The following is a 72,089-nucleotide window of genomic DNA, read 5'->3' on the forward strand; positions in this document are numbered from 1 at the left end:
GACGTCTAATGAATCATCAATTTACTCCCACTGAAGGAGTGCTGGAGAACATGCTCCTTCAACCCAAATTAAATCTGGCAGATTCCTTGATGCCTGATCTGTCAGATCATTCCAAGCCTGGTATTGTCGGAGTAAAAGGGTAATTCCAGTGTCAGTTTCAAAGAGGAGCTGTGCATGCCTTTAAATAGGGGACTGAGCAGAAGTAGAACAGGGTCCCCAAAGACCAATGGTTAATCTACTAGGAAAGTGCTGCTCCAAAGTTCAGTAATGCTGCTGAATGATCAGGTCTCTTTGCTAGGTGGGCATTTAGCATTAAGTTTTACCCACTGTACAAGAAAACAACATTTGAAAAAGGCAGTCTGCACATTTTGTTTTCATTAGATGAATGGGGGAGAAAAATACATTGAGGGCCATCTTTTCTAAAGGGTCTAACCCGGGCTCTAAATTCATGGGTCCAATTATGCATAGGCAGCCTCTGTTCACTACCCCCCTCTCCTATCCCACACACTCCACTTTAGATAAGCAGTCTTTGTATGTGATAATTGTGTTGCTAGGTGAGCTATCTGCTGGGCTGCTGCATTCATAAGTTGTTTACCTGTGAACATGGGCCAGCTGTAAATTTAGAGGCCATTAAAAAAAACCTTTCAATGTGTCTTTCCATTGTTAAGTGAAAAATAATCAAGGAAGTGTCTTCTAATGGTTAGAGCATGGGACAAGGATCAATGAGTTCTAGGTGCCATCTTCATTTCTTTCACTAACTCACTCATTCAATTTTCAAACGTTCCTAAGTCTCATTCGTTCCTAAAGACCTACATGATTTTGAAAATTTTATGCAGAAGTGCTTTGTGCCTCAGTTTCCCCATCTATAAAATGGAGTCAGCATTGTCTGACAGGGAGGGTTGTACGGCTTGCTTGCTTGTAAAGTGTTTTGAAATGCTGGATGAAAGGTGGTGTTTTTAATTGTTAGTAGTTCAGGGCAGCACACCCAGAGAGAAACTTTCAACCACCGTGTTTCTTACTAAACAGGCGTACTGTTTTCACTGTCATTCTATAATCTCTGTCCTACCCCACCCCCAGGGGCTTCTTTGGCTTCCATGTTAGAACCAAGGCTTCTCCCTTTCATGTCCCTAGAAGTAGTTCCCTTTTGAAAGGGAGAGGATGGCGGGGATGTGCCACTTCGCAGAGTGAGAAAGCGCCTATATTAATGCTGATAGACACACTGTACATGTCTAAGATACTTGGCAAATATAGCACAGGAATCTGGCATAGAATCTAGCAGGGAGGGAGAAGGAGCAGTGCTGAGCTACTTCTTGATGGAGGGTGCCAAGATTTTCAAGGATCTGGACGTGGGAGGACAATAGAGCTGCATCTCAAAGACAAAGCCTATTAAAGCAGCACCAGCACTGAAAGGCAAAAAGTCAGTCAGTTTCATTCTTCCCCAGAAGAAATCAGTAGTGCCACCAGGCCTACACTGACTCTAAAAACATCTGACGAGCCATCTGCAATCTCTGATTGGTAAGTGTTTGGCCAAAGAAGAAAGACTGAACACTATGAGGGCGTTTGTGTCAAGCTGTAACATAGATGGGGGAAAGACAGCTGGAGTGAGTAGAGAGGGGTTGTGGGGGAAGATGCCTTATAGTAATGGGGGTATAGAAGATGCAGTGAAGGGAATAACTTCATATAATACACATAGTTCTTTAAGGCCACCTCAAGTTTTTCTGCCATCTTGATTAAAGATAGGTACTGCCTCATTTCCCAGCTGTTTTCTCTTCCATGATCATTCTTCCAGGTGGCTACAAAATGGTATGTGTCTGCGTTTTTTTTAACGTGCCAGTGTAGGTAGCAAAATGTAAGCTAGTAAGAAAACACGCAACTGTTATCAGGACAGATCCTCAGCTGGTGCAAATCAGTGCCACTCTTTGAATTCAATATGCCAATTTACTCCAGCTGCAGATCTGCCCTTCATCTGAAAAAGAGACATATATCCTGAATCACCCAATCAATCTGTTTTGGAAGAAGAACACTGCAAGCCGTGTATGTGAGAAAGGGCTTCCTTAGATTTTGATTTTGCAATATCTTTAATTAACATTATGTCTAGCAAAACTCATTCTAGAATATGCCTTTGAGGCTCGTCTCTTTGATAGCTGTTACCCGTGGAAGTCAGGTGCGATCAGAGTAGGAAAATGTAATGCACGGTAGTCTAGAGCTTGGCATAGCTGCTTAGTAAGTAGAAATAAATAATCGTCAAGCTGCACACGGTAGACATTGATGACTGGTAGTCTTCACTGAGACTGTACTTTGGCTCTGACTGTTCACTGAGGCCTAGATCCTCAAAGGAATTTAAACCCCTAACTGCCATGGAAAGCAATGAGAGTGAGGGGCCTAAATACATTTGAAGATCTGGACCTTACGGGATTATATGGTGCATTTCATGCATTGATCTCAGTGCTTTACAAACTGTGACTGGAAATAAAGGATAGGAAAACGTGTCACAGTTAGAGACTCAAGCTGTTTAATTTAGCTCAATCTAGTTAACTTAACAAAGAGAAGGTTAAGGGGCCACTTGATCACAGGCCATGGCTACGTCTACCCTAGGAGCTAGGGGTGTGACTCCCAGTTCATGTACAAATACGCAAGCTGGATGAGAATTAGTGAGGGTAAATAGTAGTGTAGCCTCGGGAGCGTGGGCAGTGGCAGTAGAGGCACAGCTAATCCGTGCCTCTGCAGCCGCTACTCATGCTACTGCAGCTCTGCTGCTGTTTATATTCGCACTAGCTCTCATCCAGCTAGCACGAGGGTGTGTAAATGACTGGGAGTCACACCCCTAGCTCTTGGTGTAGACGTAGCCTAGGCGCACCTACCTGGGTGCAAAAAATGTACAATGGGCCCGTCAGTCTAGCAGAGAAAGGTCTAACGAGATCTAATGGCTGGATATTGAAGCTAGACAAATTCAGACAGGAAATAAGGTGCTAATTTTTAGCCGTGAGGGGAATTAACCATTGAAACAACTTCCCAGGGGCTGTGGTGCATTGCCATCTCTGGCAATTTTTAATCAAGTTTGGGATGTTTTTTTAAAAGATCTGCTGTATTTGAACAGGACTCCAGTCCGGGAAGGCCTCCAGGCGGTCACTAGATGAACACAGCACTCCCTTCTGGCTTTATAACCTATTACATTAGTTTAGCAGTCTGAGTTTCAGAGCATCAGCAAAAACCCAGAGGAAATAATCAGCCTCTATAGGTATTCACTGAGTACAATGATGCCCCACCATATATGGAGAACTGGGATTTAGGGCCCCATCCAATTCTCACTGAGATGGGGGGGGGGGGGCAGCAAAACACACTAGGGTGTCATTTGGGGTCAGGGAGAGAGGGTCCGAGAGAAACAGAGTGGGAAATGTCTGCTCTGCCCAGAAAAGAAATCTTAACTTCTGGCATATGAGGCATTTGCCTTGGCTAGGCCTGAAGCAGATGAAATGATGGCTGAGGCCCCAAGTCCTACAGATAAATTGGGGTTTATTTTGTATTGATTTATCCAAAGAACATGTGTAGGTTGCTGCAAACGTTGTCCCTTATTCTAACTATGCTACAGTACCTTGCACAACTCAGATTTGTGGGGCGGGAGTCTCGAGAGAGGCTAGCTGGGGTTCACATTATGATAATCATCGTGGAAAACACACCCTCCTGTGTTAGAACAGCTGTGTCAATAGACCTGGGGCTCTGCTGCTGCACAAACCCTAGCTCGTTGTGTTTTCGAAGATTATCAGTGACACCTAGTGGCTCTTTTGTATCCATCCATCCTCAATATATGGTTTCTTCTGATCTGGGCAAATGACTTTATGTTGAAATAATACCTTGTTTCTGGGATTCCGTTACTTTCCATAATAATTTCCTATACATAATTTCCAAACTGTTAAATGGAGCAATTTTCATTATTAACAAAAAGAGACTAACTTGAGTGTCTTCTCACACGCTGCTTTGGGATAATCCAGTTTAGCACATAGTAGCAAAGCTATAAAGGGTTGCATGAAGGGTGTCTGGGCCTCTTAATTATTATTCCTCTTCACTGATCATTCCAGACATCTGGATTTTGCTTTTGTCCTTAAGAGGTGGAGAAAGAAAACACATAGGAGGCTTTCAAATCTCAGCCTAGGGGATTTAGGCACACTGATCCCATTGAAATTGGTGGAAGATGTGTATCTACCTTCCCACTAACAAGCCAGCTTTGAAAAATCTCAGCCTTTTTTTTTCTCTAGAAAAGGATCGTGTTAGCTTGGTTTATTCCGTCCCCCTCCCCCCCGCCCCCACCTCCCAAGTTATTTTCTGCTTTTGATTTGGGGGGCAAAGGGAGAGGAGGGCTGTGCCAATGTAACCAAATCCTGCCCTCCATGATCACATCACTATGCACAGAGCCAGCGAGGAGAATTTTTGGGAGGGCTAGTGAGATGATTTTTTGCGCTAGCCCCCAAATCTAACTGAATGTTTTACATTTAAAATAATGTGTATTGCAATGGGTGGGAGATCCTTAGACCTCCCCCCTGCCTCTGGCTGCAAGAGTCGAGTGCAGCTGCTTGTGGGGGTAGGATGGGAGGGGTCCTGCATGTAGCTGCAAACATTTAAAATAAAATCATCTTGGAAGGGGATCTTTGGACCCCGCCTGCTCCCTGCCACTGGAAGGTTCTGTATTCATTTTGGTGAATTTAAGCATGTAGAGTACTCAGCATACACAGTATTTAATGGTCACAGCACTTCTTCAGATGTATTAGTAAGTATTATCCCCATTGTGCAATGGGAAAGCTAAGGAGAAATGCTATGTGAGCTAACCAAGGGCAAGGAATCAGTGTCAAAGCTGGGATTGAATTGCAGGAGTGCTTTATTCTTTGTCCATGCCTACTTCACTAGCCCAGTGGGTCTCAACCAAGGGTACGCGTACCCCTGGGGGTACACAGAGGTCTTCCAGGGAGTACGTCAACTCATCTAGCTATTTGCCTAGTTTTACAACAGGCTACAGAAAAAGCGAAGTCAGTACAAACTAAAATTTCATACAATGACTTGTTTATACTGCTCTATATACTATACACTGAAAATGTAAGTACAATATTTATATTCCAATTGATTTATTTTAATAATTATATGGTAAAAATGAGAGTCAGCAAATTTTCAGTAATAGTGTACTGTGACACTTTTGTATTTTTATGCCTGATTTTGTAAGTACCGGTAAGTAGTTTTTAAGTGAGGTGAAACTTGGGGTACGCAAGACAAACCAGACGCCTGAAAGGGGTACAGTGGTCTGAAAAGGCTGAGAGCCACTGTACTATACTACGTAGCCTCTCATACTCTCCTGCTGGTGGCCAGAGGTCATGCTGGCTGCTCAAAAGAGGAGCTGGCTCAGGTTTAGGCTGCAGGATGGAAGGGAGTCTGTAGCCCTGGTGCAAGCAGTGGCCATCTGGCAATGCCTCCCACACCCACAAACTGAAACGGCATCTTACTGAAAACTTTGGGACCTGTGACCATTTTTATCGTGGACTCCGACGGGCAGCCCTAGGCAGTTGTATGGAGACCACAAATAACCTGTGATCTGTGGGGGGGGGGGGAATCAGTGGATATCATCTACTCCTAGCAATCAGTTAAGGCTGTTTTCAAGGCTGGCCTTGCAAAGCAAGGGCTTTTACAGCAATTGCCCATACATATATAATCTCTTACATTTCTAGCCTTCTCAAGCCAGGAGGGGGCATGCCTGGCTCTGTAATCATTTACTTTGTGAGTTGGTATAAATCTGCAAGCCCCTGGCTAACAGTCTTTTGGGCTGCCACTGTGTGCCCACATTCCCATATTCACCAACTTCCTGGAGTTACTGTCTAGGTGGCTAACTCGCAAGCCTTTATCCCTCCCTGTTCTTCCACCACAACTGCTTGTTCTCTCTTCTTTTCTGCTCTTTTCCTACCACTGCCAGATCACCTCCCAACAGAGGTGGCTACATCTCAGTCAACCAATTCCTTACACTCTCATTGGTCCACACAGTCCTGCTCCAGTTGAAATGCAGGATCTTTCTGCTTTTCCAGCTAGACCGGGCAGACCTACTGCCTCTCCCCTCGCTCTCTCTTTGAACTGGTCAGAACATTTTCAACTAAATGTTCTTTTATCAAAATATGCTGCTTCGTTGAAGCAAAACATCTCACAGTGACATAGTGATTTTGACGTTTTCAGTGGGAAGGATGCTGACGTCCATGGTGGGCTCTTCAGTCATTTCCAGTGGAGAACTGAAAACCTGTGTCATTTGCTCTAAAAACGTCTGTTTCCCCACAATTCCGTTTCACAAAAATGTTCAAAAGTTTTCCTTTTTGTTCAAATGCAGAACGAAAACAAAGTTTGGAACCTCAAAAATGATCATAAAACAGAACTGTTGTGCTCTATCTATCTGACCTGACCTGATGAAGAGCTCTGTGTAGCTCAAAAGCTTGTCTCTTTCACCAACAGAAGTTGGTCCAATAAAATATATTACTTCTCCTACTTTGTCTCTGTCATGTCCTGGGGCTAACATGGCTACAACACTGTAAATATCTTAGGTATTGCCATGGCCCCCACCATCAGGGTATCTGAATGCCTCACAATCTTTTAGCATATTTATCCCCACAGCATGCCAGTAAGATAGGGCAGTGCTGTTATCATAGAATCATAGGACTGGAAGGGACCTTCAGAGGTCATCTAGTTTCTAGTCCAGACCCCTGCCCTCATGGCAGGACTAAGTATTATCTAACTACTGTATTATCCCCGTGTTACAGATGGAAACGGGAAACACAGAGAGGCTAAGACCTTGTCTACACTAGAACTTATTTCGGTGTTACTCAGGGATGTGAATAAACCACACCCCTGAGCGACATAAATTACACCGACCTAAGTGCCAGTGTAGACAGCGCTATGTCAGCAGGAGAGCTTCTCCCGCCGACATAGCTGCCACCTCTCGTGGGAGGTGGAGTAATTAAGCCAACGGGAGAGCTCTCTCCTGTCAGTTTAGAGCATCTTCACCAGAAGTGCTACAGTGGCACAGATGTATTGGCGCAGCTGTAGCACATCTAGTGTAGATGTAGCCTAAGCCACTTGCCCACAGTCACACTGGAAATCTGTTGGCAAAGGATTCAAACCTGGGTCTCCCAAGTCCTAGACTATGCCCTAACCTCTGGACAATCCTTCCTCTCTTATTCTACATATGATTAATGGGCCCTGACTTAAGGTGTGTGTAACCCCTTTGAGATTAGTGGGGTTGCATAGGGTGGCACTGAGGGCATAATTTGTCCTATACCAGCCAGAAAGGGATTTATTGCCCATAGCAAGGAGAATCTTGCTTACTATATGTGACAAAGTAGGATTTTTTCTTAATTTTGTGTATGGATAGTATGCGTGCCTCAGTTTTCCCTACATGCTGCATATTTAATGAGGTGGTTGGAAAAGGTGGTTTAATCTTTTCAGAGACCCAGAGGACCAGATGTGACTACCACGCAGCTGCCTGGGCCTAAACAATAGCCAGTACATTTTGTAACCTAGCAACTGACGACCCTCTGAACATCCAAGTCAGCTGGGCTTTGGTGGATTAAGAGTCTCTAAGGGACTTAGTGTATGTGGCAAAGGAGCCATCCTTGTATTGTATCTGAGTGCACAGGATTGTACTTGCTTATAAGACATGAATGGAAGAGTGGTTTTTGAGGCAGTTCCCTGTGCTTTTCCACACACCCCCGCCAAGCACTTTCCTTGACTATCACATTATTCCACCCTCTGGCAGTAGGGTGAAGCTAGTTCAGACTGGAACATGCAGCAGTCTGGAGGGAGGCTCACGTGAAGGTTTCAGTTCCTTGGCGGGATGGCACATTCCCTGACATGCCTGATGACTCAGATTTCCTGACTGTTTTTGCCTGATGAGCGGAACCTTCAAAATAACTTTTCACATCGCCCACTAATGGTGGAATACAAAATGCTGCCATTTGTCTCTGCTATAACAGATCATCCCAGCAAACATTTGGTCACGTGGACTTTTCTAACCTATCTTCTTTTATAATCTTGGCTCTGTTGCTGAATTTTACTCCCTGTGAGAGGACTGGCAAAAGCCAGATAAAGCACACCCACAAAGTGTTCATGTTTCTGACTAGATCTCTGGAAATACACGGCAGTCCTGAACTGCACCATCAAGTGATTCCAGCACTGTGCTCCTGGGAAGAGACCTGTAATTGTGCCAATTTGTGCTGCAGTGTCATGATGTGGATAAATGAACATTACTAGACTGAGATCATTAAATCATTTCTGTTATGAAAATAATCCGGAGCTGAAAGTCAGCTTTCCTCACTGTTTAGACAAATGGAGGATACAGAAGAGGAAAAAAGTTTGGGTGATTGTATGTTGTCTCCAGGAGTGACGGAAGGTGGGGTTTGTCATTTCTGGACATGGGGGAAGAACTGGTTAATAATTGGCTGTGTATTTTTCTATAATAATACTTTATTTTCTGCTTTCCATTATTTACATCACTATATTTTGTGAATGAATACATAGGTAGCACTTTATCTATACACACACGGTCCTGGCCCTTTGAAATTCCAGGATATGGCCCTCCCTGCGTAACTAAGACCTATGGCTAGTCAGAAAAGGAGCAGCAATCCTACATGTGCCCATTTGATAAAGAGACTCAAATACCAAGGTTTATATTCAGATTTATTCAGAAACCGCTCCTACAGAGCCCCCACTGGGAGTTTGGCCTGCGTAGGATCAGTCAAAACCTAACTATGGAGCTCAGAGGTTGGTGCAGTTTTTAGCATGTTGGGAAATGTCCTCCTTCTCCTCCTCCTTTGAAAGAACAGGTTTTAAACAGTTACATTTGTTGTTAAAAGCTCTTCCCTTCTGCTGCACATGCCATACTGCTCAGGACATTTGCACACCACTGGATGACACACCAGTAAACGTCCAGTAGAGAACCAATCCTGTAGTGGTACCAAGATGGACCAGGCCAGTCTCCCTACTCTGGAGGGAGGATCACTTATGAAGATGGCCCCTGATATTTGCATCAGCCCCAGGCCTAATTCACCAATGGTGCAGTGATCCATTTGATTCCATGTTATTAACAATGGCAAGTGGCAGCGAATGCCACATTCTCTCTCTTTTATATATGTAAGGCTCAGATCATCCTCCCACTGAGGAGAAAATCCACAGAAAAGAAAATGGACCTGGAAAATCGATGGGGTTTATTTTGCCCCATCTTATGCATACCCTCCCCTCAGCTTTGCAGGGATAATGGCCTTGCACAAAAGTCAGGTGTAAGGGTCCTGGGAAATGTAGGGTCAAAAACCCATGTAAATCCATGTCTGAAATGTAGTCCCGCTGTGTAGTTTCTAGCAAGTCCCTTGCAGCACAGTCAGTTCCCACTGGCTCTCCACTTATAGCTGCAGGCTCTGTTCTCCCATCTGCAAGAGCTTAATGCCCTGATGGGGCTATTAACACCTATCTGATCAGCATTAATCTCTATAGCAATTTGCTGCTGAGTTTAACAAACTGTGCCTGAGGTGCTGCCAGGTTGAGTGGCAGGTAAGCCAGGTGGGAAGTAGCCCTAAGTGTGGAGAGACCAAAGGAGATTCCAGTATGTGAAGGAAGAGGGAACAGCTGTGTGGCTGGAGCCTGTGACAGAAGGAAAGCACAGGTTTCCCTACCTCTTACTCCTCAGCTGTTGCACCTGGAGGTGGTGAGCTGATACCTTGCAACCAAGGGGTCGTATTGTCTATGGACAGCAAGAGGGGTAAAACCCTGATACAGAGGGAGACAGCTGAGGTCACACAGACCCTGGAGAAAGGGGTGTGGCCCAAGCTGGGAAATGGACCTAATGGGGGTCCCACAGTGTTGAGAGGCAAATATTGATGTTGTGCTTTGGTTTGAATGTTCATCTACCCTGAGGCAGGGGAACTTCTGGTTTGCCCAAAGAGCAAAACTACCCAAGACCAGTGGGAAACTGAGACACGCATCTCCTAACAGTGAGACAGAGAGTGCTGACCGGGCTGTACCTGCCATTGGAGAGGTAAGCTGGCCCCTCACAAGGACAAGACAATGCAATGCTGGGAGGGAGCAGTGGACAGGGGGAGGTGGCACACTTTTCAGTTCTGTTAACTTTAATCAACAATAACCGTCATGCCAGCTCTGCATTGTCACTCCCTATGAGGGCAGTGAAGCAGCCTGGGGCTCCTGGCCTAACAGTCTAGAGCTTCACCAAGCTGATACCAGAGCCACTGCCTAGTTACATAGTCCGCCCTCCGTGTAATCTTTGAAATGACACCCAAGCAGAACTGAGAAACAGTGTTTGGTAGAAAGTGGCGAGGTATCTGGATGTGTGTGGGAAACTCCCCCTTTGCTCCTGCATTGACATTCCTCTCCACCACCTACCCTCTCTGTAGAATAGCACTGTACTGTATACTTAGAAAATAAAGCATTAAGGCAGGTCTCCTAGCAATGGCAATAAGAAAGCTCCAGAATCCTAGGGAGACCCTGTTTGTTATCTATTGTCCATAAACTGCAAATCCCCTGAGTGCCCTGGAGTAATTCCTGATTACCTACTCCTTTTCTGAGGTTAAAGCTACCCGTGTAACTAGCAATTAACTGGCTATCAGGGAGTTATCATGCCACACATTTATTTAAATAAGAATAAAACTCCCACAATTTTTTTTCTCTTGCTGTGGCAAACCAAGAGCTCTAGGTAATGGAGGCCACTCAGCAGAGAGGTATCATTTAGAACAGTTTATGAAGCCTTGTCAGATGTAAAATTTCACTCTGAAGTGTTGCATTATGTAAGAAACTAACCTTTAAGGTTGGTATTTTGAAAGGTGTCTAGACAGGGATTTTTCAAAGGAATTAATTCCCCTAAAGGTGATAACTAGAGCTGGTCAATCTCTTTGAAATTTAAAAGCTTGATTACATTTTGTCAAAACTTAGAATTTGCCTTCCTCACCCCCATCAAAAAAAAAAAAACCTAGGGGAAAAATCATATTTTCTCTTCCTATTTTTTGATGCATTCCCACGCTAATTAAGGGAAGGAGCAAAATGCTGTTAAACCCAAGCATTCTTTATTGCAAATGTATAATGTTTAGCTTCTACATGTCAATTTTGAATTGATTAATAAAACCTTGAAATGTATGACTAGTGTTTCCAGAACTTAATCATGTTTAATATGATGATAGTGTAAAAGTGTTCACAGTGTAAAGTAAATGTTTCTGAAACTGCTATACTCTTGAAATTGATTGTTATACAGAGGATGGAAACTCAGGGCTGTTAGGGGGTGGATATACGTTTGGATATTCCAGAGTTGGCATATCCAAGTTCAAGATAAGAAATGTCTACGCTATGGATTTATGCGCCTTCTGCAGAGCTCATTGCATTTTACAAATCTCCACTTCCTAAGCTTTACAAAAATCCTGTAAAGTAGGTGTTGTCTTCATTATACAGATAAAGAAACTGAGGGACAAAGATTTCCCATCTGACTTCAAGTCACTCAGAGTCAGGTTTAAAGGTATTTAGGCACTAAAAGATGTGGATAGTCATTTAGTGCTTTTGGAAATCCCAGTAGGTGCCCAAGTATCTTCAAAAATCTGGCTCCAAGTAACTTGCTCACGGTCACACGGGAAGTCTGTGGTAAAGCTAGGAATAGAAATTAGGCCGCCCACTACACAGTCATCCTTCCTCTCCTTTCCAGAAACTAGAAATTCTCCCCAAATTGAAATGACACTTCCCTTTCATAATAGAAGTTTGTGACGGGTTGGATCACAGAAACCCCCTTGGGAGCTGCCACCCAATGTACCAAGACTACCCCTGTTCCTGTTTTCCCTGCCAGCTCAGGACTCCAGCACCCTGTCTTGCTGAGCCAGACACTCCCGTCTGCTCCAACACAGACCCAGGGTCTGAATCACTTGTCCCAGAGCTGCAAGTTTACCCAAAAACAGCTCACAGAAGTGTGCTTGTCTTTAGCAATCAGATGCCCAATTCCCAATGGGGTCTAAACCCAGATAAATCCCTTTTACCCTGCATAAAGCTTATGCAGAGTAAACTCATAAATTGTTCGCCCTCATAATACTGATAGAGAGATATGCACAGTTGTTTGCTCCCCCAGGTATTAATACATACTCTGAGTAAATTACTAAATAAAAAGTGATTTTTATTAAATACAGAAAATAGGATTTAAGTGGTTCCAAGTGGTAACAGGCAGAACAAAGTAAGTCACCAAGCAAAATAAAATAAAATGTGCAAATCTATGTCTAATCAAACTGAATACAGATAATCTCACCCTCAGAGATGCTTCAGTAAGTTTTTTTTCTCAGGCTGGACACCTTCCAGGCCTGGGCACAATTCTTTCCCCTGGTACAGCTCTTGTTCCAGCTCAGGTGATAGCTAGGGGATTCTTCATGATGGCTCCTCTCTCTCTTTGTTCTCTTCCACCCCTTTATATATCTTTTGCATAAGGCAGGAACCCTTTGTCCCTCTGGGTTCCCCCCCCCTCACTGGAAAAGCACCAGGTTAAAGATGGATTCCAGTTCAGGTGACATGATCACATGTCACTGCAAGACTTCATTGCCCACTTGCCAGCACACACACATACAGGAAGACTAACAGGTAAACACAGCCATCTGCAGACAAGGGTCCTGGTTAATGGGAGTCATCAAGATTCCAAACCATCATTAATGGCCCACACTTTACATAATTACAATAGGCCCTCAGAGTTATGTTTTATATTTCTAGTTTTAGATACAAGAGTGGTACATTTCTACAAATAGGATGATCACACTCAGTAGATTATGAGCTTTGTAATGATACCTTCCAAGAGACCTTTTGCACGAAGCATATCCCAGTTGCATTATATTCACTTATCATGTTTTTATAAAACCATATAGACTGCACAACGTCACAAAGTCACTGCATCATTTTTTCCAAGAAATATAGTCTCATTTCATTACTTGTTAAAGCTAGATGGAGCAGGGCCACTAGGCTTCCCCCCACCCCTCCTTTAGTCTTGTTCATCTCTATTAAACTGCAGTACCTATGGCAATGTGACCTAACGCATCACTGGACAACATAGGGAAATGGGCTTTTAAATGATACATTTGAGATTCAGGGTTTGGTGCAGCCTTTGGACTAGCAAAACACACCTGTTGTACCCATAAAAATGTACACTTGTACCTGCAAAAATGTGACTTTGTGCCCATGTAATGGGTGACTGCATGTCACCTAGTGTCCTACACTAAGTACTGCAAGTGCATGTACAAATGGCTCTTGGGCATGCTACTTCCTCTACTGAACAAAGGGTTGTGAGACAGATCTGGGGGGCCCAGTAATCCACTCTGATATACACCGCTACCTCGATATAACGAGACCCAATAGAACACGAATTTGGATATAACGCGGTAAAGCAGTGCTCCGGGGGGGCTGCACACTCCGGTGGATCAAAGCATGTTCAATATAACGCAGTTTCACCTATAACGTGGTAAGATTTTTTTCGCTCCCGAGAACAGCGTTATATCGAGGTAGAGGTGTATAAGTAAATCCATGCAGTGAATAGCAGAGCTGGGCAACTAGTGGATTTTTTTCAGGTTGAACAAAATATTTTATTTGATCTGATGCAAATATTTTTTGTTTTGGGGCATTTTAATAAAAGCAAAAGAGAATTAAATTAACACAACTTGGTGGGGTGGGGGGAAGTTGTCTCCTTACAACTTTTTCCCCAGTGATTAGAGCACTCACCTGGGAAGTGGGAGACGAGGGTTTAATTCCCCCCTCTGCCTGATGTGAACCAACTTGTGTCTCCCACATGGTAGCAGAGGGCCCTCGCCACCGAGATGGGACAGTCTGGCATGGGTCTTGCTCAGTGTCTCCTGTTTGAAGCTATCCCACTGTGTATAACTAATTAGTCATTAGATTTGCACTTGGGTTTTCTCAAATCCTAGGTGAGTTCCTTAACCACCAGACTATAGAGTCATTCTCACACTTTGCCTGGCCCAATGACTCTTCATAGTGGCAATTCATAGTCATTAGCAATGGGCTAAAAGCTATTAGGACAACCAACACCTACATCCCCACCCGTTTTGTGACTCCAGTTGGGAAACCTGGAATGTTTTGGCAATGTGCCTGGATATTATCAAAACACTTTGATTTTTCAGTTTGGTTGAAATGTTTTGACAAATTTGCAAATATTGACCAAAACTGCATTTTTGAGCAAATAAACTATTAACCAAAATAAATTTGCCCAGCTGTAATAAATAGCAGAATAATAGTTTGTATAATCTCCAGATAAGAATCCTTTAAATTTTAAAGATTGAAGATGATTTACCAACAGGGCCAGCACAACCCATTAGGCGACCTAGGTGGTCGCCTAGGGCACTACAATTTGGGCGACCGCGGTGGTATTTCGGCGGCGGGACCTTCCGCCGCCTAGGGCAGCAGAAAAGCTGGCGGCGCTCCTGTTTACCAAACAAATATTCTTATAAATACCTTCAAAGGAAGGTTATGATGATGAAGAAATCAAAGGAATTAAAAGGTTTATAAGGGATGATGACTTAGGTAGCTAATAAGCAAGAATTGTAATGAAAGAAACTTTTGGTCCAAGTAGCAACTGTAGACTTATGAAGGAAAAGATGGGAAGGTGAGATTAGGGAGGCAACGTCTAGAAGATGGGAGGGAACAAGCCAAAAATAACCCCACCAATTGATGCAATATTTACGGTAATTATTATGTTCACTAAGGGGCCAAATCCTGGCTCCTCACTAACTTCTGGTTTACTGAAGCAAGCTCCCAGCATGGTCGATAGGCGCCTGTCTGAGTGAGAATAGAATAGACCTCAGTAATTGTCCCCGAGTCAGTGACTGTCCAAAGTAGTTATTTAGCTTTGGTTTATCATCAGACATGTACAATTCCCATTTTGGAGTTTGGTTTTGTTCTAGATAATTTGGCTTTTGTTATACAGCCAGTGACGCATTACATTACCAGAAACAGAGACTTTTATCCTTTAATCATGAATTTTTCTACATGAAATGTTACATTGCATGGGGAGAATATATTGTAGTCTCCTAGTGGTAGACAAAACCTAAGGCCAAATTCTGCCCTCAAATTTGTATGCTCAGTGCCTCCAAGGGCAGAATTTGGCCCTTCATATATTGACATTGTATTGCTAGTTACCCAATGATGCATGATTTTCCTGTGGAAGAAAGAAGATCAGATAATAGCTCCCTGGCTGAAAGTAGTAACAAATGGAATCCCGGCTCAGGAAGCTGTTTGTTATTCCAGAGATGAGATTGTGGAAATTCTAGTTTGTATGGGAAACATTAAAATATATATTTAAATCCCTGGAGATGTAATGAGCACAGTCAGGGCCTGAAACTAGAGAAGTGCTTGACGTCAATGAGAGTTGTGTGTGTTCAGCATCTCTTGGGATGAGGTCCAAAATGAAGTATGTTAGTTAATGAATTGATCATAACTGATCACATACAAAATCCACACACACATTTTGCTGGACTCCCTGACAACATTTCAGTGCCCAGACCCCTACCCGGCTTTTCCTCCGACACCAGTGCAATGCAAAGTATTGCATTTGTAAGGCAGAGGGAGGGTAGATGACTTGAAGCTGTCTAATAGGGAAAAAACAGCAGTGGAGAAAGTCCAACTAATATGTATGTCCCCAAAAGTGATCTAAACTACAATTGCTTCTATTATAAATTCATTTGCATACAATTACTATGTGGTTAGTATCTCAGATACTAGTTATTTCCTGCTCTAACTATTAGGAAAATGTGGTGGCTCAGATATCTCTCTGTGGTAACTGTTCACGGATATTGGTTTAATGGCGATAACTGTGGTTCCTATAGAGTAGAGAAAACATTCAAAGAGTTACTATATGACATGTTAAACAAATTCCCTGCCTGTTGGTTGGCAAACACTGTAATAAAGTAGTGTAAGAGTACTCATAATCATATTGCTTTCTTTAATCATCCCTTGTAGGAAGAACAGGGAGTTCATGGCTTTGGTTATGGAACATGGAGCCCTTCCTCTCTGTGTCACGCCTTTGAATACAGCTGTGTTTTCCCTTGCAGCCTCATAAAATCTGACAAGGACTGAATGGGCATAGAAATACTGGATTATTCTCTCAGCGCGAGCGGTGGTCCCTGCCGGTCAGGGTTGAGGCATATTGGTGGGGCAGTACAGGGAAGACAGTACTGTCACTGGTCATGAAATATCTGTTGTGTGGATGAATAGGATTGTAGGCCTATCAAAACGCCTTCTATAATAAGAGTAAAACTATATAGAAAGTAGTCTTCAGACTTATCAAACACAACTATTTTTATAGATTTATTAAAGCAGCCTATAGAATGAACAGGAATATTCCTTATTACTGTAGCATAATTATATTAGAGGACTTAAAAGTACTACAGAAAATTAATATATGAATTAAATTTTACAGACCCTTTTCTATAAGGGGAATGCCAAGGTGAAGAATAAACTGTTTGATCTCCAGGCTAGGATGAGGTGGGATGGGAGAGCGCACAGAGGCAGTTAGAAGTCATTCCTTAAAGTAGGATGCACTCTAGAAGCAGCTAATGTCAAAACGTGCAGCAACCTTCTTGCCCATTCTTAGCAGAGCAATGAGGGCCCCTAATTGATGCATCCCACTCTCAGCTACAGGAAGCAAAAGACTAGGATGTTAATGAAACCTGGTTCCTTTGATTGGCAATACAGAGCATAATCACTAGGCCAGGGAGACCTCTCCTCTATTTCCCATCTCACTTTTACATTTTTCTAACACAAGGTCTAGATCAGGGGTCGGCAGCCTTTCAGAAGTGATGTGCCAAGTCTTCATTTGTTCACTCTAATTTAAGGTTTCGCGTGCTAGTAATACATTTTAACATTTTTAGAAGGTCTCTCTCTATAATATATTACATACAACAATAGTTAAGTAAATAAGGTTTTTAAAATGTTTAAGAAGCTTCATTTAAAATTAAATTAAAATGCAGATCTTATCAGTTTAGTGTGATCCTTGCCCTTGCTTTTCCTTGCTGAGTTTTCCAATGTCTGGCACGTATTTGGATACTTTAAGCTGCACACAGGCTTCTGAGTGATCAGTTGTTAACCAGCTCCGAGCGGGAAAAAAGGACAGATTTCATGTGTGAAAATACCTGTTCACACAGGTATGTGGATCCAAATGCTGAAAGCATTGCAAACGCAATTTTCTTCAAACAGTTAAATTTCACTGGCAGGGACGTCCAGCAGGTCAGAATAGAGGCCCCATGATCTATCTTGGTAGCTTCAAGTTCACTCCGCAGATCTCCAAAGGTTGATGCCCACAATTCTGAGTTTTTTAACTGAATGAGTTGCATTTTGAAATCTTCAACACCCATCCACTGAAATACAGAAAAATCCAAGTTGCTTTCGTTGAACTTTTCAGGTTTAATTAGAAAAGAAAGCATTGGGCCAAATCACTGGAAATCTTGAAATCTGTCAGAAAATTCTGATTCCAATTCTTGTATGTACACTCCAATCTCATCGACACTGACCGTGCAACATGTCAATAACTCTTTTATGTATTGGAAGTAGCGGAAAGTCGAAGTTCGAATATCCTGAGAAAAAACTGCTAGTTTTACAACAAATGCCTTCCAGGTTTCATAAAGATCCAAAACCATTTGCCCTGCACCCTGGAGATGGAGGTTGAGTTCGTTTAGGTGAACGGTGATGTCAGTTAGAAACATGAGTTTACACAGCCATTTGTCGTCATCCAGTTTGGGGTAGTTTTGTCCTTTTTCCAACAAAAAGGCCTTGATTGCATCAAAATAGTTTACAAAGTGCACCAAAACCTTGCCACAACTTAGCCACCAAATGTTGCTGTGAAGTGGAATGTCATTATACGTACTGCCCATCTCTTCTAGCAGTGCTTGAAACTGTAAGTCAAAGCAGATCAAGCAACAAGGACATTCACAATTTGCACCTCTGTATTCATCACATTATTAAGCTCTGAATTAGAAATTTTAGCCCACAGGTTTTCTTGATGCATGATACAGTGAAATTTGACTGTCGGGTGGCCAATTTGATCTTTAAGTAATTTTACAAATCCCTTCTATTTTTTGACCATGGCAGGAGCATTATCTGTTGTCACACAAAATATTTTTCTGATGTCAACTCCTTGTTCTTCAAAATGGTTTACAAAAGTTTCCGCTATATCTTCCCCCTTTGTTGTGCCATGCAGAGGTTTTAGGCAACAAAGTTCCTCTTGGATTTCATCGGAAGCACAATATCTTGCAACAACTGCCAAATGTGGAACGTCGTTTATATCCACGCTTTCATCAACTGCAACGTTAAACACTGCTGTGTCTTTTAATGCAGACGTCTGCTTTTTGTTAATGTTTTCTGCCATTTTGCTTACACGTCTCTCAACTGTTCTGGCAGAGACAGGCAGTTATTTTATTCTAGATACACAACTTTATTTGGCAATCATTGAACAAAACCTCCAAACTGCTGAGAAAAATCTCTTTTATATATTCTGCATTTTTTTTATATATTCCGCATATAAACGGCTTTCCGTTTTTTGCAATGCACTGTGCAATCTTGTAACTTCCTTCTGTGGCTTGATTTTTACTTACACTTAAGCATTTAAAAATACTGCTTTGCTTCTCATATTCTGCTACTGCGTTTTTGATCAATTTAGACTTGTCTGCTTCATCAAGAAAGGTTTTCTCGTGTTTCGTTTGAAAATGTCGTCAAACGCTTGATGTGCAACAAACAATACTTTCACAATAGAAAGCATAAACAGCCTGGTCCTTCTTTTGAATAAATCCAAATGTCTGTCCAAGAAGGCTGAAATGAATGGACATCTAACTTTGCTTTCTTAGGAGCTGACATTTTGTCAAATGTACCCCTCAACTTACAGTGGGGAAAAAGAATCGTGACAGACTGCATGCACAACGTCAAATGCAATGGAGTGTTCCATGTGATGTGATAGTGATGTAAGCAGTAAATCAGGACTTAAAAATATCCTAGTACAGTGGCGCTGGAACAATTTTTAAGGTGGGGGGGTTCTGAGCTGTGCCCCCTCTTGCCCCTGTCTGCACCCCTCACTATCCCAGGATGGCAGCAGAGTCCCCGGGATTGGAGGCCGGGACCCAAGGCTGGCAGCGGGCTGACCAGGGCCGGCGGACGGGACCCCGGTTTGCAGGGGGCTGGCGGACGGGACCCCAGGATGGCAGCAGAGCCCCCGGGACCGGTGGCTGGGACCCAGGCAGCGTGAGTGCCACTCAAAATCATCTTGCGTGCTGCCTTTGGCACTCGTGCCATAGGTTGCTGACCCCTGTTCTAGATATTTATTCTTTCCTGATCCTCAGATGACTTGTTGTGAAAGCAGCATTTCCACAGTCAAGTTCTGCTTGCATGGCTGTCTTTCATCTTTAACTTCCTCACTGTCGCAGCATCCGTACTTTTAAAAAACAAACAAACGAAGTGATGGAAGCAGTTACAAGCATGGCTGTGAGCTCTTTTGGTTCAGAATATCACCAGGTTCGATCATCACTGGGATTTGCCGCCTGTTATCTCACTTTTAAGTTCTCTACGATATTACATGCCTTCCTGTTGCACAGCTGTATCTATGCCTCGCCAAGAGTCCTACATCATTGTGATATCAGAGGTAACTCAACCAATCACCTCCCTTACCCTACAGGTAATTTACATGCAACAATTTCATTGGTAGTATCACGGAGACTGCACAGATGGTGGATTACTGGGCCCAATTGCCACATCCATGTGGCAGCAGGGGCTTTCAGCTACTAATATAATATTACTGGGCTAGACGTAACTTGTGACAGCAGCAGTCATGGATGAAATGGGGGGCCAGATTTTCCACACAATTTCCTGGTAATGTGAGTTAGACCAACTGCCTGGAATCTACAATTTCACCTGATGATTGTTTCCCAAATAATCTCAATTATTATTCAGATTACAGAACTGTACATTACCAACTGTATGAAATCACTTAATTTTCTGGGTTTGACAACCTGTCATCGGGCAACCCTGCCTGAAGTGCCCTCCCATGACAGGCCACAGCACAACCCATGTGCCTCTACACCAGGCTCTTGATTAAATAACACCCCTCCTTGGGGCCAGTTTATTACAAAACATAGTCCATATCTCCCCCACTCCCCAGGAATCTAGTTCTTAAAAGACTGCTCTTCCTGGCAAGAATGCCTCCAGCCTCTCTGCTGGGAGTGCATCCTCACCATACTCCAGTGTCTTCCACCACACACAGGCTCCTATTAGCCCTCTTCTCTCCCTCTGCCAGGACAGCCGCCCCAGCCTCCCAGCTGGATTAGAACCCCACGCTTCCCAGCAGGAAGCCCCACACACCCTACTGGGAGATCAACCTTGCCCAGGGACCATCCCTCTCTCCCCCTGCTCCTCTCGCTGTTCCCCTAGATCCAGCTCTCCACTGTGGAGACATCAGCGGGTATTCTGTTCTGCTGCTCCCTTGCCTTCAGTCTTGTCTGGCCCCCTGACTCTAGCTTGGGGAGGTCAGCCAGCAAACCCCTCTTGCTGCTCTCCCTGCCTTCCCCCAGGAAATACCTTCCACAGTCCTCTGGTAGCTCTCACCTGCCCCTGACTCCCACTCATCCAGCTCTGATTCATCAGCCTGTCTCCTCTCTGATTTGTCCATGATCCCTTAGCCCCAGGTGCTGCTCGACTCTATTATTTGGCCAAACTCAGAGCATCTGTTCTAGCATGGGGGCTCTGGGCCTCCCTCATTGACAGGGTGAAGCCACCCTGTGACACAGCCATCACAAGGCAAAGAGACCAAGAAAAGGATGTCCATGGAGAACTTTTCCTGGGCATAGAACAGTGGCCATATGTGAAAGAACTGAGTTCAAAAGCAAATCTACACACAGACCTATCAAAACAAGTGAATACAGGTCTGGCATACACTAAGCTGTACAGCTCTTAGCAGTATGCAGGGTTAGCGTTTTAGGGGCTTTATTATTATTTATTTACTGTTTCTGAGTAAAGGTTGACATTAACCAGAGAGACATTTACCACTTCAGTCCATTTTATAGCAACATTCTGCTGGAGAACAGCTTCCAGCTGATGATGAGTTTTAGGGCATACACCCTAGAATAACTTTGCAGACCAGTACATTTGGTCATTGTAACTTGCTGAAGTGAATTAAAATAAAACCAAGAGAGCGGCAACATTAAACAGCCCTAGATCTGGAGGTACTGATAACATAACCTAAACAGCATGTGTAATTCTTGCCCTACTTCTATCTTGCTGAATACAGAACGAGATGAACTGATATGAACCAAGATGGCCAATAAAAGCTCATCTTGCTTCATTATTGATGATTTGTTTTTAACTGAAACTTTTGCCTAGAAACAAGCAGTTGTTGACTGTGGGGACATAATGGGAAAAGCTTAATAGACCAAGAAGCTGCAGAAAATGACGCATTTATCTGATATCGCTAAGGAGATGGTCATTTAGGATTTTAAATAGGTGCCCGATAAGAATTTTTTTAATGTAATTAAATTATTTATAGGTGAAACCAACTTGGAGAAGCTTTTGCCTGATAAAAAATACATGATTTTTAAAGGCCTCCATGTCTTAAAAACATAGATTTGCAAAATGTCTTCAGTCATGCATTCTCGTTTAATTGCAGTAAAAACATGGCAATAAAACATCACCCCTTTCATCTGGCAAAAGTTACTCAAATCTAAGGACAATGGTGAGGGTGCTTGGTAGCTTTTGAAAATCGGCTATTTACTCATGGTCTGATTTTCATGTGCTCAGAACCCACAGTTGAGGCCAAGTTTTCAGAGTTGAGCAGCAGCTCCCATTGTGACACTTGGTGTCCAGATTTTCAAGAGCTCAGCATGCTGGGTAAATGGGAGCTGAGCTCTCTAGAAAATCTGGCTGCTGCGGTAGGTCCTCAGCTGTCTTGAAAATCTGGCCCTTAATTTCTAGGTACACGTGCCTAGCTCTCGATAGCCAAGAGAGAATGTTTTTTAGCTAGGGTACATTCTCCCCAGAATCCACTGAGAACAGACTGTATCCAGCCATAATTTCACTACTTGGTGTTTTGGATCCAGTAGATTCCCTCCCCCCTGATATAACATAAGTAGCTGGAGGGTGGGATATCTTTCTGGTGGAAAATACTATGAGAACAGCTGTTCCTATGATGTTTTCAAGGAAAAACCACGGAAACAGCTGGTTCCCTTGCGTGACAGTGAGAATGAAGGTCAAGTAGCAAGAAGAAACTAAAAAGAAACCAAGAGCAAATATAGAAAAATTGGCAGACCGTGAAAAGGGAAGAGAAACAGACAGAATGGAGGAGACAAATGAAGCAAACACAGAAATCTAGAAAACGCTGTGAGAATTTAGAGTAAATAAAGGGAAGGGAAACTGAATTGGTCAAGTCCTATAGAAGCCCCAAGGATTGCTCTAGAGATAAGTGTTCTGTGTTCGTGAGTAAAAAACCTAGGTCCCCAGAGGCTGCTTAATGCAGCAGAGGCAGCAGCATGAGTCTGTAGGTAGTAAGAAATTGAGTCCCTTGTACTTCTCGACCACAACTGTTAGCCAGTGAAAGGTATTTAAGTGTGAAATGAGCCCTGTTTGGCTTTCCGTGTCTGTAAGGATGGGGGAAGGGGGGAGGGGAGGGAGGGAGGGAGGAAGGAATTAGAAATAACCCGGGCCAAATTCCAACCTGGTGCAAACAGCAGAAACTCCAGTGAGGTCAATGGAGTCATTTACATCAGGTGTGCGCTGTGGGGGTAATAAAATGTCTGAAGGTGGAGAGTAAATGAGAACCAGAAACAAAAGTAAGAAAAATTATTTATTTACCAATAAAAAAAGGAAAGTTGCACTTAGAAAAATTCATGCTATTCTGCAATCAGAAATAATTAGGATCCCAACCTGAGTTAAAGGGTCAGAATCATTTGTCTGCCCACTGCAATGACTATTTAGTTAGGGTTACACCATGAGGATGTACTATATTGCATAGTACTATATTTTGCTACCTTTCGCACATGCGATAAACTCAAGGTGCGTATATCAAAGCCACTCTGATATTTATTTATGGTAATTACATGTTCAGAAGGGTTCCACCTGCAGTTTTACTGTGTTTTTTGTTGTGGGTTTTTTTTGTTTTTGTTTAATGGAAGAAAGTCTTTATTTTAAGCAGTCAAGTAATGATATTTTACCAATCAACACATTGCAATACAATATTGAGAATATTTTATAATACAGGTACAATCTGATATTCCTTCATTAATTTTAACAAGACAAATTAACTGCTGGGGAAACTTGTGCTAAGTGCCTCATCTCACAGCTGCTCCAACCTACATTTAAATATATACAACAAGTCATTCAAAGCAGTATTTGCCAGAAATCTTGCAGAAAAACTTTGACCAGAAACAAAGCAAGAAAAGCTTAATATTCTTCTATGTTGCTTGTATGTATATATTCTGCTACTAGCAATACAGAAAAATAGTAACTTTGTTGCTTTGTTTCTGGTTAAAGGATAATTCTTATGTAACCTACAGTAAACAAGATAAGTCTCTAAGCCCAGTTATTCATGTATTCATAACTAGAAGAGAGGATTATCAATTTAAAACTGTAAAGGAGTGCTGCTGCTAACTCTCCTAAAAGCTTACACTTTGGGCCACAAATGTGCAAAATAATGTGATAACACAAGAAATATATTAGTATCAATTTATATCGACAAGAAAGTTAAAATGCAAGGACACTAAAATCCTTCTAATTGCAAGTATGATAAATTAGAAGTAAAATGATTAAAATACTTTAAGCAGCAAAACTCGCAATATACAACATTGCCAGCAACAGTATGCCCTCCAAAATTTTTTTGCTTCCTGTGCCAGCAGGGAACATGAGCCCTTGAGGATCTTTTTCTTAATATCTCTTTAAATTTATTACTTAAAATTTTTTTTTTAAGAATCAGTCAAACTCTCAAAAGCAAATAAGTGCAGAGATCAGGCCTTTTCTCGGAGGGAAATTTGCCCCTCTGTATCCTAATTTGATGGGTTATATGTGACTTAATAGCTTACAGGCCTTGCCTTGCCCTCTGTGCAGGGATGAACGTCACCCTCCGTCCTTAAGTTACTCAGTGGCGCCTAGCTATGGCAGCATTTTTACAAGCCTTTTCAGGATGTGCTAGAGCTGTGGATAATAATCATCCTGTATGGACTGGAGGACAGCAGCGACTGAGAGTGAGAAACTAGGCAAAGGGACTTCTTGTGGGACCCTGCACCAAGGGGAGGGAAGGTTTATGCAGGCCCTTGTGATCCAGTGACAGAGAAACTGGGCCAATGAATACTTGTCAGAGAAAAATTGGGCAAAGGAAAGCTTGTTAATGTTTGTTCCTACTGGATTCCTGTCACCTTGGAAGAGGAGGAGTTTTTGGTTTAGCTGAAGAGACAAACTGCTCCCTAGGAAGAGGGAAAATTAGGCATGGCCATCTTCACACAACATAAAGACATTCCACTACAGTAATATGGAATACAAATACCTAGCTACAACTGAGAGAGGTTAGGACAGTATGATTGTGCCAGAAATTAAGACCCTTGGTTTCCATAGTGGAAATGACAGCAATTTTTGTTGGGAAACTTCTCATCCATCAAGAAAACAGAAGGCACAAAAAGTGAGGAGTCCGAGATGCCTTTGGAGCTGATTCCATCGCTTTGTTTCCTGATGAATTCATTCACATTGCATATTTCTCTGAAGAACTCCAGTTTCTATAGAAATTGAGATGCCAGACTCTTCGAAGGCAGAGTCAATGAACTAGCAGTTAAAACGCTCAACCTTTCCACTAGAAACTGAATATTACACATTTAATAGGATGAAAATCCCAGGCACAGAAAACAAGTCATTTGAAGGAAACAGAAAAATGCTGGCTTGAATAACTTCAGCTTCTCCTTTTTGTGTCCAAGTTTAACTGGCTCAAGTGCAGAAGTACTTAGAGGAGGGGTCAATGGTTCAGATCTCTGAAATAAAATGAAAAGCAAAAAAAATTAAGCTCAATTATGTAATAATTACAGTAACTACAAGTTCCCTCTGCAATGGAATCAAAAGCTTCTGCCATGTTGGCCTAACGTAGGGCAAAGCTGGAAAGTGCCCACTTCCATCCAGCATGGTCCTTCACGGGTAGCATGCCAACACAGTCCTTCATGAGCAGACCAGTGCCTGTTACAGACTCTGGGAGCTGTCCAATGAGGGCCTCACTTCTAGCTGCCATTCTGCGTTTAGCTACCAGGGGCTGTATTTTTGCCAAAATCCCAGAGAGGAAAAAGAGATTTATTTTCAAAGATCTGTAAAGACTGTATATGAGTGAATGGGGCGATTTTTATTTTTAGCAAAAGTAGCATGTGCCAGTGGGCAAATAATTCATAGATTCTGAGGCCAGGAGGTACCACCACGATCATCCAGTTTGATCTTCTGATACAACAGGCCATAGAATTTCCCCAAAATAATTCCTAGAGCAGACCTTTGAGAAAATCATCCAATCTTGATTTAAAAATGGTCAGTGATGGACTGATTGCACAACCTTTGCTAAATTGTTCCAATGGTCAATTACTCTCACCCTTAAAAAAACTTGCACCTTATTTCCAGTCTGAATTTGTCTAGATTCAACTTCTACCCATTGGATCATGTTAGATTTTTCTCAGCTAGATTTAAGAGATTATTATTAAATATCAGTTCCCCATGTAGACACTTATAGACTGTAATGAAGTCACCCCTTAATCTTCTCTTTGTTAAATTAAAATATGAACAGATCCAAAGTGCATTTTTCAGAAACCTCAAACATAGACCAAGTAAGGATAAAAAAGGTAAAGGACCCAGACTCTGAGTTAGCCATTCAAGTTGAGTGAGTTAGCCACACGTACAGCTTATAGGCCGGAGCATAATGACAGTCTTGTGCAGGTGATAGGGCCTACTTCTCTACCTGACCTCTTACCACCAAGGTAAATTAAATTAGTCGCTGTTTTGTCTTCATTGCAAAATGGGGAAATGAAATCTCTATTACAATTTCAGTCAGACAGCCTTTGTGGTAGGTACATAACCCTGTGTGCGTACAAATGTTGTGGATGACTAATGAAACATATACCTATGTACACTCTGCTTATAAAGAGAGGCATCCATTGGGCAGAATGCAAGGTGTTAAAGGTTCCCATTGGGATCACAAAGAAGGAACATTCAGACTCTGACTTTCAGGAAGATGGTTGCTGTGAGCTAGAGACCCCAAATCCCAAACACAATGTAAAAGGAAAAAAAACCCAAAACCTTTGGGTCATGTGTTTTTTTTCTGGCATGTTCACTGCCCAGGGCACTGAAACAAAGAAACTCCTACATAAATGCCACATAGCTGTCTCCATCGGGCATAGAGGATTCTAAGTAACATGATATTTCACAAAACCACAGCAACTGAAAAACAACTGTGTCCACAAAATGCCTACAACTCTCCCACACATGGGGCGGAGGAGTGGTGGGGGAGAGAAGCAAAGTCAATGGGCAAGTGACAGAAATCTGCAGGAGGAATCACTTGTGCATGTTTAGAGGGATGATGTACAATAACTGACACAGAAACCAGCATGGCATGTTAATTCTGCCCAAAGCACAATTGGCTTGTGAAGCTCGGAAACAGATGACTTGTAGATCGCATGTAACAGCTGCAACACCCATTAAGATGTTCATTGCTGAGTCCTGTAGCTGTGTGCCTCCATCCTGAAGGAGGGATTTGATGTTTGGCAAAGGAAACAAAGTGCCTTTTGCTGTCACCGTGAAAACTCACCTAGATTTGATGAAGTTACACGTCCCTGAAAATTGCTATCTGCACACTCTGTATAGCTGATTAGAAGCTAGCTGGTAAAATCTCTGAATGTTTCTTGTGCACAGAGTATGCTCCGGCTACACACAGCTCCCTAACAAAAGCAATTGCCCTGAGCATGCTTCAAGACTCGACTAAGCATCTCATGGTACGCTGCAAAGGGAGGAGGAATCCACGCTTTCTGGTCTCAACTCTCCGCTGACTGGTGTTAATGATTTTATTATGCACTTCATAGCCCTAACTTCTCAGCAAAAGCCCTCATACCCCCTACCTTAAAAAGCTTGCAACTATTATTTTGCCCCTCACTTCACATTCTCCCAGATAAAGGTTCTTCTGGTCTTTGGGGCTTATTTGTTTGGGATGTTTGTTTGAACTTGTTACCCCTGAAAAGGATTGAACTCAGGGTGACCCAGCTGCACGGCGGAGCCACGTGAACACCTGGGAGGAGGAAACGGAGGCAGGGAGTGCCTGCAGTGCTACAGGACAGTCATGCCCCATGACAATGCCCCTTCAAGTGGCAAGTCCAAAACAAGAAGTGACTCCTTTAGATCCACAGCACAGATCTCTCTCCCTTTAGCTAATGGACTTTGGTTCCAATTCTGCTGGTGACCCTAGCAGACATTAGATATGATTCTAAATGATGGAATTTGGGTTTTTTCTCAATTTTCCTTTTTAAAACCCCAGGAAACCACGTACAAACACCCTACCTTAAAAGGCAGTTGAGGTTGCGGAGTGGAGCTCTCAAAAGCTAGGGAAATGTGAGAATTAAAGTTACTTAAGGAACCTTAATTTGGCCCCCTTGTATGTATGCATTATAGTAGGGTAAATACAGAATTACCTAATACTAGTTCAACAGTTCCCTTGCCTCACCATTGCACAGTATGGGGTGTGAATGAGGAAAAGGGTTGTAAGAAGTGAAAGAATGTTTGTAGTGCCTTAGATATGAGAGCTGGGACCTAGTAGTCTCCTCTTGGCTTCCATTGCTGGCTCTTACACAGGCTTCTTGTGTGAATTTAGGCCAGACTCCTGAGGGCTGAACTAAGGTCGCACAGGATTTTGCAATTCCAGAATTCCCTCACTTCTGAGTACTTGACTTTGCAACCGTAGTGTTCATAGTGGGGGTTTTTTGTATGTAATACCAGGGAATGCTACTCGGTAGAAGGGATGAGGCTGACTGAGATGGTTGTTCTGACTTTGTAATTTTGAATAGGGGGCAGGGCACTCAGAGCAAGTATATGGATGCCTTTTTAATGTTACATTCATTTAAAAAAAATATAACTGTCTTTGCTGCTGCTTCTAGAGCTCGCCCATCTGATAGGGGGATGTGTATGAGGCTGTGCAGTGTCATGTGGGATTAGCATGGGGATCTGGCATACTATGGGATTACTACTGGCAGTTCCATGCAATGGTTTCGTCCACAGGTCTTCTTGAAAAGGGATTTGGGATTAAGAGGACATGCCCCCCTGTGCAGAGGGCCAGAGCAAGGTACATGGTATATAATTTAAATCCTATGTTGAGGGCATAAGTGTGATGGTAGTGGTACCCTGCTCTTGGGCTTGCCTTCTGCACTGTGGTGAATTTCAGCCAGAATGCAGCCTCTCAGTGCTGCTGAGACATACATTTTGATCTTTCACAAGCTCTTCTACTCTTACGTAGAAGGGTAAATCAAAGCCTTTTATTTTCAAGTACCTTCCACATTGAGGAGTAGCCTTACATTGCTCGGGTAGGGGGAATAATACAGTTCTACCACATTTATCAAAGCAACCTGTAGTGCAGAATTGCCTGGGTTGGGCTTCCTACAAACAGGAAGAAGTGCATCCTGGGAAAACCACAGGGCACATTAAATGAAGTCTAACATCTCTGCTGCCACCTAACACTGTATTGGGTTAACAATAAACCATACCAAAAGCTTGGATAAAGTCTTTCATTTGTTAATAACTGACTGGCATAGCAGTATACTGCAAATGCAAACCTGCCTAGTAAAAAAGCTTTTGTAGTAGAAGAGTAAAAGTACAGTTTTCAGTCCCTTGACTGGCTTTGTGAGCACTGAGAAGAGGGAGTGGCTTTTCCTGAGGCATGCTCTCTATGACTTCACAGAGGGAACATACAAGGGGCCCCTCTTGGAATACAAAACTGTCTTCTATATGCCTAAGTCGTTTTTTGCACTTTGCAGTTAAAATCCAGTATCAAATTCATCGATAATCCCTAGTATTTATAATCTGATTCAAGAATACACTTGTTCTCTACAGAGATCATACAGATAATCTTTAAAGGGGGAAATGGTCACTTTCTAAAAAAACATGATTTTCAGGCCCTGATGAGGAGTGGGGAGGCTGTTTGAGTGTGCACTATCAGTCGGGTGGAAGGCAATAGGAAAAAATTTGAAAGGATCATAACTCACCTTCTTGTTACCTACTGTCTTGAAGCTGTCTCAGCCACAGGTTTCTGCACTCCAAAGGCAGTGATCAAAATATTCACAACTACTATAATGAACACCAGTCCAGTTGCAAGGTTATTGAGGAAATCCAGCCTGGCATGTTTTGCAGGGTCATTAAGGTCATATTTTACTTCAAAGGAAAAGAGAAAAGTGGTATTTTACTATCAAAACACATTTACACACACGGTAAAAAGCTTTTTATTATTTATCTTATGTAAATATATCTCATAGAGCTGGAAGGGACCCTGAAAGGTCATTGAGTCCAGCCCCCTGCCTTCACTAGCAGGACCAAGTACTGATTTTGCCCCAGATCCTTAAGTGACCCCCCTCACGGATTGAACTCACAACCCTGGGTTTAGCAGGCCAATGCTCAACCCACTGAGCTATCCCTCCCCCCTAATATGTCTCTTTCCCCCTCGCTAGATGCCAGATACATCCATCCTGCAAAAAGGGAAGTTAGCATTGCAGCCAATGTTACGAAATCTAAGGGGACTATTTTCATTTGTGATGAATATGTAATATCCTCTTATAGTGTAAGAGCCAAATTCTGCTCTTAGATACATTTGTGCAGCTCCCAGACTTTCTATGTGTAGCTAGATGCAGAATGTGTCCTACAGAAAAGATATATCCCCAACACTTGAAGCAGTAATATTTCTTACAGTACATTTAATTTCTTTCCTTCCAAAAGGAAAACTGTCATAATGCAAATTTTAAATATTTATTACTTTACCTCTAGAAAACTTGTCTTTACTCATTTATCAGAAGATCTACCAATGAAAGCCAATAAAGTCTAGCCTCTTATGACAGAATGGGCTGTACATCCTTTCTAGATAGCCCAATCATATCTCTCTCTTCCATCTGTTCCAGTATGAGATTTCTGTACCTGCCCTCTTCCCCATACCTAGCCACTGATGGCTATTCCTACAGCTTCTAGTTCTTATTTTTAGAAAGCAGGAGCATTACATCTGTTTAACAGAGAGTGAAATTTCAAAGCATCACAGCTTGCAGTCAGTCTTATTTTGAGCATCAGCTGTCTAAACATTGTTTTCTTTTGTTTGCTTGCACTTTTCCTTGCTTGAACTGCTGAGGGGAGGACAAATAAGAGAAGATGAAATTAGATTGGTGTAGGCCTCATTTCCAGATCTTGTAAAATGTATATATGAGTAATATTAAATATGCATATGCTTGTGTAGGATTGTGTGAAATCGGGCAGGACTGTTCAGCATTATGGCAAGCTAAAAATCTCCTCTTACCACTTTCTCTCTAAACGGGGGCTCTGTAATTTATGGCCTGATCCAAATATCATTGAAGTTGGTGGGCAGACTGTCATTGATTTCAGTGGGCTTTGGATCAGGCCCTTAAAGAGAACTAATGAAAGGACATCTTACTCTAACTTTGGTTGGTAGTAAGATACATAAATTATATAAACAAAAGAAAGAAAAATCTGAATAAGATGTTAAGTACCATGCAGGCTGTGGCAGCAACAGTATCATAAACAGTGTTACCAAAGCCCCTTGATGTGTAGTTTGCGAACTCTGCTATACAAATCAGGGTGGGGTTTATTTAGCATATGGGTAGGGCCCTACGAAATTCACAGCTATGACAAATGAGTCATGGACCGTGATATCTGGTCTTTTGTGTGCTTTTACCCTATACTGTACAGATTTCACAGGGGAGACCAGCATTTCTCAAATTGGTGGTCCTGACCCAAAGGAGAGTTGCAGGGGGGTTGCAAGGTTATTTTAGGGGGGTCGTGGTATTGCCACCTTTACTTCTGCGCTGCCTTCAGAGCTGGGCAGCGGAGAGCAGCGATGGCTGTAGGCCAGGTGCCCAGCTCTGAAGGCAGCACCCCGCCAGAAGCAGTGCTGAAGTAAGGGTAGCGATACCATACCATGCCACCTTTACTTCTGCGCTGCTGTCTTCAGACCTCGGCGGCCAGAGAGTGGCAGCTGTTGTCCAGGTGCCCAGCTTTGAAGGCAGCTACACCACCAGCAGCAGCACAGAAGTAAGGGTAGCAGTTCCACAACTTGTTTTGGGGTCAGGACCCCTACAATTACAACATGATGAAATTTCAGATTTAAATAGCTGAAATCATGAAATTTATGATTTTTTAAAAAATCCTATGGCCGTGAAATTGACCAAAATGGACTATGAATTTGGTAGGGCCCTACATGTGGGCATTGTGAACACTGAAGAACTACTGACCCCATTTGTAACTGAGTTAGTTTAAGTACAAATGGTTCTGTGAATCCCAGCTAGCCATGCTGAATTAGTTTATGACCCATTGCAGGTTTGCCCTGCGTCCATGCTAGTGCTGCCCTATAAACTCTCTCAATTCAAATAGCTTCTGGGGATCTGTCCCATGGTTCTCAGCTCTGTTCCCAGAAGCAGCGTGTGGTGAGAGACATCCCAAGCCAGCCAGAGCACTGTGGGGCAGTAGTGGGGGGACTGTTTGACCATTTCAGCTATTCTGCACCTACACTGACGCTAAAACTGTTGAGAGTTAACCCCGTATGCAACCTGAAAAAACAGGTTATGTAGCGTCGCTGGTAGCATGCTTGTAGTCATTTTGTGTGTGTGGAGGTGTGTCTTCTAACATCTCCTGGATCACTGTAATGCATGGCAGTTCCAGACAAATGAACTACAACTCCTTTCTTGCAGTATTTAAGAATAGGGTTTCTTAAGGCTGGCTGCTGGTGGGGGGAAAAAAGACAACAATGTATATGTACCTAGAGGATCTCATGTGTTAGACATCAGGTTGCAGAGAAATGTCATTTTGATGATTCATCAAAATTGGGGGCGTGGAAGTAGGTAAAATACAGCTCCATCTATTAAAGTAGAACTCTGAGATTTCAGATGGAATTATAGTAATCCTATTTCATTATTACAGTACTAAGCATGCAGCTAACCTCAACCGTTCTTTAGTACAGTTATTCTTAAACCTTTTGTCATAGTAATCCAATCCCACTATCATTTCAGGCAGCCTAAACTATTTCAAAATACTCTATTTTTCCCCATTCAAAAAAGTTGTTAATGCTGCCATGGCACCTTCAAGGAAAAGTGTGCAGAAAACCAGTCTCTCCAAAGGACAGGCCATGTGTAACCTTCCATGCAGTTTAGAACCAGAAGGAAACAGTGAACTTATTTCTCAAATAGCAGACCCATTCTGCACTTGCTTTGTGTTTGTGGCAGGGAATACTGGTCCTTTACAGCACGTTCATGGCCCAGCTGCTGGTTCAACCCAAAACAGGGGAATTCTTCAGAGTTCTCGTTCCCACTTCTGATGGGAGTTGGAGGCTCACAGCAAGGAATGATGGGAAGGAGTGCCAAGATATATAAGTCATGCCTTTGCCTCAGAGCCCAGTGAGACCACTCTGGGCCTCACCTGAGCAATTGGAGGAAGCTGCCTAAAAAGCTAGATAGCTGGAGAAGAGAACCCTGGGAGCAAGAGAGGCCTTGAGCAAGGACGCATTCAGGGGCGGGTGGTGGGGTGTTGGACTGAGCACTTGCTGCCACCTCTTTTGAAGCCCAGGGTTGGAGTTTCTGGGAGAGGATGGGAGAAAGAGGGAGAAGAGTTGCTGATCTTCCCTAAAGAAGGGTGAAAACTGGCACACTCTGGGCCTGAACTATAACAAAGGGAAAGAGACTGAATAATGGCTTCGACTTCCATTACTCTGCGAGGGGGGAATGGGGAAGTTTTTGGTTAGCCAGAGAGCTAACCTATCTGTCCAACAACCACACACTGAGGCAGCAGCCATATCTGCATGTGAAAGGCAAGCTACCTTTACAGTGGCTCATGCCTTCATTCCATTTATACCAAGGAGGGGTCCCACTTGACTGCTTTTGATCTCCACAATGGTTAGTGCAAGGGTGTGGAACAATTTGCATAGTGGGGGTGCTGAGAGCAATTGAACCAAACTATAAACCCTGTATAAAATGGAAACCACTTTAAGCCGGGGGGTGCAGCAGCACTCCCAGCATCCCTAGTTCCAGCACCTATGTGGCAGTGTCTCACTGGGGAAGAGCCTCTCAGATAGGAACACCCTAAGCAATTCAGAACTCTATTAGTCATGCCAACACTTGACACATCCGGAAACTCACAAGCAGCCAGTGCTGATCTTAAAGCACCAGCTAAATGTGCTGGCTGTACACCACTCTGTTTACCAAGTGGGCTACTGCACAGCTGCCTTATCTCTAGCTTCTGAACAGAGTTTGGGTGTAGCCCCCAAATAGAACACATTACAGGTTGGCAAAAGGTATGCGTAAGAGAAGCAAGGTCCACATCTGAAAGAAGATTGCAGCCTGCTAGCCAGATGTAAATGTTAAAAAGCAGTGTCTGCCACTGCTGAGAGATGGATTATTCAGCACCAATGGGGCTCAAACCAGTCTCTCAGTAACAATCAATGAAGACATTAAAGATCTAGTTTCTGCCATGTATTCAGGCTGCTTTCTCTAACCCATCATCACTCCTGTCTTATCTGAATTGAGTCACAGCCAGTTAGATCTCTATTCCCCAATCTCCTCCAGACACTGGCAAAGGCACTCAACTCTCCTGGCTGGATGAGAAGAGAGAAACACAAAGCTGGGTGCCATCAGTGTGTTGAAGACACCACAGCCCATGCATCCTCGCTAGCTGGGAACTTCACCCTTGGAACAGGAGACTGCCTCCTCAGTTGTGCTTCACAGAAAGCTAATTAAGCAAAATAGTAGCCAATGAGAAAATCGGGGGGGGGGGGGGAGTTCTTTAAGTGCCCTGTGTGAACTGTGGCTATTGCTTTCCAGACTTCTCTTTTCTACATATGAAAAAACACAAATATCTTACGGTCTTAATTTCAAAAGAAGAGCCTTTAAAATCTACATGAGCAATGTTTATATGTATATGATTGTCAGTAGCAAAGGGTTGATCTAATGCCTTCTGAAGTCAGTAGAACTCCCACTTATTTCAATGGGCTGTGGTGCAGACCTTTATTGAGGGGCTGTGGCTGAAAACCTAAGCCTCTCTTCTGGCAACTTGCATAAGCATCTCAGGTCAACTCTTGAAACTTGCACTGCAGATATTTTGGGTGTCTGTTTCCTTTTGACTAGGTGATTCTTATGAATGCTACAGCTCCAGATACAGGCCTTGTATAAAAACTTTAAAAAGTGATGCTGGAATCTCACTACACGTCTCACTCCTGTGATGGCAAAGTATATGCAAAGACTATCAAAAGATTCTGATAGTGACAATGCAAATGATTCTACTTTCAAAAATGTTTTGGAAGAAGGCTGCATAATCCCTTGGCATGCTAAACAACCAGTGGGGCTCCTGAATGATCAAGATACAAAAGGAGCGCTTGAAGATGATAAAGTCATTGCGGAGAAACTAAATGGATTCTTTACTTCAGTCTTCAAGGCTGAGGATGTTAGGGAGATTCCCAAACCTGAGCTGGATTTTGTAGGTGACAAATCTGAGGAATTGTCACAGATTGAAGTGTCACTAGAGGAGATTTTGGAATTAATTGATAAACTCAACAGTAACAAGTCACCAGGACCAGATGGCATTCACCCAAGAGTTCTGAAAGAACTCAAATGTGAAGTTGCGGAACTATTAACTATGGTTTGTAACCTGTCCTTTAAATCGGCTTCTGTACCCAATGACTGGAAGATAGCTAATGGAACGCCAATATTTAAAAAGGGCTCTAGAGGTGATCCCGGCAATTACAGACCGGTAAGTCTAACGTCAGTACCGGGCAAATTAGTTGAAACAATAGTAAAGAATAAAATTGTCAGACACATAGAAGAACATAAATTGTTGGGCAAAAGTCAACATGGTTTCTGTAAAGGGAAATCGTGTCTTACTAATCTATTAGAGTTCTTTGAAGGGGTCAACAAACATGTGGACAAGGGGGATCCAGTGGACATAGTATACTTAGATTTCCAGAAAGCCTTTGACAAGGTCCCTCATCAAAGGCTCTTACATAAATTAAGTTGTCATGGGATAAAAAGGGGAAGGTCCTTTCATGGATTGAGAACTGGTTAAGACGGGGAACAAAGGGTAGGAATAAATGGTAAATTCTCAGAATGGAGACTGGTAACTAGTGGTGTTCCCCAAGGGTCAGTCCTAGGACCAATCCTATTCAACTTATTCATAAATGATCTAGAGAAAGGGGTAAAAAGTGAGGTGGCAAAGTTGGCAGCTGATACTAAACTGCTCAAGATAGTTAAGACCAAAGCAGACTGTGAAGAACTTCAAAAAGATCTCACAAAACTAAGTGATTGGGCAACAAAATGGCAAATGAAATTTAATGTGGATATATGTAAAGTAATGAACATTAGAAAAAAATAACCCCAACTATACATACAATATGATGGGGGGCTAATTTAGCTAGAACGAATCAGGAAAAAGATCTTGGAGTCATCGTGAATAGTTCTCTGAAGACGTCCACGCAGTGTGCAGCGGCGGTCAAAAAAGCAAACAGGATGTTAGGAATCATTAAAGAGGGGATAGAGAATAAGACGGAGAGTATCTTATTGCCCTTACATAAATCGATGGTACGCCCACATCTTGAATACTGCATACAGATGTGGTGGTCTCATCTCAAAAAAGATATACTGGCATTAGAAAAGGTTCAGAGAAGGGCAACTAAAATAAGGGGTTTGGAATGGGTCCCATATGAGGGGAGATTAAAGAGGCTAGGACTTTTCAGCTTGGCAAAGAGGAGACTAAGGGGGGATATGATAGAGGTATATAAAATAATGAGTGATGTGGAGAAAGTAAATAAGGAAAAGTTATTTACTTGTTCCCATAATACAAGAACTAGAGGCCACCAAATGAAATTAATAGGCAGCAGGTTTAAAACAAATAAAAGGATGTTCTTCTTCACACAGCACACAGTCAACTTGTGGAACTCCTTGCCTGAGGAGGTTGTGAAGGCTAGGACTATAACAGCGTTTAAAAGAGAACTGGATAAATTCATGGAGGTTAAGTCCATTAATGGCTATTAGCCAGGATGGGTAAGGAATGGTGTCCCTAGCCTCTGTTTGTCAGAGGGTGGAGATGGATGGCAGGAGAGAGATTACTTGATCATTACCTGGCATTGGCCACTGTCGGTAGACAGGATACTGGGCTAGATGGACATTTGGTCTGAGCTGGTACGGCCGTTCTTATGCTCTAAATGTTTTCTTTAGTCTTATCAGTAATCAGACACACGTAACACTGGTAATAATGAATATTAATAGTGACAAATAAGTTAGAAATCAAAGTAATCTTGATGCTCGTGCTAGAATCTCCTTGCTAGTCCAGAAGATGGTCCCCAGGCATAGACATATCAGCTTTTACTCTGATGTTTTATGTCCTGTTGGCCAGAAAGTCAAGATGAAGTAATGGTGGCTTGATGATGGATTAGACATGCCTTTGGTGTGAAGAAATTCTACCTTAGCTGTTTGTTAGCTAGACCATTCTTCAAATAGAATCCAGGATCTTGCCTTTGAACAATTCTCTAATAGCTTATGGCTGTCAATCCATTTCATTCAAGGGATTATATATGAATAAGAAATGCTAGAAAGGGTGAATCTCTTCTTCTATAAATCACTAGTGTCAAAACCTGTAATGACTTTGGCATCCTTGACTATATATTTCCATTGTTCTTTGTACGATGTGTGTGGTAACCAGAATGTCAGTATTCTAAAATACTCCTTAATGCCATTTATGGTACATGCAGTAATATCAGTTCCCTTATTTACCCCAGAAGACTGGGAGTTTTCAAAGAAGTCAATTTTATTCCTACCAAGCCTTATGCTGATGTCTAGTACTCAGGCCCAAATTTTGCTTTCACTCACACTGCTTTAAAGCCGTTAAAGCCAATGTACAGCATCAATGTAAAAGAAATTCTGTGGGGGGGAGGGGGGTAATACAGTGATAAACTAAAGAAAACATATAGGATACAACCATTAGTCTGTGACATTGGTAATGTGGGGGTGGAGGACTGTAGTGTCATTGGTAATAAAGATGTTGGGGAGGAGGTGTAATCTACTCTTATACTGCTGTTGCTACAGAATAACTTTTTGGTCATTCCTTAACACTCTGTTGCCTCTAATTGCATGAGGCTACGGTGCATAAAGAGCCTGCCCTATATAGACTTTGTTGTTGTTGTTGTTTGTTTAATGTGCACTGTATTTAACTATGTTCCTTGCTCCTCCAGCCTCACTGAAATAATCATCCATTTTCCTGCAGTCAGCAATTAAAAATGAGGAAGCTTATTGGCAATCCACTTTTCCCCAGTGAAAAGGAAGCCAATACACTAAAAACATTTCCTGTATTCTGTGGCTGAATTTTAACCTGTTCTGAGACAAAGTCATTCAAATAGCTTTCTTTCCAAAAGGAAAATGCAAAAACAGGGTTAATCCTATAGGGAAAAATAAATGGTAATGTTCTTAATACGTACCAAGGAATATCAGGAGCATGCCCACGCCAATTTGAAGTATGAGGGATATGCTGATGAGAACAATAAGTGGGATGTAGAATGAGAAAGAAGGTCCTTGATCCATTACTGCTTTCAACTGGGATGCATTGGCCATCAGAAGAGCAATGTCCAACATGCTCTCTGCAGCACTCTTCTTATTGGCGTAGTGGTTCATATTAATGCGTTGATATCTAGGCTGAAAGTGAAAATATTTCAATTATGGATACATCAAGTTTAATGGGTTAGCGAGCTAAGAAACAGACTTTGGTCCAGGGACTGATTTCCCTAATCTGCTCATCTCTGTACTGCTTTCATCTGTTTCTGTGTGCTCACACCTACAAAGATCCTCTAACCAAGGAGTAATAGATTGTGCCTGGACTTAAGGCAGATATATACAAATGTATTAACTGTTGGAAATTGTGATGCACATGCTTCTATGTCACAAGAGACAGAAAGTTTGGGTAATCTGGATAATCTAAAGGTTGAGAAGTGTATAAATGGGATTGCTTTTAAACATTTTTAAAACCAGGGCTATACTTTAAACCAGCAATTCTCAACAAGGGGTACGTGTACCCCTGCGGGTACACACAGGTCTTCCAGGGGATACATCAACATATCTAGATATTTACCTAGTTTTACAATAGGCTACATAAAAAACACTAGCAAAATCAGTACAAACTAAAATTTCATACAATGACTTGTTTATACTGTTCTATATGCTATACACTGAAATGTAAGTACAATATCTGTACTCCAATTGATTTATTTTATAATTGTATGGTAAAAATGAGACCCTAAGCAATTTTTCAGTAAGAGTGTGCTGTGACACTTTTTTCTATTTTTAGGTCTGATTTTGTAAGCAAGTAGTTTTTAAGTGAGGTAAAACCTGGGGGTACGCAAGACAAATCAGACTCCTGAAAGGGGTACAGTAGTCTGGAAAGGTTGAGAGCCACTGCTTTAAACACCCACTACACTGGATGAAACTCCTCCCTGTATGGGATGTGGGACAAGGCCTATGCACCACCTAAGTCATTCAATAATCCTATTTGAGGATTTGTTGGATTAAACTGCTGCATAAATCTTTGTCCCCCGCAGATACACTGGTGGATATTCCCATGCTGCCCCCGCCCATCCATCGTATGTGGATATTCCATTTCTGATCTCATGTGATAGGAGATGGTTAAGACACGGGATTTCCAACACCAAATGCCAAAAAAGCAGTAGACATAGCAGGTCAGTTCTCTCTTGCTCTTTTTCTTTCCTAATCCTTTAGGATATCAGTAAAACTCTGTCATTGGCACCAGATTTCTAAAGGAATTAGGCACTTGGTGAGATTTTCAAAACTGCCTGAAAGCAGCTTATGTTGTAGCTGTGTTGGTCCCAGGATATTAAAGAGACAAGGAGGATGAGTTAATATCTTTTATTTGGACCAGCTTCTGTTGGTGAGAGCAACAAGCTCTTGAGCTTACACAGAGCTCTTCTTCAGAAGCTCAAGAGTTTGTTTCTCTCACCAACAGAAGTTGGTCCAATAAAAGATATTAACTCACTCACCTTGTCTCTCTCAAAGCAGGTTAGGTGCCTACCTCCCTTTGACCTCTTTAAAAAACCTGGCCCTTGGTACACACTTGAAACCATGAACCAAAGTATGCCTTCTGTTACACCCATAGTACAACTATACACCCAGACACCTCTCCTCACCTCCATGAAGTTGCACAGGCATAAGAGGGAGCAGAATATAAACCTTCAATGTTTGATTAATAACTCTTCTTTCTTACTGAATGTTTAATTATACAAACAACTTCCTTTTCTCTTGTGTGACTGACTATATATGAGCTTCCCTCTTGTCCGTATCTTTGGTTTCTAACTACTTCAATATAATTTCTTTTGAAAGATTATAAGAAGTGTCGTGGCTGGGTTTTTGGGGTTTTTTAACTCCTATTTGTTAGGGATATTTTTTTACTATATAAATGTTTTCTTTGGAAAGGTTAAGCACTGTGGGAAAAATCTCTATTTAAAGGTTACTTCAAATGCAGAAGACACTCTCTAATTAAACTGGTCAGTGGCTGTGATCAAAACAGCCAAACTTCCAGTTTCAAAGCCAGTTCAGCCACTGTCCATCCTGTGCTTGTCGTCTTTGAAGCTAGAAAAATTTCAGCGCATTAAATGTGTTATGCTACACCACGTAACTTCCCAGTTCCTTCCAAGAGAACAAACTGCAAAATTTGACCTCATTTCTCTGGACACAATTTAAATAATGTACTGAGAGAAAAATGTCATGAAACAGCAGCAATGGGAATGAAGCCATGTAATCTTAGCCTCACACAGAGGGCTTGATTACTGAGACTTTGCTCATGGTGAAAAGAGGCAGTGTTAATTTTTCAGATCCAAACTTCAGTTAGGAAGAACTAGCTATTTATTTTGCTTTGTTTGGGACCCATGATATTAAAAAAAAAAAAAAAAAAAACACACAAAAAACCCTATTTGCCTCAGTTTCCGGGGGGGAAGGGAGGACATGGACACAAGCTACATTGCAGTTCCTCGAATGATACCATCTCCCGAACAGCAGTGAGAACCTGTGCGGCTGTGTTCCCATTACCTTCAAGGAAAAGCAGCCCAAAATAAATGTTGGAGCTATTGAGCAAAAAGACTTAGGCTAATATCACCTATTAATTGTACAGTAGAGGCCATATTCTGCCTGTGGCTGCAAACATGTAATGTCAATAACATCAAAAAGTTGCACAAGTGTAACAGCAGAATTTGGCCAGTGTTTTTCTATTGAAATTAACTTTAAAAAATTTTTTATGGACTATAAAACTGGTATCATTTGTGGGGTTTTGCAATAAGTTCATAACTGAGGAAGCATACCAATATCTGTTCAGGTATCTGCTGGCTAATTGTTTGCTTCTTCCTGCCAAAGAAACTGACTTGGTCCAATATTTGACATATCGGTAAATAGTAGATTGGTTTGACCCAGGCTCCAATTCTAAATGAAGCAAGCAGATTACTTCCCTATCCATATTACGATAAAAACTTTAGGGCCCAGTCTTGGAGCTCTCTCTGTTTTCCCTTTGGCTTCAATGGGAGTGGGAACATGGCCTTAAATAATTTACTTTAATACACAACTCTTAATTAACTACATGTAAATGGACTGGGGCTCATTCTGCTTTAATTTCCACCTGTGGATACAATGGGGTGCTCATGTGTCAGAGTGAAACTTGGCCTAGTCCTTATACCAGGAAAAGCACTCCCACATTTTTAAACATCCTGCCATTCCAAAAGACTTCCTTCCTTGTGCAGACACAGTGGACCAGTGCATGGGCAGTGGATTACACTGGAGTAGCTCATAAATGGAGTCACACCATATTAGCTGAGTAGACAATCTGGTCCTTTTGCATTTAAAAAAACAAAGGGAGGGGAGGATGGAGGGACATGAAGGGTTAATATCCTAATTCATTAAATGGTCTATTGTAGTGGCCGCTGCGTTCCAGCCCCATGTAAGGGTTATGGTTAATAGATATCCTTAGTCACTGACCTCCTGTTCTGAGCTACTGCGGAGCACCTCTGTTCAGCACTGTGGTTTGGGCTTTTGTGGCTCATAGAGCAAACAAGTACAGTAATTTGGGTTTGAGTTGCTTTTCAACAATAACTACTTTAAATAGCAGGGAAAGTAAGACTGTTCTAGCTAGGCACAGAGAGAATACCTACACTTGATATTCTAGTGCCTGCCCACTCCACTGAATTCATGTCCCATTTGTTAAGTTTACTATTGATGTTTTATATGGTGACTCACAGTCTCGGAAACTCAGATGCAGCTGTTCTAACAAATTCACCACTGAAAAATGGCAGTCCTCTACTGTATGCAAGTATTTCCAAACACCCTTTAGCTGAGGAAATGGTGGTGTTTATCACTTTTTATTTGGGGAGAGGGGGAACGTAACCAGAAAAGTTCCAGGAACTTCCACACCCTCATTAGGCAGTGGTACTTCCCATCTGGCAAGAGAAGAGGAAAGGAACAATGCATGGATTAATATGTCAGAATTGAAGATCTGACATGCTGGAAGATCAGTTTAAGGCAACTGCTGAAAATACAGATTTAGCCAGTACTACTGCAGAGGCTTTGCTGTCTATGGCAGTTAGAATCAGAAAAAAAGGCATATTATATAGCAATCTCTGTGTTTAAATACTATGTTGGGGGAAAGCAGGAAATGATTTCATACTGTGGTTAAGAGAACAACATGCAAATAGCTGGCAGGTACCAGAAATTAAGTCTTTGTGCTGCAGCTTCTTGGCTTTAGAAGATTTAAGCCTGAAGCAAAGTGAGATACAGAAGCAAGATCTATGCTAAAGCTTGAACTGGGCTTACAATAACTGTCCAAAATGCTTGTTGCTACTCTGTGGCTGTAAAATGCCACCCAGTGCTTGCTACAACGGCACTGTAACAAGTATTTAACCAGTGCTTTCCATTTTATAAGCACTGTTCAAAAACCATAGGGTATCTACCTTTTCCCCTCCACAAGGGCAACATTTGCCCCCTGCAGAAGAGCTGGGATTGCTCTCTTCTGCAGTGGCTCCTGGCACCCTGTGGCTCTGTCCAGTTCTAATGGAGCTTTATGCTATGTCTACACTGCGAAGTGAAGGTGTGACTATAGCATGGATAGGCATGCCTATGCTAGCTTTAATCTAGCTAGCCGGGATGACAATAGTCGTGTAGATGTGGTGGCACAGATTTCACTACAAGCTAGCAACCAGTGTGCGTACGTAGGCTTCCTGCAGGGCTTGCACTCTGGATGCTAGCCTGTGCTGCCACATCTCTACTGTTACCAATGCTAGCTAGATTAAAGCTAGCACGTCTATGCCTATCCGTGCTACAATTACCCCTTCACTTGCAGTCTGGACATACTGCTAATACTGGTGGCACTCCCTCAGCCAGTGCCTGACCCTTTTTAAGGAGCGTTTCCCACACAGAGGGGAGACTACAAATAAATTGGTACAGATTCCAACTATAGTAACCTTTTCCAGTGAGTGCAAGATAGATTAAGTGTTTCCACTACAGAGAGACCTTCCCCCAGTCAGTGGAAGGCTGGATCTTCAGAGGGCCCTCTGGTATTTGTGGCAGGAGTGATGGGGCGACTCTATTTTCCCCCTCCCTACAAATGTATACAGGAAGGATAAGATCCAGCTACAGAAGGTTCTTTCCATGCACATGTCTAGGGTCTGTCTCCCTTACTGTTTTTTCCAACATGCTTATTTTACCCAAACTGTGTAAAGATCCATAAGGAGCAGTGAGAGGACACCTGCTGCCAGACAGCTTACGGAGTAGTGGGGAGACAATTCTATGAAGAAATCTATTCCCCATCCTTTTTTCCTGGAGCTCTCTGGGTAAATGTGGCTTTGGATAAAGCTGTTTACCTGCCTCACCATCAGTGCTGTACCTTAATAGCCTTGCACACCCCCGAGAATTGCATCCCTGCAATATGCAGCTAACCTTACTTGGAGTAGGTCTAGATGACGTGCAATAAAAAATGTCAGCAGCTCTCAGCACTACACTAGTGCTAGCACTGTTGCTACCACTCGTGGGGCTACACCACTGGATGTGTAACTTTGGGCGATCTGCCTAATGTAGATGTGGTCTTGGTTTACATGAGCACTACCGTGGTGAGCCAGTGCTGGATGTGATGATGGCGAGTCTTGTCCCAAGCAATATCAATAGTGCCGGCATGTTTCTGCACCATTGCAAACACTTTGCGTCTTTGGTCACAGAGCGGTGTGATGCAATCCCGTGCCATGCTCCTACCACCAGAATTATCTAGTACAGACAAGTTACTGACTATATGGGGGGGGGGGGGGGCGGGGGGCTCAGAAGGGTCTGAGAATGGTTTCAAAGAAGCGCTCATGTGAACAAGATCTTAGTGTATTCACTTCCATGTTAACAACCTGCATGCACACAGGTTTGCCACAGCAGAGCTGGTATCTGAGCTCTGGGTAGGGTGACCAGATAGCAAGCGGGACAGGGGGTGGGGGGTAATAGGCGCCCATATAAGACAAAGCCCCGAATAGCGGGACTGTCCCTATAAAATTGGGACATCTGGTCACCCTAGCTCTGGGCACAAACCATATTTGTCTGTGCAGTGTGTTCTTTAGCTTTCTCTGAAAAGGGGAGCTGTGAAAAGCTTTCCCCATCTCCAGTCTCTGTGGCTCTTCTGAGAGCAGTGAGAACAGTTTGCTGAACAGCTTAGTTTTTCATTGACTGAACTTTCCCACCCGCCCAGCATCTTACAGCCCCTTTTCAAGGTTTGTGGGACTGCTGTCTTCACCAGCAGTGTTTAATCCCATCTGTGGGGAGCCAACTAATTAAGACACAACATCAGAATAGTTGCATTGTTTTCCTTCTCTTAAACCTTTACCAAAAGATTAAAAGGGTAACAAGGGTAACCCAATGCTTATTTCCCCACACTATGGTTATATTTAGTAATATTTTACTGGGAACTGTATGGGTAAAAGAGAATCTTTTGTAACTACTTGTTTTTACTGACCATTCTGACCCTGTGACTTCCAGTTCATGGGGATTTCCTTTATTAAAAAAAAAGCCTTATTCCTTACACCCGATGACTCAACAACAAAAATTCTCTGGCTTTCAGTTGCAACTCAGTGACAGTATCCACTTCAGGTAAAGTTTGAAAACAATATCAAGGCAGTTTGCTAAACATACAGGTCTTGTGCGCATTATAGTAAGGCTCAAGCGTTTATGCTCTTTATTGACTCAGTGGTGAAAGTTACCTCATTGAAAAGCCTGAAGACCAAAGTCCCCTGTTCATTCACTAAACGATGCTGTCTACTTAAGCTTCTACACACTACCACACTAACATGCCTAAAGTCTGACAAAGAGGAATGGCTTATGGGGGGGAAGAGAGGAATTTAGTCTCACTATTCAAACTTTGGCCTTTGCTGAGAGTCCCCAAAAGAGTACCAATTACACTGTCAGGAGAGGTAAAAGTGTCAGTACCAATTCGCGTTCTGGTTTTTGATGTGGATACCTCTCCATGCTGGAAATTAGACTGCAAACACCAGCACCACTGAGCACTCCTTTCTTTCATTAGCTCCATAACTATGTTAAAGTTCACTTCTGTGACTTTCTTGTGCCCTTGCATGTATGAAAGAAAATGCACTTGACGTCACGCGCTGGAGATTTTAATGCATGCCCTTTTGCTTCTGGCTTACATGCAGCTATTGTTCTGGTTAGCCTCTTACATTTCTCCCATCATACACATGCTTTCTAAGAGGATAGAATTAAATACTGTTTGTTTTAGAACATGCCCTAAACCAACAGAGGCCTGAAACTTAAAAGTTATGAGCCAGATTTTGCAAATGCTTGTGCATATTGAGGGCTATAGGGCTGTTAACATGAATGAACTTACTCACATACATGAATTGGGGTTTGCAAGATCGAGCTCTACAACTCTTAATCCATCCTTAACTGACTCTACTGGAAAACCAACAGTTCAGAGTTCTTAAACTAAACTTTCAATTTCCAGCTTCTCTGTGGGTCCTGCAATCTTTGATTTGTGTGCACACGATACAAATTTGGGGCATCCAAGCTGAGACGCTTTGACCCTGATTCAGAATCGTTGAGCATCCACAGCTCCTGTGGGTTTCAACTGGGGCTGTGAGTGCTCAGTGCTTCTGAATATCAGGCCCCATGTCTCAAGTTGGGCTTCCAGAAACTAAAGTATCCAAAAGCACTGGCCAATTCAGAAAACTTCACCCCTTGCATGTGTATTATAGACAATACTTTGTCTGCAAAGCACAAAATCCCAATAGAGGAAAAGTGAGGAAGGAGGACAACTTCTGGATTTTTTTTTTTAACATAAACCATTAGTTTCCCAGTGTCTAAGTGGAAATGTTATTCCTGTAACTACACCATTAAGCTGATTACATAATTGTTTGTCAATCGCAGCTTCTCCAGTTCTCTATCATTCACAAATCAGAAATATGATGGATAACTATGCTGTCACTCAGCAACCAGAAATATCTTGTTTTAGGAATTCTCTCCTGAAAAGACTCCAGAGCCCTTGCTGTTTTTCAGTATTATGCCTAGGAAAATCTTTGGAATGGTGGCAGCTATGCAACAGATGGTTAGGACCTTCTTGTTTTTCTATCTCCGCAAAGATAAAACCTCCGAAGGACCCCGCACGCAACACCACACTCAACCACTAGTTAAATACTGACTCAGACAGAAGAATACCACATACAAAACTGAGGGTATGTCTACACTGGCCAGTTTCTGCGCCACAAGTTATACCACTTTTATTAAAACGCTGTTGCGTGTCCACACTGTGCTCCTTTTGACGCTGCAGCGCATCCACATTAGCAGCTCTTGCCACGGCAAAGACAGCAGTGCATTGTGGTAGCTATCCCACTGTGCAACTGGCCACAGGGTGCTTTGGGAAGGGTTTGCAATGCCTCATGGGGCAGGCACAGCATCACATGATGCAGGTTTCCCAATCCCATTGTTCCATGGGCATCCTACTACATTGCCAGCTGCTTTTCAACTGAAGGGGGGAGGAATTTGACAGGGAGTGAGTGTGTGTATGGAGAGGAGGAGAGAGTGTGTTTTGGGGGACAGAGAGTGTGTGTCAGCATGCTGTCTTGTAAGTTCAGACAGTGGCAGGAAGCAACCAGTCCTGAGGCAGGGGGAGGGGGAAACTCCCAACATCAGCCCCGCTTTGAAAGGGGATGGGTGCATGTCTCCAGGGCAACCGAGTTCAAAACAATGAGCAGAGCGGTCACTTGAGGCATTATGGGACAATAAGCTGCTTTACTGTGCAGAAACTTGCCAGTGTAGACAAGCCCTCATCAACACCCCTTCCTGCCTCCATTTTCCCTAGAGATCTGGCATTCAAGTGCTAATCCAGCTCAACAATACTAGCTTGTGAGAGCTGGTGAGATCACATCTTGAGATGGCATGGCTGCAGTCCATTAGATTATCACTACAGAACAGGGGACCTCTATAAACTGAGATGTTTTTCACAGGTCTAAAATCAAGAGTAATATTATAGCAACATTATTTAAAAAAAAGGAGAAAGTAGGATTAATAATATATTCAGATAAAAAAGACAATACAGAATTCCTTAGAAAGCAATCAAGATGACAATGCAAATCAAGTAGTAAAGTGTTTTAAAAGGAAAACAAATCCAACTTATTTAATCAAGACAAAACCATTCATGCTAGATTTCTTTTTCCCTGCATCATGTTTTCTTTTCATTTCTGCATTAAGGCTTTGATTCAGGAAAGTGTGTACACATGAACTTAAGTGCATCCCTATTCAAGACTGCACTAAGGGCAGTATGTAAGAACATGCTTAAATAGGACCAGATTCAGGAAAGCATCCCAATCTGCCATCATTCCCAGATTAGACAAGAATGCAGTCCCTGCATGTTAATGTATTGCGTTAATGCTTGCGTAGAACTTGTTCCAAAGAATGTGTATAACTATATACTATTGTCTCTTACAAAACATAAGAACGGCCGTATTGGGTCAGACCAAAGGTCCATCTAGCCTAGTATCCTGTCTACCAACAGTGGCCAATTCCAGGTGCCCCAGAGGGAGTGAACCTAACAGGTAATGATCAAGTGATCTCTCTCCTGCCATCCATCTCCACCCTCTGACAAACAGAGGCTAGGGACACCATTCCTTACCCATCCTGGCTAATAGCCATTAATGGGCTTAATCTCCATGAATTTATCCAGTTCTCTTTTAAACCATGTTATAGTCCTAGCCTTCACAACCTCCTCAGGTAAGGAGTTCCACAAGTTGACTGTGCGCTGTGTGAAGAAGAACGTCCTTTTATTTGTTTTAAACCTGCTGCCCATTAATTTCATTTGGTGGCCCCTAGTTCTTGTATTATGGAAATAATTAAATAACTTTTCCTTAACTACTTTCTCCACATCACTCATGATTTTAGATACCTCTATCATATCCCCTCTTAGTCTCCTCTTTTCCAAGCTGCAAAGTCCTAGCCTCTTTAATCTCTCCTCTTATGGGACCCGTTCCAAACCCCTAATCATTTTAGTTGCTCTTCTCTGAACCTTTTCTAGTGCCAGTATATCTTTTTTGAGATGAGGAAACCACATCTGTATGCAGTATTCAAGATGTGGGCGTACCATCGATTTATATAAGGGCAATAATATATTCTCTGTCTTATTCTTTATCCCCTGTTTAATAATTCCTAACATCCTGTTTGCTTTTTTGACTGCCTCTGCACACTGCGTGGACGTCTTCAGAGAACTATCCACGATGACGCCAAGATCTTTTTCCTGATTCGTTCTAGCTAAATTAGCCCCCCATCATATTATATGTATAGTTGGAGTTATTTTTTCCAATGTGCATTACTTTACATTTATCCACATTAAATTTCATTTCCATTTTGTTGCCCAATCACTTAGTTTTGTGAGATCTTTTTGAAGTTCATCACACTCTGCTTTGGTCTTAACTATCTTGAGCAGTTTAGTATCAGCTGCCAACTTTGCCACCTCACTGTTTACCCCTTTCTCCAGATCATTTATGAATAAGTTGAGTAGGATTGGTCCTAGGACTGACCCTTGGGGAACACCACTAGTTACCCCTCTCCATTTTGAGAATTTACCATTTATTCCTACCCTTTGTTCCCTGTCTTAACCAGTTCTCAATCCATGAAAGGACCTTCCCCTTTTTATCCCATGACAACTTAATTTACATAAGAGCCTTTGGTGAGGGACCTTGTCAAAGACTTTCTGGAAATCTAAGTATACTATGTCCACTGGATCCCCCTTGTCCACATGTTTGTTGACCCCTTCAAGAACTCTAATAGATTAGTAAGATACGATTTCCCTTTACAGAAACCATGTTGACTTTTGCCCAACAATTTATGTTCTTCTATGTGTCTGACAATTTTATTCTTTACTATTGTTTCCACTAATTTGCCCGCTACTGACATTAGACTTACCGGTCTGTAATTGCCGGGATTACCTCTAGAGCCCTTTTTAAATATTGGCGTTCCATTAGCTATCTTCCAGTCATTGGGTACAGAAGCCGATTTAAAGGACAGGTTACAAACCATAGTTAATAGTTCCGCAACTTCACATTTGAGTTCTTTCAGAACTCTTGGATGAATGCCATCTGGTCCCAGTGACTTGTTAATGTTAAGTTTATCAATTAATTCTAAAACCTCCTCTAGTGACACTTCAATCTGTGACATTTCCTCAGATTTGTCACCTACAAAAGCTGGCTCAGGTTTGGGAATCTCCCTAACATCCCCAGCCGTGAAGACTGAAGCAAAGAATCCATTTAGTTTCTCCGCAATGACTTTATCGTCTTTAAGCGCTTCTTTTGTATCTCGATCATCCAGGGGCCCCACTGGTTGTTTAGCAGGCTTCCTGCTTCTGATGTACTTAAAAAAACATTTTATTACCCTTTGAGTTTTTGGCTAGCCGTTCTTCAAACTCCTCTTTGGCTTTTCTCATTACATTTTTATACTTAATTTGGCAGTTTTTATGCTCCTTTCTATTTACCTCACTAGGATTTGACTTCCACTTTTTAAAAGATGCCTTTTTATCTCACTGCTACTTTTAAATGGTTGTTAAGCCACGGTGGCTCTTTTTTAGTTCTTTTACTGTGTTTCTTAATTTGGGGTATACATTTAAATTGGGCCTCTATTATGGTGTCTTTAAAAAGCGTCCATGCAGCTTGCAGGGATTTCACTTTAGTCACTGTACCTTTTAATTTCTGTTTAACTAACCCCTTCATTTTTGCATAGTTCCCCTTTTTGAAATTAAATGCCAAAGATATTGGATCAAATTCAAATCCACTCTAAGCAGGAGCAACTCCACTGAAGCCCATGCCAGGGCTGCGTTTAGCTTTCAGACTTAAATTGAAAGGGAAGGGAGGGACTGATCCTGCTCTATTTTAAATCAGTGGGAGTCTTGTCAATGAATTAACTGAGAGCAAGATTAGGCCGTGAGGCAGTATAATTACCACCCTATGCGGGGAAACAGCAAAGGTTTCTCCTTTAATACAAACTAATATTTTCTCTGCATGACACACACTCTATAGAAGAAAATGAATATTCTGAGCCAATATGATTATTTAATGACACTAAATCGCACATGAGAGTTCTAACTACAAAGCTCTTGAAAGCCAGGAATACCATTCTGGAAGACAAGATGACTAATGTGGCAGGTTTTCACAGAGCCCTGCTGTGGCTTGCAGACATTTTGATAGCTTCAAAATAAGTTTTTAAAAGTACTACTGCAACTGAGAACTAAACTTGATCGAAATGATAAATGCAGGGTACTAGGGGTCTGACTCATGTAATCATATGGCACATCACATGTTCTCCAATGGGTTTTGCTTTGTGTGGAGCAATATCAGATTCTGCCCAGATTCAAATCTTCATTGTTCTGGTCCTTTTCTTTTATAGTCCTCAGTGTAACTGTTTCCTTGCCAATAAGCATCACTGACATGTGCATCTTTGTTCCATGAAGATTTTAATATTGTAAAACTAATGAGTTTTGGTATGCAGGATTGGGCCCTAAATGAGTAGCTTAAGTCTGGGCACTGAGCAGATAAGGGCAGACTCTCTCCACAGAGGTTCCAGGTTTTTAAGTATTCCCTTGGCTCATCATCCTGCTTTTGACTCTGTACTTCTTTATGTTCTGTTCCCTATGTTTAGAACAGCTTCATCTTTCATGTATGTCAAGTCGCCTTTCTTTTCTCAAATCCTGTTTGGAATATTTTTATTACCCAAATTGACCGACTATGCAAAAAGTAAACCAACAAAAATGATGAAAAAGCCAACTCTAAAAATCAATTTTAATAATTTAAGGCAATGAGAACTTGTTTTTAAAATTATTTTTAACCCAAGAGCATCTTTAGACTGCTGGCTTTCACCTTCCATCTCTCCACTCCACTGCTATTTGGTCTTACAGCATTTGTCAGAATTACATTGTAAGCTGACTGTTTGTTTGTGTTGTGTGTTTGTAAAGCTCTGTTGACAAGTTCTATTTGCTATAAATAATTACTACTAGCCATTAGATAAGACCGAGTTTCCATTTGAAATATGCAATGCTTCAGGACACATTTCATTCTAGTGAAGAAAAGAATAATTATTTCAAGTTCCCACATGTATTGAAATTTGTTCATTTATAGTTTTAGACTGCCAGGACACTCAATATTCTTTATTAACATTTACTTATGGTTAGACTTTACTAAGAGTGACAATATACTACCTGCTTTGCATATGTTTCTAGACAGAAAAAAAACCATAAATGTACGAATGGGCTACAATGTGACATTAATATCCCTTGCTTTGCTATACCACGTTTGGGTTTATCTTTCCTCTCTTTGGTAGCTTATTCATCTGACAGAATACGCTGTGTGGATTGATACAGTGAGATAGCACACCAGCTATAAGAAAACTTTTGAGACAGCTTCCATATTTTTCTATTTCTTGTCCTCACTAGCTATTGCCAGCAGCACTAGCATGAAAAACTCTCTTCACAATCTCTCAGGCAGCATCATTGACTTTAATTGGAATAATGAAGAATAGGCTCTACTAAAAGTGAGAAAGGAACTACTCAGTGTGAGCAAAGGCATGACAATCTAGTCTAACAGTAGAAGCTAGGAATTTCTGGCTCTTAATATCTCTCTCTCATATAGATCCCTTGGGGTCTTGAGCAAGTCAATAAAGGCCAGATTTTCAATAGCGCTTAGCATCGAAAATGGAGGCTTGATTTTTCAGAAGAGCTTAGCTCCCAATTATCCACCATGCTGAGCTCTTCTTAAAATCTGATCATAGATATCACAGTGGGATCTATTGGGTGCTGAGTGCTTCCACCTTTTTTAGGTATCTAAGGGTATGTCTACACCAGGGCCAGCTCCACGCACCAGCTCAGCAAGCAGGTGTTTGGAGCGGCCAACGGAGAGGGGGCGGCACGTCTGGCTTTTCGGCGGCGGGTCCCTCACTCCCTCTCGGAGCGAAGGACCTACCGCCGAATTGCCGCCGAAAAATGAAGCAGCGGCGGCAGAGCTGCCGCCGAAGTACTGCAGATTGCGATCGCGCCTTTTTTTTTTTTTTTTTTTTTTGCTGCTTGGGGTGGCAAAAACCCTGGAGCCGGCCCTGGTCTACACGGCAAAGAAAAACACGTGGTTGGCCTGTGTCAGCTGACGCGGGCTTGGGCTGGGGCTGTTTTATTGCTGTGTAGACTTCCAGTCTCAGGCTGGAGCCTGAGCTCTAGGACCCTCCACCCCACAGGGTCTTAGAGCCTGGGCTTCAGCTGAGCCCAGAAGTCTACACAACAATGAAACAGCCCCGCCGCCCAAGCCCCGCAAGTCTCGAGTTCACTGGCACAGGCAAGCTGCGAGTTTTTCTTTGCTGTGTAGACATACCCTTAAAGGGATATGAGTTCTTTTGGAAAATCTGACCCTTAGTCTCTGCCTCATTCCCCCCCGCCCAGGCCAAAACAAAAGTAACACCTGCCTATTTCAGGTGTAATGGGAGGATTAAAGTTTGTAAATACCTCTACAACATTACTTTATAGAATTATTTGGTTTTAAATATGCTTGGCGGTTAATTTACAGCTGCTTATGATATCTTAATTGACTGATTGTGTCTCAGTTTCTTTGGGAAAGGTTTGCCACAAATGGAACAGTAACTACAGATGGCAGAATATAAAGCAAGATCAGAAAACCCACTAAAGTATATAGAAAGAATAGAAACTGAAGGGGAAAAATTTGAGTTAACATGACCTAGTCAAAGCTATTCCTTTCTGTTAAAATGAGATGAATGAGGAACTGGCCGTTCTAAAGAGAATTTTTCAGTTCACCATTCTGACTCAAGTACATCAAGCTTGACTTGGGGTAAGACATGAGTAATGCCAAAGTGAAACATTTTTTTTATTGCAGTACTTTTCCAGTATTTGACAATCTACTTTAGAACTTATGCCAGTAAGACTGTATGACATCACACACAGGGCTCATCAGGGTGGGAACAGGAATCTTACACAGATGTACCTGTGTCCTGGCTGCATGAAAAAGTTTTACCAATTATACAGCTACAGTTATACTGATATTTTGTTCTATATGGACACTTTTTATTCAGGCATAGGAGCAGCTTTTTCCAGGTTAGCTTAACCCCCTTCACAAGCAACTTAAGCTAAACCATAAGGCTTGGTCTACACTAAACCCCCAAATCGAACTAAGGTACGCAACTTCAGCTACGTGAATAACGTAGCTGAAGTTCGAAGTACCTTAGTTCGAACTTACCTAGGTCCACACGCGGCAGGCAGGCTCCCCCGTCGACTCCGCGGTACTCCTCTCGTCTAGCTGGAGTACCGCAGTCGACGGCGAGCACTTCCTGGTTCGACTTATCGCGTCCAGACAAGACGTGATAAGTCGAACCCAGAACTTCGATTGCCAGCCGCCGAACTAGCGGCTGGGTGTAGACATACCCTAAGAAAGGTCCTCTTATACCAGAATAAGTGTCCACACTGGAGTTATGCTGGTATAACTAGATCAGTTTGAATTTGCACCTTCAGTTACACCAAGAAAAAACATTTGCATGGAGACAAGCCTTTTTCAAGTTGAGGATTCAATACTTTAGACAGGTGTTGTTATTTAGGAGTTTGTCAACTATTCATCCAGTCTTTTCCTGAACCTCTTTTGGTCTCTTCTCTATCCTCCTCACTGATCAGATGCAGAAAGAGGACCTCTCTGCTTCTCCTTGAGTTGCTAGAGCTGCTCCGTAGGAAAGGAAGAATGCACTCAGTCCTGTTGCTGCTCACAGCAGCTCTACCTAAGAGGAGGTGGAGGAGTGAGCACAGGCTTGAGTGGAGGGCTGTATGATGAGCGGTAATACACCTTTTGGCCAACAGGACTTGATGTCCGGAGTTAGGAGCTGAACAGCCTCAAGGCGAAGGGCAAACAAAAGCAGACAGTAAAATCAACTTTCCTATGCTCCTCTGTGCTGCTCTCAGTGGATACTGAATGTCTCAGGACTTTAAAACATAGATTTTGAATAGACAAAGTGGGAGATTTCAGGTCAAAAGAGAGATTCTCCCATCAAGCTGAGTGAGCAGTCGATTCAAAAATAGCTTATACAAGTGTGACTGTAAGAAAATTAGAAAATAGGGGTTGTTGTTTTAAAAGCTGTGCTCTCAAGCAGGAAAGACAGAAAAACTCTACTAGAGAAATGTTCTCCCAATCTTGGAAGGAATAGATTACATTTTTTTTCTCTTCAACTATAGTATATTTGAGATTCAAGACATTCAAAATAGTCTCACAATCAGATTTCCAAAGGGGATATGAACAACTGACATTTGTAGTAAGCACTATCCACTAAATATTCGAGTCTTGGCTTTAGTTTAAATCAGCTGTCCTTACTCAAATTCCACTAGTTACTGGAGCTCGTATCTCCCTTAAATACTGTAGAATTCCTCCTTGGTGCCATACTGCTATGAGTCAGTTATACATTCATTTGCAAATGTCATCCTTCCTATGTACATACCAAGCTACAGCACACACATTTCCTAAAAATTCCCCTCAAACTTAACAGAACTACATTATTTATTATTTGTAATACCTAAAGGCCACATTCTGGTTTGGAGCCCCATTGGCCTAAGTACTGTATAAATATGTAGAAAGATATGGTTTCAGCCCCGAAAAGCTTATATTCTAATTTAATGACAATGTCAAGGGATGAACAAATGTGCTAAAACAGCAGTTGGCAAAGGAAGGTAGCAGCTACAGCAGTGGTGGGCAACCTGTGGCCCATGGGCCGCATGCAGCCCATCAGTGTAATCTGATTGCGGGCCGCAAGACATTTTGCTCACGTTGACAGTCCGCAGGCACGGCCTCCCGCAGCTCCCAGTGGGCCGCGGTTCGCTATTCCTGGCCAACGGGAGCTGCAGGAAGCGGCAGGCCAGTGTATAGAGAGAGGAAGAATGATTCTCTACTACCCTTCCATAGGCAAACTGGAAGTCTGAATGGAACCCTTACAGGACCATGCTGTTTATATTCTAACAGAAAGCACTTTGTTAGTCATAGTTTTATTTCATATATATGAAGGGAAAGCACATGTGTAATCCTGCTTCTAGGTAAATTAATAGCAAAGTAGAAATTGAAAAAAGTCTTGCATGGCTTATGCAGTCTGTTTTAGTGTGATAAATGCAAATGACAGTCTCCATTCCATAGGGGGACTGACTGAAGTACATGGAAATGTACAGAGGCAGGGGGAGGGAGGCGTTTGCACCTCAAATTTTGGATGATCTTCCTGTCATAGAAATTTTTGTCCGTTCCAGCTGAGGAATAAGGAGAGACGGACACAGCTAGCCAAGCAAGGAGCCCCGGGAGGGGCGATCCGTTTATTTCAATTGCAATTGGGTTCAAGCTCATAAGTTAGCAAGAACAAAGAAAACACTTACACCAAAGCATTATATGCAGTTGCTTATGATAATCTATCGCTCTATGATTGGCCAAAATTTGCCATCATTACCATACATAATTAGCAAGCTACATGTATTTGCCCCTCTTGTGACCCCTTATTGTTCATCTATTTGCCCCCTTCTCCTTGCTTATTTTGCAAACTAAGCGGTTAGCTATCTACGGGACTCAGGCACAGAAAGGTCCATTGTCTCCAGGTTTGGAGTTTGGCTACATTTCCTCTTGAAGGAACTTCCTGACTACCTATAGCTTAAAGTAAAGTCTATGAGTCTATAGCTGACCCTGCGTTTTGTCCTTCTTCTTTCTCCCATGTGTACGTGACAAATTTGCCCCCTGGCAGTTAAGTAGAATAATTTTATATCATTCCTAAACTTAACTCAGCACACAATATGCCCATCTAATGGCTTTCAGGATTAAAACCTAAGGCATAGTTTTGCGGGGCAGAGATTGCTCCCGCCCTCCTCGCAGGCGATGGGTTTCCTCCTACAGCCTGAAGCACACCAGGGCAGTGGTGGCAGGGGCTCGCTCAGCCCCCGTCTCGCTGCTGGGTGAAGGGCAAGGCCCCTTGCTCGCTCTCCCCTCTCTGGGGCCAGCGCTTTGCCCTCTGGCTTGTCAGCCACTGACCCATCTCCCGGCGCGGAGCGCGGGGCCCAGCCCGGCGGCGGTCCGACCAGAGCCCCTGGCAGCGCAGGGACCCCCGCCTTGGCCGAGCCAGACAGCGCCCCTCACCCACCAGGCCTCAGCCCAGGCCGGGAGCTGGCACAGCCCCGCCGGGCCGCAGCGCCTCTGTGCCCCGCAGCGCAGGATGCGCCTGCCCGGCCCTGCGGCGCCCGGCGCTGCTCCTTACCGCGTTGGGAGGCGCGCCCTCGCCGCCGCCGCCGGTTTGCCCGTTCAGCTCGAGGACCTCGGAGGCCGAGGCCATGGTGCCGTGGCCGGCCGGCTGCTCGGCCGCAGCTCGCTTGCCCGCAGGGGCCGCTTATCCGCCGGCCCAGCCGCGCCCGGTATCTGCCCTCCCAGCGCGCCGCACACACACATGCGGCGGCCGGGCCGGAGAGTCCCGCCTTGGAGCTCGCTCCGCAGGGGCTGCTTCCCGTTCCGCCCGGGATTCCCCTTAGTCCCGGCCGGCAGCGCGGTGCGGCTGCCCGGGCAGAGCTGCAAGTGTCTGGGTGAGTGGCCAGAGGATGTTATAAAACGTTGGCGGCTCTGCCGGGCAAGGAGCCAGACCAGAAGAAGAAGGGGGCGTCCGGATTAACTCTAGAGGCAGCAGGCTTGAAACAAACAACAGGAACTATTTCTTCACCCGACCCAGGCACTCCTTGCTCGGGATGCTGTGAGGGCTAAAAGGATCACTGGCTTCAAAAAAAGCATTAGATAACATTCCTGGAGGATAGGTCCAGCGATGGCTACTGGCCATGCTCAGGGATGCAGCCCCATGCTGCAGGTGTCCCTAAACCTCTTACTGTCAGAATCTGGGAGTGGATGACGGGGACTGGATCACTCGATAAATTGCTCTATTCTGGTATTCCCTCTGAAGCATCTGGTGCCAGCCCCTGTTGGAAGACAGGGTAATGGGCTGGATGGACCATTGCTGTGACTCAGTGTGGCCGTTCTTGTCAGTCTTCCTGGAAGAGGGGAGAATAATAATCTATGGCCAGGACTACTCTAGGAACGTTTATCCTATAGCAGTGTGGTCAGGCGAAGAATTAAAAACAACCAAACCACCCATTTCCCCCAAAAGCCCTAGTCTAGACTCAGTTCTGCTGGCAAAAACTTACAAGTAGAACCCCTATCTGACAAACTAATTGGGGATTGAGGACTTCACAAAATCAGAAAGTTCATAAAATGGAATATCTCAAATTCACAATAGGTGCAGAGCATATATTGCAGTATGGAGCATTGCTTCATTTTCTTCTTGTCCTGCAAACCATTGCAAAGCCATTTCCAATACACCAGAATGTGAAGGGATGTCAACTTGTGCTTCAGTGACATCACTTTCATTATGTGACTTTTTTTTTTCCTTTCAGGAAAAACTGTATAACTGGTTGTTTGTACTCTTCTAGTGTAGATACAGCTTATCTCAGCAAAAGAGTGCTGGTATAAAGGAAGTGTGTCTATACTAGGAGGGGGTTGCCAGTATAGCAATACCAGCAAATCTTTTCTAGTGTAAACAAGGTCTAAGTCTCTCAGCACTCTTTGGGGGTAGATAAGAGTTACCCCCATTTTACAGATTGTTGAGGAACCACTTATTCAAGATCACAAAGTAAATTTAGTATTCCTAATCCCAAATATTCAAAAATCCTGAGATTGGTTTTCAAAATGAGATGGTTATTCTTTAAATATATTTTTAGTTCTTGCTTTCTGGTTTACAAACCTTTAGGACACACTCAGGACAGGTTTTCAAGCTTTTCTTTGGAACTGGGAGGGCTAAAAATTTAATTAAAAAAAGAAAGCTGACATTCTCATAAAATAACATGACTCCAGGAGCTGGTGCATAAAGAAAAACACCAAATGTAAGACTCTCAATAAAATAACAAGAGTTGGTCACACTGCAAGTTAGAAGTAGATGGTAATGGAACCCACAAATCTTGATTCCTATCCTAGCCCACTGCACTAACCACACTCTGCAAACATCTTTTAGATAAGTGGCCATTGTAATATACAAAACCTTATCAGTCTTTTAGTACAAGGACTATGCACTTCCTTGAAGTTCACTGTATGATGATTTTTAAATGAAAATAATCTTGCATAGTGCTTGCATTCAAAACACTTTACAAAATAGGGCAAAGATGTGCAGACATGAGGAACTGCACACAAGTGAATAGTTTCAGTGGGACTATCCACAGGCATAAATATGTGCAAGGTTGGGTCTTATGTCAGGACCTGAATTGCTTGTGATACCTATCACTGGCATGCAAGGAGATGGCAGCCAGCATGTAGCATACTATAGAACAATCAGGGATGAGCCATTTTCACCAAGGAGATGAAGGCAAACCCCCTACTCTGACAAAAAACACCAAGTAATCTTTAATGTCCATGCAGAGCAGATAAGAGCTCTGTTTAAGATGTTTAACCCCTTACATAGTAAGTAAATCCAATTATCTTCCTTACTAGGAGGCTTTGTTGATCCTGCTGGTTAATGGAGGGCTTTGGCAGATAAGCCATTCCTTCCAGGTTGGGCCGTGTAGAAATAGATGTTATAATTCAATGGGTCAAACACAGCCAAATATGACTAACCTAATATACATCAAGAAATGGGGCTATACAGGAACTTGTACTTTTTGGGTGGATGAAGGCGCTTGACCTTAGACTTTGTATATCTTAACAGTAGAATAGTTATTTACGTTGTAAATATCCTTTTTATTCATGGCCTACAAAGACCTTCAGATAAATGTCTGAAAAAATTGCATTTTAGAAAAAAATTTAATGAACCAATAACACTAGGAAGATTAAAAAGTCACCAATTTGAAATTTATTCTCTTAAAAAAATAAAATAAATTTCAAATTGGTGACTTTTTAATCTCAGTGTTATTGGTTCATTAAATGTTCTTCTAAAATGCAATTTTTTCAGACATTTATCTGAAGGTCTTTGTAGGCCATGAATAAAAAGGACATTTACAACCTAAATACTAATCTGTATCCTCCTTCCAATGTTTGTGGGCTTGCAATCTCCTTGTCCTATTTTTCTAGAAATATTTCTCTTCTCTATTACTGTGTGAATGACCCACATAAAAAGGAATGACTGACTGTATAGTGTACAGATTTTATGGTAAAGGACACCAGCACAGATCCCTAAAATAGGTAGAAATAGTGAAACTGACTACACAAAGTGACTACAACTGCAAAAAGTAAACAATGTGAAAAGAAATAGAGGAAAATAATTTCAATCACTTTTTTCCTGATTTTTTTTTTTAATTTACTACTCTTACAAGTAACATCTATGATTACCTAAGATTGAAAGAGTATAGATTAAAAAATTACATGGACTCTTCCTTTAACATACACACACATAATCCATTCTCAAATAGCAGCATAGCTACAACTGAAATTGCTTTCCAACAGTGAAAAGGCTTTACACAGTTACAGGTTGATTGTTCAGTAGCTCTATTCTTATGCCGTTTAGATCTGAGTAATTGTATCTAAACATAGAATAATTCCTTAGTATATAATCCTATAAATTTCCATTATTAAAAATGTTGGCTCTGGCTGGGACTCATTCATCCCCCAATTTAAGTTAGAGCAACTGAGATTATCCACAGCATAGAGACACTCCAACTTTCACCTTTTAGGCTTTGCTCCTTATGAAGAGATGTGGGCTAGAACTGCTACACTACCAAGAGATTCCTTCATCATACCTAATGATCTCCAGCAGCTTCATGGCTTCTTTGCACCAACAGACAATCGCTAAAGGGCTGGCAGAATGGAGAACTTGGCTCTTTGCCAGAGGATGGTGTGAAGGCCAAGACTATAACAGGGTTAAAAAAAGAACTAGATAAGGTCATGGAGGATAGGTCCATCAATGGCTATTAGCCAGGATGGGCAGGGATGGTGTCCCTAGCCTCTGTTTGCCAGAAGCTGGGAATGGGCGACAGGGCATGGATCTCTTGATGATTACATATTCTGTTCATTCCCTCTGGGGCCCCTGGCATTGGCCACTGTCGGAAGCCAGGATACTGGGCTAGATGGACCTTTGGTCTGACCCAGTATAGCTGTTCTTATGTTCTTAAAGTGCTAGCTATATACACCTCTACCCCGCTATAACGCGGTCGTGGGGAGCCAAAAATCCCTACTGCGTTATAGCTGAAACCCCGTTATATCGGGGTAGCAGCAGCAGGGCTCCAACGGTGATTTAAAGAGCTCCGGGCTCCAGCCACTGTGGGGAGCCCCAGGCCCTTTAAATCGCCGGCAAGCCCCCTGCCGCAGCCCTGGGGTAGGGGCGGCAGGGCCCCAGCGGTGATTTAACGGGCCCCCGGCTCCGGCCGCTGCGGGGAGCCCGGGCCCTTTAAATCGCCGGCGAGCCCCGCTGCCGCAGCCCCGGGGTAGCAGCAGCAGGGCTCCAGTGGTGATTTAAAGGGTCCGGGGCTCCCCGCAGCAGCCGGAGCGCCGGACCCTTTAAAGCGCCGCCAGAGCCCCGCTGCTACCGCGCTATACGCGAACCCGTGTTATATCGGGTCGCGTTATAGTGAGGTAGAGGTGTAGTAGTATTAATCACGAAATTAAACTCATTCCTCTGCACCAGATTATTGTAGCCAACTCCAAACAGTATATGATCTTATCCAGCAAATGTGCTGCAAGGTTTGGGTGTCAGTTTAAGAGTGGAATTCTGATGTTCTCTTTGAATTTCATGGCGTGTTGTGATTTGGCGGAGCCTTTACACTTCCTGTAACATGGTTTATTATGTACAAATCAGTATGCATTTCAATATAGGATTGCACTGAGTCACTGCTGCTAATCATTTTCTATTGGACTTTACAGTATTTTATAAAAAACTGATTAATCAAGCAACTATCAGCAAGTCACTAAACTTTTAGGCTTGCTACATTGCAGATAAAAGTGTGTGAACTGTCAAACATGTCTGAATGCAAACAAGCACAGGTTAGGCTTCCATATTTACTGCTAAAGGTTACTGAAGAAAAAACTTTACAGATGAGTTCAATCCAATTTGTCATTAACTTCCTGTCTATAAAAAGTGTAATATACATCAGAAAAAAGAAAAAAAAATTATACAGCTTCTCATGATAAAAAGCAGCAGCCATTTGTTTTAGTGGAATATCTTGGACGACTTAAAGAAAATTTCCATAATCTACAAATCTATACTGATTCATTGTGGACTTTAAAAAAAACACAGCTGGATGGAAAATCTGTATTTAGAGAAGACAGAAGTAAAGCTTTACAGCATTATGGACTCTCAGAAAAGTGAGAAAACACCATAGAATAATATTTGGAATAACATTTTGAAAACAAAGGTGTACCCGCAACTCCCCTGGTTATGTAGTGGAAATATACAACAAGATTTGGAGAGAGTAAAAGAGCTTTAAAAAAAACCCCACGCACATACTGCTGCTGCTTTGGACCACCATATCTAAGGTGACAAAGGGACATGACTGAAGCATTTACCAGGACAATGGGAAGGAATTGTGCAAGGGGTATTGTGGTGGCTTGTCAGGGGTGGGCCTGGCAATTCTGCCTATAGTGTTGCAATGGTCAATAGGGGCCACTGCAGCAGGGTAATTATTGGGGCAGTTTGCTGCAAACTACATCACAGGCTGAGCCAGCTCCAGGACACAGGGGAGGCATATTGCTTCCCGTCTTGGACCCTGTACTGGACTGTGCGCTAGCAGCCTCCGCTGGTAGAGGCCAGCCTAGCTGAGCACGCGGTCAACCACTCCGTCAATTGCTTTATCAGTCATCACGATAATGCCTGATTAAAACCCCAATTTTCTTGGCCTGTAATAGCTAGAGCAGCCTTAAGGAGTAACACTGATGAGTAGAACTGGTCAAAATTCTCTGAATTTAAATTTTTCTGTGATACTTTTATCAAAAATTCTGTTTTTGATTACCCATTTACCCCCCTCTCCTTCCCCCTACACACTCTTTTTGATAGATTTGTTGAAAACATCAGGGGTCAACAAGTATTAATGATGTCCAGCATTCTGGCTGTAAGTCTAAAAGATTTGAGGAGGTGAACTTCAGCTCTGTGTGTGTGAGGTACAGCAGTTCTAGATGGTTCTGGCATTATGCTGCCTATGATGTTTGCATGGAGCTGCCATACAAACAGATTTGTGGGATGTAGCCTGTTTTTTAGTTTTATGGGGAAAGAGTACGTATTAAGAAGCACTTTGGTCTCTGGTGTTTGACATAAAAGGGCTGGGAGCCAGGATTCAAATGCAGGCTGAAACACTCAGTGCTGCTTGTGACCTGGGGCAAAGCACATTCTCTTCTCATGCTTCAGTCAGTCCAACTGTTAGTCTGTAAAAGCAGAACTTTTACTTCTTACCCAAAAAGGAGCATCTGAGTTGAGAGTTATTCTGAGTAAATTAAAAAAAAAAAGTTTTCTAGTTGACTGCTTAATTTCTAACAATAAAGAAAAGACCCAGTGCTCCCTGTAATGTAATATTTACAAACCGTTAGTCCTGACTGCCCATGATGGGAGGAGAGGTTATCAAGCTGTGACACAGAATTATAGAAATACAGGGCTCAAAAGGACCTGAAGAGGTCATCTAGTCCAACCCCCAGCACTGAGGCAAAACCCAAATACTGTATACCTAGACATGATCAGTAGGAAAACTAGTAATGAACTAGTCACTTAATACTGTACTGGAAGTCATTCTGTTTTGTTTAGGAACTGAAAGTACAGTCATTACAAAGTAATGAGAACCTGTGTGGTGTCTGGATTTCCTTACGTGAGATCACCAGTCTAAGGAGAGAGCATGTGAGTGAGTGAGTGTTATGAAGAAGGATGGTGAATGTTGTTAGGACTACCACTCAGATCAGCCAGTGAAACCTCAGTTGCAGCCTTCAAGAGGCGCTGACCCCATTGCCCTACATCCTGGCATCTGAGTGAAATTCACTTTCAGATTGCACTGGTCTCCCAAGCCAGCAGTGGATCATAATTAACCAGTTCTCCCAAGATGCTTATTTGGCGAGCATAAAACAGCACTGGTTTCTTAGTTATGGAAAATGAATGATCTGACTGAGGAATTATCATCATTTTTTTTGCTAAAATCTCAAGTTTCAGATTTCTTTGTATCTAGCAATTCATTTTCTTTAACACAGTGCAGTTTATGGGGATGCAGAGAGTGTCTGAAGAGATTCCCAAAATAAAAAGTGTGTGGTAAAGGCTGACATTTGTGGTCAGTACAAGAGTCTGGTGCTTCCTAGCCAGAGCACAAATTTAAAGCAATAGAACGTGGTACACTATAATCTCTGTGTGGGAAAGGAGGGCGTCACTCATTCCTGCCAAAGAATAAAATAGGGAAAGTTTTATTTAAGGAAAGACCCAAATGGGGAGGGGGGGGATTGAAATATGAATGTTTGATAGAGTTATTGTACCTGGGAATAGAGGCTGCAATTCCAAAACCAACACTTGGTGTCAGTAATAGCTGTAATCCTGTTTATAATCTCCTGTCCCCACAGCACATCCTTCTTTATTGTATTTGCTCCTACATTTATTATTTAAAAGATGGCTTTGGCTGGCCGCTACATTTTGAGCAAAAAAATTTCAGCACCTCAGTGGTAAGGTGTGTGCGCAGTTTGTTCACTTGTTTCTTTTTAGGTCTACATCTTACCACTGTACCTCCTTTTAAAATGTTCAAACCATGTTGTTCCACACTCTGTGCCTTCCTTTTTGGGTTTCCTGCTACTCCTCCCAGCCATGCATTGTACCTTCCAACAAGCGTGTTTTCACCTTAAATGAGAAACTCAGAATTGCTTCGCCTGTTGCTCCAAATACCTGTCCTTTTTACTCTGGATTGAAAATAGTCCCACCCCACCATAGATGAGTATATGCAGAGGAGTAATATGGGTGCAATTCAGAAAAGCTTTAGGTAAGAAAATCATTGAAACCAAAATGATTTGAGATTTGGAAAGAAATTGGATCAGCCCTCCTAATATAAGCAGCACGGTCAAAGATTCAGATCATAAAACAATGCCTAGGAAAATATAGACTGCTTGTAGAGTCCAAAAATTAGTTGCATACTTTATATAGCAAGTGGCAGAAAGTCAGTCAGCTGTGTTGCAAAGAGGCAAGATGCCACCACTTGAGTATCTTTTATAATGCAAAATGTCTCATTTTCTAATTTGGGATTTGGAGTAAACCTGTGAACAAGAAACTACTATTCCACTGGAGTAGGTTTACAGCTCAAATAATAACAAAATATATTTGACAAAGTTTGCATGTTCTTCTGTCCATGATTTGTCTGAGCAGGTCATGATTTTCCTCAGATTAGCTGAAATGTTTGCAATATAGTTGAAACTTTTGCAGTATAGATTACTTCACAAGCCATTAATTGAGTATTCAAAATACTTGGTTATTTTGACTGCTCACATAGGTCACCTTAAAAAAAGAACCCACTTCTTCGGATGTAGCCCACGAAAGCTTATGCTCTAATAAATTTGTTAGTCTCTAAGGTGCCACAAGTACTCCTGTTCTTTTTGCGGATACAGACTAACACGGCTGCTACTCTGAAATAGGTCACCTTGGCTGTGATCCTCCAAACACTTGCATGCATAACTTTACTACTGTGAGTGGCCTTATTGATTTTACTGAGACTACTTGTGGTAGTAAAATTAAGTGTGTATGAGTGTTTGTAGGATTGGGGCTCTGCTATGTTTTTGACACTTGAATGAAGAACTCTTAGAATAAGGTTTCTTGAGCAATTACTGCAGTTTACAAATCTAAACGTTGTTTTCTATAAATATTCTCCAATATTAGCTTAAAAGAATTTTCAAATGAGTATTTTCCCCCCTCAGCTATAATTAACCACATGATGCCCTCTTTAAAGGAAAAAAAATCCCAAACTAATGCCATTATAAGATTTGGTTTTATCCTTAAAGGTCTTAATGAGACCCACTTTGTGCCATTAAAAACTGTAAAGTGGTGATTATTCTCTGGCAACAAGCTTCCCTTCTACTATTACACCGGCTGCTAAGAGACAAGCTTTGCTGATGGATTAAACACCCCCATCCTATCCTGGAGGTCATGGTCAATGGGAGTTTTGTCACTGATTTCAGCAGGGGCCCAGTCTAGCGATTATGGAGATTTATGAAGAATGCAGTCGTTACAGGACTTCATTTATACTGCTGCAGAGAAAGGGTTACATTTCTGTGTGAACTAAGGTTAGAAATCCTATGTCCTAATCAGTTAAAATTAATTTCCTACTTCTTGTTTAGAACCAAACCAATTAGCAAACAATTATTGCTGTGTAACACATTGGTGAAGAGTGTGTCACATGCCACTCTCTCTGGTCCACTAGATAATTGCATATGACAGTTACCAGTTACTGGAGTTATTCCTTTACTTTGAGTTGTTAAACCTGTGCTGCTGTATTGAAGGGCCTGGGATCAAACCCTACTGAGGATACATATGGAGGGTTGTTAAGCCTTAATGCTCTCAGGGTCAGGCCGGTGTTCTATCTAAATGATCTCTGTGTGCCTTTAAATACAAACAGACACACTCAGAAGGTGGGGAGGAGGATTAGTTTGTCCCACCTTTGCAGTCAATATATTCTGAAAAGAATTCAAATATTTTGCCTGTTCAGAGACTAATATAAAAGTAGCTATAGGCTTGATGCAGGAAAGACTTGGTGGAATTTGATGGCCTGTATTATTCAAGAGGTCAGACTAGAGTCACTAGATAATCATAAAGGTCTCTTATGGCTTTAATATCTATGAAAATTTATGTAGGTTAAAAATCAGTCATTTTTATTTAGGAAAGAATATTGTTCTCTCACTCAAGGCAGAAAACCCCCCAGTAAAGTCTTTAAAGAAAATAGGGGAGAAAGCTCTTGCCTTCCCCCTCTCAGCTTTCTTTCATCAATACCCACCAAGACTAGCCTTTCAGGCAGCCTTGGGCCTCTGCCAGACTTATCTATCGTACATGCTGAAACGAAACAAATAGAGTTGCATATTTTTAGACCTACATCTAGATGAATTCTCCAGCATTGACACATGGATGTCTGGAGCTCCTGACAGTCAGCTGACCCAGCAATTGCAGCTTAAGAATATTTTATTTGATGTATTTAACAAGGCACTGTAATGCAGTTAGTTTTCCCAGAGAGTAGCTGGCATTACCCTAGGAAGTTGTCCTTACATAAACCACTCTTCCAGACTGTAGTGTTTGCATGGCTAGTCCCTTTCCCTTGGGCTTGCTGCCCTTTAAGCAGTAACACATTTCTCTATATTGCATCCTGTTCATAGTACACATCAAAACAGCCATACATCCAGAGCAACTCTCTTGACTGCACTGTGTTCTGTTTTTCACCGAGCGTTGTTGTAGCCACGTTGTTCCCAAGATATAAGAGAGAGAAGGTGAGTGAGGTAATATCTTTATTAGGCCAACTTTTGTTGAAGAGAGACAAGCTTTCGAGCTTAGAAGAGCTCGATGTAAGATCGAGCTTAGAAGAGCTCGATGTAAGATCGAAAGCTTGTTTCTCTCACCAACAGAAGTTGGTCGAATAAAAGATATTACCTCACCCACCTTGTCTTTCTTTTTTACAGGCAGGTATGCACACTGGAAAAAAACACTTGATATTGCTAAGAAGTTTTGTGTGTGTGTGTGTGTGTGTGTGTGTGTGTGTGTGTGTGTGTGTGTGTGTGTGTGTGTGTGTGTGTGTGTGTGTGTGTGTGTGTGTGTGTATATATACAGGCATCTAACATAGCAGTGTTTCAGAGACAAGATTTCAATGTTAGCTGGAGACACCCTGCATCAGCTAAGGCCTTGGCTACACTTGGGAATTCACAGCGCTGCCGTGGCAGCGCTGTGAAGCACGAGTGTAGTCGCGCCACCAGTGCTGCGAGAGCTCTCTCACAGCGCTGTAAGTACTCCACCTCTCCGAGGGGAGTAGCTTGCAGCGCTGCGAGTGAGCGTGCAGCGCTGCAGGCTCTGATCACACTGGCGCTTTACAGCGCTGCACTCGCTGCGCTCGGGGGGGGCGTTTTCACACCCCTGAGCGCAGCAAGTTTCAGCGCTGTACAGCGCCAGTGTAGCCAAGGCCTGAGGTTACTTTGCCCCCTCCTCCCATGAAAGGAGAGGGGAGGGATCAAGTTAGTCTTAAAACAGAGAACTCTTTCAGAATCCTGCCAACAGCACGCCACACCAGTAAAAGAGAATCTAAAACAAAACCCCACCCTGAGCAATGCTGGAAACCAGACAAAGGAATCTGTACAACGGGACTACATTTCACACACTGATGATGCTGTTTAGTTATAAACAATAGACAAAGACACAAACAACCAGCCTCTTAGTCCAAACTACAGTTCTGCTTTATAGAGATTATTCATATTCCTCTCCAGAGAGCCTGCTACTCCACAACCTTCTGTTAGCTGATTCCAGGCAGCCAGGTTGTCAGATGGTTCCACTTTATTCCTGGTACAGATTTCATACGGGCGTCTGGCGGTGTACAGCAGGGCTTTCTGTTAACCCTGTCCCAGCAAAGTCTTGTATGAGGCCTATTCACCTCATCACATCCCCTGCTTTCCGTAAGATAATAGCACTCACTGTTTTCTAGGTGTTACCACACCTTGCCATCTCAGATACCACAATCTTAACTCTCTACTTAAAATAGGAAATAACTGTGCTAGTGGTTTGAGAATCCTCTGGCAATCAATAACTTTTTTATGGTGATGACTGGATTAGAAGAGTAGATCACTGACTGCTGCTGTTAAGGAAGCATAACACTTTCCATACTTTCCTTATTTTTTAGACACTCATAACGTTCACATTTTCAGGTTGATGTTTTCTAAGCATGATCTCTGTTCCGAAAATTCATTCTTATTTTTTTTTTAAGTTTCAACAAAATCATATAATGTGCGTGTCTCTCTCTCTCTCTCTCTCTCTGAGTACCATGACTACATATAATATTAATGTATAACTTAATACACTTTCTCCATTAGAGAAGAATGTTGCCTTTTCTTGTGGAAAAACTCTACAGCTGAACCCTGTGAGGGTAGAAAGTTGAAGTTCAACATGAATATTGCCCTTACTGAGTGTTCCAGTGAAATTTAATATTGACTTCATGGACTTACGATCATATGAAATATTAATGCACAAGCACAGCACATTTCACATCCAAGCTCATAAAGTGACCAGCTAAGGAAAGCTGTGTTTGTGCCCACATGTGACTATCTTAGCTGCATAGTGGAGAGTATGCTAAAGGCATGCACTGATAGAGAGGGTTGCCATGGCCTTTGTAAAGTATGCAGGAGACTGATTCATTTTAGGAGTGCTGTAGCACCATTCTGCTAAAGGATGTGGGGTAGGAATTTTGGTTGTGTCTAAAGAATTCCCCATTATGGAATAGCCACACTTCATTGCCATTTTATGCTAGCCAGCAAAGCATTCTCCTGAGAGGTGGAGCTCCTCAACCTGTTTTACCTTTTGGTTAAATTAATAACTGACAAGGTGGGTGAGGTAATATCTTTTATGGGACCAACTTCTGTTGGTGAGAGAGACAAGCTTGTAAACTACACAGAGCTCTTCTTCAGGTTTTCTTCAGCTATGTGTGGCTCCCAAACTTGTCTCATTCACCAACAGAAAGTCGGTCCCATAAAAGATATTACCTCACTGTGGTGGGTTGTACTCCCCACACCAGCCCTGAAGGAGTTGAATTAGGCTAGATAGATGCAATCAGCTAATTAAGCTGCAAAGGGGAGAGAAGTATGCTGAGTGCAGGGAGCTAATTAGAAGGAAGCTCACCTGTGAAGGAACAGGTAGGGTTTCTATGAAGCCAGGAGGCTGGCAACACATGTGGGGTAGTAGGGAGGAAGTCTGGAGTGTTTTTCTCTGGGGTAAGGGAGAAGGAAGGGGAGATAGGAGCTCATGAGGAAGGGTTTACCTAGTGGGTCTAAGAGAGAGGGGTTTGACTAGGGAGTCTGATGAAGGAGGAACTTAAAGAAGCATGGTAGGAAGTAGTCCAGGAAAGAGAGTAGTAAGGTTGGTTTAGTCTCCAACCTTAACTGCTTGCTATAGAGCTCAGGAGTGGAACCCAGTGTAGAGGGCAGGCCTGGTCTCCCCTACTAGCCTCTGCAGAGTGCTATTGCTTGGAGCAGTGATGGGAAGACAGCCTGAGTCACTGAGAGTGACATAGTCAGGGCAGTGGGCATGAGGACTGCCTGCCACTGCTTGTGCAGGGAGTCTTTGAAAGATTCGCCTTGAAGGGAAAAATCACAGCTGCCCTGGTCGGCAGGCTTGAGTCACAAAGCAGCCATACTGCAACTCTGTGAGTGGGAGGAAAGCTGCAACAGTGGAAGAGAAGGAAGAGGGTGCTGAACCAGGCAGATCTAATCCCCAGAATTGCTAGAAAGGGGTGCCACCCAGCGGTGAGTAGAGAGCACCCTGTGACGCTTGCCCACAACACTGCAAACAACTAACTAGGAGACTATTAAATTCTCCATACAAAAAACTGCTATGATAAAACTGTGGGTCCATGGTTAGGCTGTCAGAAATTAGGAAATACTGCCCTTATTGTTGAAAGCCCAATCTTAACCCTGCTCCTTTTTGCATATGAACTGTGATCATCTTCAGTGCGTTGATCACATTCTGTTTCTCAAGTAATACAATGTAATCTAGTTTTCCTATGTTATATACATGTGCAGCATCTTGTCCTGTGTAATACTCTGTACCCCAAAAAGTTCATTACAGCATAGGTGCTGGATCTAAGGGTCCTGGGAGTGCTGCTGCACCCCCTGGCCTGATGTGGTTTCCATCATATCCAGGGTTTACAGTTTGGTTCAATGGCTCTCAGAGCCTCCACTATACAAATTTTCCCAGCACCTCTGCATAACAGGCTACTACAGGAGAAGTAGGCTGGCTTTAGTTAACAGCTGCGGTCAGTGGAAGTGCCTGAGCTGAACTTCCCTCATGATAAAAGAGTGGGGGTGACTAGCAGGGTGTTCTCTGTGAGGGCAGTGGCATAATAAGCCAGGCCCTGATTATCCTCTCACTTACATAGCAGTGAATCAGGAGTACCTCCCCTTAAATCTCTAGTGTAAGTAAGAGAAAAATCAGGCCCTAAAAATCCAACCTATTGACAATGTACCAGTTCAAGGAATAGATCAGTTAAATGACAAGGTTTCTGTGTACAGAGCAAAACCGAAACATAATCAAACAATGAACTCTATTAATCTAATAAAAAATAAATAGACCTGGTCAAAGAATTGTTTTGTACAATGAGATGATGCTTTTAGGAGTAGTGCCCAGCTCAGGAGCAACCCAGGGGACAGGAATGAATGCTCCACACAAGATCAGAGCTGCTCCATATCTACTATCACAGTCCTCAGGCCCTAAAGCATCCCTTCCACTGAAGGAGAGAGGAAGGTAAGAACTGAAGGACCAAATATGAGGATTCGATAGGTTGCCTAAACCCGTCCCCTGGCCGCCCATGCCCCCAAATCCTTGAGCACTTAATTTATTTTGAAAGCTGTTATCAGTATTATCTCGTTGCGTATCATGGAGCTATGGCACTAACTCTAGATAGCTATGGCCCTGATCTTGCAATGGGGCTCAATAGTACACACAAAGTAGGAGTGGAGCCTATGTTTGTATTATTTATTTTTTCTTTATAACTTTTGGATGGATGGAAGCACAGGTACTTATCATCTCAGAACATTATGAACTAACGGCTATGGATGCCAAGTAATCTACACACGGTCACAAGATGGGTCCAAGACACGCACACAGTCCATGAATGGATTCGTATAGCATAACATAAAAGAGTATACTATTGTAACTAATATACGCAACAGAGAAGACTATATTTCTTTACTGTGGCAACTGGTGAAGGTCCTCCCATTGTTTAGAGGACAGAGTGAAGGTGAGTGGAGGAGCCTTAACTGAGTATTTCCAGACCTTCAGATACCTAGAATCTTTTTTTAAGCGTTTGGGTTTTTTAACTATAACATTCTAATAATGAAAATTAATAGATACAGCTGGGAATTGGTAAGTCTGTCTGTACCAAGTCTTTTTGACTGGGATTTTTATGTGCAATATGCTGTAAATGGGCTTTGGAAACTCACAGGAATTCTTAGAATGCAAGTAGCATTTTTGGTTTGAGGAATCCACATGAAATGGTACCCCCAGTTTATCCACACAACAAGTACGCTCTAGGCCTTGCTGTTATGCATCCATCCCTAAGCTAACAGGTCTACCTCTAGTGGGGAGAGGGTAACTCAGTCTCTGGCCCCTCCAAACATAGATTCAGAGGTTTCTGAAAAGGCTATTTATGATCATCTAGTCTGCCCTCCTGCATACCACAGGTCCACAGAATCTCAACCAGTGATTCCTGCATCAATCCCAGTAACTTGTGGTTGAACTAGAGCACATAGTTTAGAAACTGACCCCATGAATTATTCATTCTCTTCTGCATCTCTGCTACGAGAACCCAGTTTGAAGCCTAAGCTTTGCCAATGTTATTGGCAAGTTGTAAGATGCAACATTGTCCTGGTGTTTCACAAGGCGTTTTTGTGGCAGTCTGTCAGTAAAGTTTTCTTTCGGGAATAAGAAACCAAATGTCTTTCCCCTCTTCTTTAATATATTATGTAAGCTATACATTACAGAGAGCTTCTATTGTCCTAGTAAGAGAGTCTAAAAGAAGGCAGCGCCCTCTAGCTTTTTCTACTTTCTATTGACTGAATAAACTGAAAAGATTTGATACAGTATATTGGGAACATTTCCAATAATGCTATTCTTTTAGCATTATGTTACTGTATTTTCACTTATAAGTACATACACTTTGAAGTATTGCCAGATGTTGGGTTTGGGTTTTCTTGTATTTGTTTGGTGTCTGTTACATTATCATTAAATATTGATGGCTGCACTAACTAAACTGTGTTCCCTAACTAAGCATATAAGCCAAGAATTGAATTGACTCAGCCACTGAAAGGTCACAAAACTAACAACAAAGCTTGAAAAAAACCCTAATATCACATACAGAAATAACACTTTCCCCAAGAGTTGGTTGCTTTTGCTGGCTTTCCCTAAATTTAGTGAAACAAAGTGGGTCACATAACAGAAGTGCTACATCCCATTGAAAGTTATTGCTATAGTAATGTAATTCTTTGCATTTATTGGTTAAAATTTTCAGACGTGTCGAAGGAGCCTAGGTCACTTAGGCACTCTTGAAAATTTTTCCCAGCGTGCCTGTTATCAGAGGACCTCTAAAGT

The 72,089-nt window shown here is 42.5% G+C and overlaps 1 protein-coding gene across 1 annotated transcript; it reads right to left on the minus strand.

Annotated features, from left to right (window-relative positions):
* Window positions 1–22,887: 22,887 nt before the first annotated feature.
* NINJ1 (ninjurin 1) lies at window positions 22,888–56,400 on the minus strand. Its single transcript, XM_026650495.2, has 4 exons — window positions 56,061–56,400; window positions 37,724–37,937; window positions 29,265–29,430; window positions 22,888–25,022 (listed from the first exon to the last, which is right to left on the minus strand). Exons 1-3 carry the CDS (start codon window positions 56,133–56,135, stop codon window positions 29,276–29,278), a joined length of 444 nt encoding a protein of 147 aa, XP_026506280.1. The 5' UTR covers window positions 56,136–56,400; the 3' UTR covers window positions 22,888–25,022; window positions 29,265–29,275.
* Window positions 56,401–72,089: the final 15,689 nt, after the last annotated feature.

This window comes from Terrapene carolina, unplaced genomic scaffold (assembly GCF_002925995.2).
Source record: "Terrapene carolina triunguis isolate 2854851 unplaced genomic scaffold, T_m_triunguis-2.0 Scaffold89, whole genome shotgun sequence".
Lineage (NCBI taxonomy): Eukaryota > Metazoa > Chordata > Testudines > Emydidae > Terrapene > Terrapene triunguis.

Coding starts and splice junctions, on each gene's coding strand:
- NINJ1 (XM_026650495.2), bottom strand. CDS start 56,135: ATGGCCTCGGCCTCCGAGGTCCTCGAGCTGAACGGGCAAACCGGCGGC. Junction 37,938..56,060: donor AGGGCGCGCCTCCCAACGCG/GTAAGGAGCAGC, acceptor TTTCACTTTCAG/CCTAGATATCAACGCATTAA. Junction 29,431..37,723: donor CATGCTCCTGATATTCCTTG/GTACGTATTAAG, acceptor TTTCCTTTGAAG/TAAAATATGACCTTAATGAC.